The 64,176-nt window shown below is 42.6% G+C and overlaps 3 protein-coding genes across 3 annotated transcripts in view; all 3 read right to left on the bottom strand.

Annotated features, from left to right (window-relative positions):
• Positions 1-18,280: 18,280 nt before the first annotated feature.
• LOC135894428 (keratin, type I cytoskeletal 15-like) lies at positions 18,281-25,387 on the bottom strand. The gene is made up of 8 exons (XM_065422506.1): positions 24,776-25,387; positions 23,208-23,290; positions 21,839-21,995; positions 20,771-20,932; positions 20,344-20,469; positions 20,005-20,225; positions 18,941-18,966; positions 18,281-18,384 (listed from the first exon to the last, which is right to left on the bottom strand). The coding sequence occupies exons 1-8, from the start codon at positions 25,385-25,387 to the stop codon at positions 18,281-18,283; spliced, it is 1,491 nt and encodes a 496-aa protein (XP_065278578.1).
• Positions 25,388-34,241: 8,854 nt separating this feature from the next.
• On the bottom strand, positions 34,242-40,102 carry LOC135894515 (keratin, type I cytoskeletal 19-like). The gene is made up of 6 exons (XM_065422621.1): positions 39,665-40,102; positions 36,967-37,049; positions 35,277-35,433; positions 34,882-35,043; positions 34,624-34,749; positions 34,242-34,463 (listed from the first exon to the last, which is right to left on the bottom strand). Exons 1-6 carry the CDS (start codon positions 40,100-40,102, stop codon positions 34,242-34,244), a joined length of 1,188 nt encoding a protein of 395 aa, XP_065278693.1.
• A 20,730-nt stretch (positions 40,103-60,832) lies between these two features.
• Positions 60,833-64,176, bottom strand: part of LOC135894596 (keratin, type I cytoskeletal 13-like) — a 9,408-nt gene continuing 6,064 nt past the window's right edge. Inside the window, exons 5-8 of the mRNA XM_065422731.1 lie at positions 63,365-63,490; positions 62,899-63,125; positions 61,598-62,046; positions 60,833-60,858 (exon numbers count right to left, since the gene is read on the bottom strand). Coding sequence (XP_065278803.1) covers positions 60,833-60,858; positions 61,598-62,046; positions 62,899-63,125; positions 63,365-63,490 — 828 coding nt within the window. The remainder of the gene's footprint in view (positions 60,859-61,597; positions 62,047-62,898; positions 63,126-63,364; positions 63,491-64,176) is intronic.

Below are 64,176 nucleotides of genomic sequence, written 5' to 3'. Positions count from 1 at the left end.
ACCCTGACTCTCTAATATCCTGAGACCAACAAGGTTACAACAACACTTCAAACAACTTATTTTATATATGGTCTTTTCATTTTATATTATATTTTGGAAACATTTATTACCGGTAGTTTGAAAAAGGACAATTGATGGCAATTCACAGAAGAGTTTGTTTTGTATTTAGGTCCATGGGACCCAAGAAAACAAGAGCAGAATTAATACAGAGTCAGTTCTTTTAAGGCCAGAACTTACTCCGAAATAACTCTTATTGAAATGCATCCGAGATTTGCCTAAATAAGTCTTCAATAAGGCCTGCCAGATTTGGCCAGTAGCTCTAAATCCTGCTGCATACAATTAAAATATTTTAACCAGTACTTACATTTACTTGGTCCTGAAGCAACACTCAGTGGTCTGCAATTCTCAGCATCATCCTTAGCATGTAGACTACCTAAAGCTGAACTGAAATGTTCAGGACAGTGGGACAGGTACAAACAAGTGCAGCATGCTGTTGCTTCATATTAGAAGATTGATCGAATTCAGCTATTTTATAACAATTGGCTGTAATACAGTTACACCCTTTTATAACTGGGCTAAATATAGCTTTTTATATTTTTATTCTGTTTGTTGACATTTCCAGTAATATCACTAGCAGTAGGAATTGCTGTCACCTTTACCCATTCTTGATGAAGCATCCTTACCAAAGAGACAAATACAGGAACATGATATAACACACTCTCATCCCGATTTCGCTGACTTGCATGGGATTTAAACTCCCCTTTGTAGAGGTTTCTCAGAACTAGCAAAGAGCTTTGAATTTTCTTTTTAAAATTCTTCCCAGGTCATATTCCCGTTCAGAGGACATCTTCCTTCTTTTGTGTGTATACATCACTGCATGTGTACAAGCTGGGTTGGGCACATAACATTTTAAATTGCTGAGGGCAATTTATCCACTTTTATAAAGAACTTCAGCATACTCAAATTAAAAACACTATTATCTAGTAAATACAAAATTATTGTTCTCTTTCTGAATTAAACTATTCTGACAGCAGATGGCACTAACAGCTAAGGTTTGTTTTCTGTTGTTTGCTGCACAAAATTAGTGATTGGTAAAAGTGAAGATTGCTTAGAATTGCTGGCCAGAAATTAAAGCTATTTAGCTTAATCTAATCAAATGGGGATATGGTAAGGGAAAACATGACTTCTTGGTATCCAGTATAACTTGTCACTGATAACACTCATATCAAGTCTGCTCAATTTTCAAGTCCAAATGGGACTTCTGAGACTGACAGCTTTGTGGGTTAAGTCTAGTGTATGAAAGTTAAACTGCAGCCTTTCTGCTTCATGCTCACTGTGGAGTCAGAACATGGCTAGCAGTGACGCTGATGGTTCACGAGACAGGATATACTCCATCTTACTCCATGATAGCAATACTGAGCTTTATACTGACACCAATGACTGCAGTTCTCTTCATCCAGCAGGTTGAATCTCACAATTTGGCATCCAAGAGGACCATTTACTCACAATTTCGGTGCTCTATGCCAGATCAAAGTTCAGATAGCTCTTCCTCTACATTGCTCAACAGACACAGGAGATCCGGCAGCTGGTTGCTAGAATGAGTTACTGTTTCTGCCAAGGTGCTTTGCAGAGCAGCGTTCTGAGATGAAAAAGGAACATGAATGTAAGAAATATTATTATTCACGCAGGACAAGTCCCGAGCAACCAATATTGCCTGTGCTTTTTCTGAAGTTTACAGACAGATGCAGTCAGTTCTGTTCACTTCTAAATGTCTGGTTTTATAGATTAGAAAATTCCAGATGACCTGTGATATACTTTGCTTCTAACTACTTTTTATGAAGTTGGACTGCCCTGCTGTACTTAATTGGGAGGCCCTCCCTCTCAAAATGTGGCTTATTTTGAGAATGATAAACATCTACTAAGGACTAGGCTGAGACAGGTGAACTATCCTTACTTGTGTCCAGTGTCTGATTTAAAATCCATGCCATCAGAGATGAATGGCAAGTCCCTTATTCCCCTGGTGCTACAAAGCAACTTGTCAGCTAAAGGCTGGTTGCCATTTCAGTGTAAGACAATCCTCAGATATATAGATAAATATACAGCCACCAGTTATTTAGATCTTCTGCTGGAATACTGTGTCAGACATACCTGTTAATTCATTTTCAGAAATGTCAAAGATATTGTGAGTGCTCTGAGTATTACACACCATGCTGAGATGAGCCTGCAGGTCGATCTTTAGAGCAGAAACAGCATGTCCTAGCTAAGTGATTTTGGTCTGGCTGCACTGCATCTGTTGTCCACTGGTGATCACCTCTGTGTTCAGTTCCTCCATCTGAAATACAAATAAGGCAAAAGGAAACAGTCAGACAATGACAGGTTTCAGAGTAGCAGCCGTGTTAGTCTGTATCCGCAAAAAGAACAGGAGTACTTGTGGCACCTTAGAGACTAACAAATTTATTTGAGCATAAGCTTTCGTGGGCTACAGCCCACTTCATCGGACGCATAGAATGGAACATATAGTGAGGAGATATATATACATACAGAGAACATGAAAAGGTGGGAGTTGCCCAACCAACTCTAAGTGGCTAATTAATTAAGATGAACTGTTGTCAGCAGGAGAAAAAAACTTTTGTAGTGTAGTCAGACAATGGTGGCTCCACTTTACATGACAGTTGGGCATCCTTTGGGTTTGGAATTTTGTGGTGACTTGTCTGCCACAAAATACTCACCTGGGTGCAAGTACCAGTTCTAAACTCGACACCAGTTCTTCTCAGCTAAGTGTTGTACTGATATCTTATCTCCCCCTCGTTCAGATTGCATGAGGGGGTTGCATCCACCTCCATCCTGATTCTGTCACTGACCGACAGCAAAGTGGATTAGCTTCCAGTAGAGCTGGAAAAGTAAGAGAGTGAGTGTGATAAAGGGATCCATTCCGCTGACTACTCACCATATGCCTCTTAGAGAGGCAGCCAAGCCCCACAGAAATCAGAAATTAACCTTACATTCAGCTCTATTCAGTTCATTATGAATAAAAAACAAATAGCCAATATCTCATCTGTTTAGAGCATTCCACAAAATCCATTTTCCGGTGCTTAAACTGAATCATAGAATATCAGGGTTGGAATGGACCTCAGGAGATCATCCAGTCCAACCCCCTGCTCAAAGCAGGACAATCCCCAGACAGATTTTTACCCCAGTTCCTTAAATGGCCCCCTCAAGGATTGAACTCACAACCCTGGGTTTAGCAGGCTAATGCTCAAACCACTGAGCTATCCCTCCCCTTTCAATGAGGCAGCCATCTTTGTCTCCCACCAGGAATTCATATATTTCATGGCCAGATGGGATCAGTTAGTCTGACCTGCATAACACAGGCCATAGAATTTGAATTCATCTAAAAAAAACCCCAGATCTGTAAAAGACATGTTTCAGAGATCCTTAAAAATGCAAGGAAACCCAGAGGAGTGCTTCTGTAGAGGCTCCATTCTCCAGGGAGACCAATCGACTAATGTTTCTGAAAGACCAAACACAGTGTTTTGAGTGGCTTTACTCTGATTTAGTAAATTTCATCTAGGGATGTCAAAATTCTCTACAAAGTGCTTGAATTTGGGTCAGTCCGGATATGCAAGGGGAGGTTCTATAGCTATTTATAGAAACTAACATTGGGACCCTTGCCTCTTATGTCTTGTGAAATCTACTTGGAAACACTGGGCCTGAACCTTTTGTCACAGTGGAGTTATACTGATGTAAAACCAGTGTAAGTGAGAGAAGAATCAGGCCCCTTCCATCCATTATTAGAGAATGTTAATGGCTTTATTCAGAAGACCAGCAGTCCTCAAATGAACACCTTCTCCAGATGCTGGCAATCTCACCAGTTTTTACTTTGTCTGTAATATTCCTTTTTTAAGGAAAGATTATTTCAAAGAGTGTGGCAAGGTTATTTTGGCTTTATCTGGAGACCCTGAAGTATTTCTCATTAGATGTAGAAGCAACTGAAAGGGTCATCAAAAATTTGCAAATCTTCAACAGAACAGAAAACACATCTGGAATATAATAGAAATGTAGATCCATAGAACCATAGAAATGTAGGGTAGGAACAGACCTCAAGAGGTCATCTAAACCATCCCCCTGCACTGAGGCAGGACCAAGTAAACCTAGACGATCCCTGACAGATGTTTGTCTAACCTGTTCTTTAAAAAACTGCAAAGAAGGGGATTCCACAACCGCCCTTGGTAACTTATTCCAGTACTTAACTATCCTTATAGTCAGAAAGTTTTGCTAATATCTAATCTAAATCTCCTTTTCTGCAGATTAGAGTGATTTCTTCTTGTTCTTCCTCTGTGAATGTGTAGAATAATTGATCACCATTTTCTTTACAACAGCCCTTAACATATTTTAAAAACTGCTATCAGGTCCCTCCTCACTCTTCTTTTTTGAAGACTGAACGTGCCCAGTTTTTTAACCTTTCCTCACCAATCAGGTTTTCTAACCCTCTTATCATTTTTACTGCTCTCCTCTGTACTCGCTCCAGTTTGTCCACATCCTTCTTAACGTGTGGTGCCCAAAACAGTTACCTCCTTTGTTTTACATGCAACCCTCCTGTTGATACACCCCAGAATAACACTAGCTTTTTGCAACTGTATCACATAGTTGGCTCATGTTCAATTTGTGAACAACAATGACTCCCAGATCCTTTTCTTCAGTAAATCACTGAGCAAAGAGATCAAACCTTCTGCAGTAGACTGGAGACCAAAAACAATCTTGCTTCTGATATTAGTGGAAATACAAGTTACAGATACACAGGGTAGACAGGCTGGAGCACACATTGGTGCACAGGGATTACAGTAGGATGGACCTGGGTTTGGTTCAATCATTGGCAGACAGGGTCTATAGTCAGGGAGAAAAACTGGTGCACAGATTGATTCTGATGCACAGGCTGGTTTGCAGATTGTTGAGCACATGGAGTTGTACTCTCTGGGTTACAGGGGTATTTCGGCAGCCTGGTAAAACAAAATATTTTTGGATAGATTTAATATGAAGTGAATAGACTTTACAGAAATTAATGTGAACCATGAAAAGAAAGCAACAAAGAATATATAGTAAAACATTAAATCCAGAAAAATCTCAATTTTGACAAGTTAGATCCTTTTTCTTTTATATGTATAAAGTAAAAAATAATATAGGGCAATCAGACAATGTCATTGTGTGAAGTCTTGGAAGGTTTTCTTGTGAGGAGAAACCCTGTTTTTCCACCAACTTTAGTGTGCAGTGACTCTGGAGACAAATGAAACATTCAGAGTGAGCACAGCCATAGATGTTAGAACTTACTGTATTGAGGGAAAGTTATGCAAGACACCAGATTTCTCTCTTACTCTTTATGAAAACTACCTGGTGATCATTGTCTTCCACATAGACAATCCACATCAGATGAGTATATGGGACTTCAGTTCACCCTTATCCAAAGGACTACTCCTCTAACAGTACAGTACCCCGTAATGTTGTACTGCATGGTCAGTATTTGTTATGAGCCCAGCCCTGGTGTGGGTCAATTGAAAAGGCAGTTGCTGAAATGTACTCTTGTTCTGGGAGCAGCTCTCTGTGCGCCCTCATGTATTTCTTTGATATGAGTAAATCTTCATCATTTTATCTTGATACAGGCCCTTGGGTGCACAGAGGACCAGATTGTCACTGTCTCCTCTCCTCTTTTTTGGGGGGTTGGGGGAAGTTGTCAGTGAGGTTATAGAGAAACTGTGTAGATTATAAATGTATTTGGGTCTATGTCAAGGGCAAGATTTGCTCAAGCTTGGAACAATTTAGACAAATAATAGTGAAATATGTGTATGGAAAAAACTATTCAAAAGAAGTATGAGGAGCAACTAATAGAAAGAGGTTAGAAGGGAACTCAGCCACTGAGGTATTGAAGAACATTATTCAAATAATGGCTGAGAATAGGTGTATCACCTCTGCATTTTCTATGCTTCTCTCTAGAGATATAACATTCCTTTATCTACTTTGTATTTAATAAATACCTGTCAGTTCTCATACCCTAGTCTGTTGCAAGTATTGCAAGTGCTTTAGAGGACAGGATTAAAATTTAAAATAATCTGGATAAATTGGAGAAATGGTCTGAAGTAAATAGGATGAAATTCAATAAGGACAAATGCAAAGTATTCCACTTAGGAAGGAAATGGGAAAGGACTGCCTAGGAAAGAGTACTGCAGAAAGGGATCTGGGGGTCATAGAGGATCACAAGCTAAATATGAGTCAACAGTGTAACGCTGTTGCAAAAAAAGCGAACATTATTCTGGAATGTATTAGCAGGAGTGTTGTAAGCAAGACATGAGAAGTAATTCTTCCGCTGTACTCTGCTCTGATTAGGCCTCAACTGGAATATTGTGTCCAGTTCTGGGCACCACATTTCAGGATGGATGTGGACAAATTGGAGAGAGTCCAGAGAAGAACAACAAAAATGATTAAAGGTCTAGAAAACATGACCTATGAAGGAAGATTGAAAAAAATTGGGTTTGTTTAGTCTGGAAAAGAGAAGACTGAGAGGGGACATAACAGTTTTCAAATATGTAAAAGGTTGTTACAAGGAGGAGGAAGAAAAAATATTTTTCTTAACCTCTGAGGATAGGACAAGAAGCAATAGGCTTAAATTGCAGCAAGGGAGGTTTAAGTTGGACATTAGGAAAAACTTCCTAACTGTCAGGGTGGTTAAGCACTGGAATAAATTGCCTGGGGAGTTTGTGGAATTTCCATCATTGGAGATTTTTAAGATCAGGTTAGACAAACACCTATCAGGAATGGTCTAGATAATTAGTCCTGCCACGAGTGCAGGGGACTGGACTAGATGACCTCTCGAGGTCCCTTCCAGTTCTATGATTCTATGATTCCTTGCAAATCTTGAGGGAGCCAAAAGATGGAATAAGGCCCTGAAGCTGAAACAAAAGATGTTGGACAACTTCAGTGATATGGAAATTTTGCTCAGTCACACTAACAGGGATGTGGGCTGAGACTCATATACAAATGAAGACTTTGCATTTTGAAGGATTACCCTAGTTCAACTATATGATGTTTGAGCCAACCATGACATGAAGGAAACCATCACCAGAGTAGTGAGGCAGCATAGTCAGTTGAAAACTGAGCTTATGTGACTGGGTCATGGTAAAACACATAGGGAATGACAAGAAGCTGGGTACACACTAGTTGATCAAACCCATTTGACAATTAATACTGCTTCACTACTGCAGTCTTACTCACCAGAAGAAGATGGAGACAGATTTATCATAGCTGTTGACTAAGGTGGAGAAAGCTGTACAGAAGTCCTGGAATATTGAGAGGGCAAAGATAGCTGAGAAGCAAAAATGAAATGTCATTGATATGCCCTATGAGAGAAAGTGAGAGCCATAAATATATTCTCAAAGAACCATGAAAAAGAACTGACAAATAAATATAGGGGTATGTCAGCCCGGTGGATGCAAAGAAAAAGTTGCAGTGGGGGAGGTTTAGGTTGGATATTAGGAAAAACTTTTTCACTAGGAGGGTGGTGAAGCACTGGAATGGGTTACCTAGGGAGGTGGTGGAATCTCCTTCCTTAGAGGTTTTTAAGGTCAGGCTTGACAAAGCCCTGGCTGGGATGATTTAGTTGGGGTTGGTCCTGCTTTGAGCAGGGGGTTGGACTAGATGACCTCCTGAGGTCCCTTCCAACCTGGATATTCTATTATTCTATTCTGAGATTCTATGAAAAAGACTTGGAACAAACCAGTCTTGCAAAAATACAAAGCTAAACCTAAAAGTAGAATGAGATCAATGGAAGAACGTGAATGAATTGCACCCAAACAGATACAATTAGTATGGTGCTTGCTTTGGCAATGGAAAATGAATGTTGCTGAAAATATTGAGAACTGCAGAAGCACACTCAGATTTCCTAGAGAAAATAAATATTGTTCAAAAGATACATTGTGTTCTAAAAGCAGCTAGAATAAAAGCCACTGGGGTCAGAATAGTGCAAGACATCTTGTCTCAGAAACAATTAAATTGAGTCTGTTTTTACAAAGCAAAGAAAATACCATGGTTAGAGGGCAAAATTAGATTTGATTCCTTTACTATCTTATGCTTTATTGGAAAATACCTAGAAAATAAAAGGAAAGCTACAGTGCTGTAGTGGTGGGACATCAAATCTATACACAAGTGCATGGCCAGCCCAATAAGAGGTGAGAACACTGAGAATACTACACAAGTTAAATGATGGAAAGGGGATGGGGAGAGAGCAAAGAGGCGGGAGACGTACTGTGCTGTTGAAATATATTAACTTGAAAAATTGTATATGCTTCTGAGTGTCCGGGAGTTAATGGTGTACCTTCTGTATGATTGCTTGGACTGGTCCCTCACCGTGGGCTGGCAGGGGCTAATAGCATTTTGATTGCGGTGTGATCAGGTCCTGCGGGAGGGAATGCTGTTACTTTATATCAGTCCTTCTGGTTGATTGAGAGATAGTGTTGAGGGGTGTACTGCTGACACTTTGGAGGAGTTGTAAACAAGGAGACAAATGGGAAAATAAGCTAATGGGGCTGGCAACCAGGAGAGGATTTTGATTGCTAAATCCATCAGAATCTCTGCAGAATACCATAGAAACAGCGATAGACAGATGGTGGGGACAGTATTATCACAGCACAGTATCAAACCCAGACTGGGCAGTCCAAATGCCACTTTACGAACCCATGCCCAATTAATGAGAGTTATTGTTTAGGTCTGATGAAAGGTCCCTTTGATGATGCAATACAAATAACATTACAGTGGCAAAACTTAGTGTGATGAGTCCTGACTTATCTAAACCTTTTAGTACTCGCTGACTCGCCATAAAATGTCTTGTTGAATCATAGAATCATAGAATATCAGGGTTGGAAGGGACCTCAGGAGGTCATCTAGTCCAACCCCCTGCTCAAAGCAGGACCAATTCCCAACTAAATCATCCCAGCCAGGGCTTTGTCAAGCCGGGCCTTAAAAACCTCCAAGGAAGGAGACTCCACCACCTCCCTAGGTAACGCATTCCAGTGCTTCACCACCCTCCTAGTGAAATAGTGTTTCCTAATATCCAACCTAGACCTCCCCCACTGCAACTTGAGACCATTGCTCCTTGTTCTGTCATCTGCCACCATTGAGAACAGCCAAGTTCCATCCTCTTTGGAACCCCCCTTCAGGTAGTTGAAGGTTGCTATCAAATCCCCCCTCATTCTTCTCTTCTGGAGACTAAACAATCCCAGTTCCTTGAGCCTCTCCTCATAAGTCATGCGCTCCAGACCCCTAATCATTTTTGTTGCCCTCCGCTGGACTCTTTCCAATTTTTCCACATCCTTCTTGTAGTGTGGGGCCCAAAACTGGACACAGTACTCCAGATGAGGCCTCACCAATGTCGAATAAAGGGGAACGATCACGTCCCTCGATCTGCTGGCAATGCCCCTACTTATACAGCCCAAAATGCCGTTAGCCTTCTTGGCAACAAGAGCACACTGTTGACTCATATCCAGCTTCTCGTCCACTGTGACCCCTAGGTCCTTTTCTGCAGAACTGCTACCTAGCCATTCGGTCCCTAGTCTGTAGCTGTGCATGGGATTCTTCCGTCCTAAGTGCAGGACTCTGCACTTGTCCTTGTTGAACCTCAGCAGGTTTCTTTTGGCCCAATCCTCTAATTTGTCTAGGTCCCTCTGTATCCGATCCATACCCTCTAGTGTATCTACCACGCCTCCTAGTTTAGTGTCATCGGCAAACTTGCTGAGAGTGCAGTCCACACCATCCTCCAGATCATTAATAAAGATATTAAACAAAACCGGCCCCAGGACCGACCCTTGGGGCACTCCGCTTGAAACCGGCTGCCAACTAGACATGGAGCCATTGATCACTACCCGTTGAGCCCGATGATCTAGCCCAGTGTTTTTCAACCTTTTTTTGGGCAAAGGCACACTTGTTTCATGAAAAAAATCACGAGGCACACCACCATTAGAAAATGTTAAAAAATTTAACTCTGTGCCTATATTGACTATATATAAAGTAATTCTCTTGAATAGGAATCAAATAAACACAAAGAAAGTATTTTATAATTACTTTATTATGAAATAGTAAGTAAACAGAAATATGAAAAATTATAAAATACTTTATTCAGTGCGCAACCTGGGCCTGTTTGGCTGAACACAAAGCTGATATTCTGAGCTATTTATAGTCCTTAACATCAGTGGTGGGATTCAAAAATTTTAGTAACCAGTTCCGACATTCAAGCATGGTTTAATATTTTTTTCCCACGGCACACCAGGCAACATCTCGCGGCACACTAGTGTGCCGCGGAACAGTGGTTGAAAAACACTGATCTAGCCAGCTTTCTATCCACCTTACAGTCCATTCATCCAGCCCATACTTCTTTAACTTGGCAGCAAGAATACTGTGGGAGACCGTATCAAAAGCTTTGCTAAAGTCAAGGAATAACACATCCACTGCTTTCCCCTCATCCACAGAGCCAGTTATCTCCTCATAGAAGGCAATTAGGTTAGTCAGGCACGACTTCCCCTTGGTGAATCCATGCTGACTGTTCCTGATCACTTTCCTCTCCTCTAAGTGTTTCATAATTGATTCCTTGAGGACCTGCTCCATGATTTTTCCAGGGACTGAGGTGAGGCTGACTGGCCTGTAGTTCCCCGGATCCTCCTTCTTCCCTTTTTTAAAGATGAGCACTACATTAGCCTTTTTCCAGTCATCCGGGACCTCCCCCAATCGCCATGAGTTTTCAAAAATAATGGCTAATGGCTCTGCAATCTCATCCGCCAACTCCTTTAGCACCCTCGGATGCAGCGCATCCGGCCCCATGGACTTGTGCACGTCCAGTTTTTCTAAATAGTCCCGAACCACTTCTTTCTCCACAGAGGGCTGGTCACCTTCTCCCCATATTGTGCTGCCCAGTGCAGCAGTCTGGGAGCTGACCTTGTTTGTGAAGACAGAGGCAAAAAAATCATTGAGTACATTAGCTTTTTCCACATCCTCGGTCACTAGGTTGCCTCCCTCATTCAGTAAGGGGCCCACACTTTCCTTGACTTTCTTCTTGTTGCTAACATACCTAAAGAAACCCTTCTTGTTACTCTTAACATCCCTTGCTAGCTGCAACTCCAAGTGTGATTTGGCCTTCCTGATTTCACTCCTGCATGCCTGAGCAATATTTTTATACTCCTCCCTGGTCATTTGTCCAATCTTCCACTTCTTGTAAGCTTCTTTTTTGCGTTTAAGATCAGCAAGGATTTCACTGTTTAGCCAAGCTGGTCGCCTGCCATATTTACTATTCTTTCTACACATCGGGATGGTTTGTTCCTGCAACCGCAATAAGGATTCTTTAAAATACAGCCAGCTCTCCTGGACCCCTTTGCCCTTCATGTTATTCTCCCAGGGGATCCTGCCCATCTGTTCCCTGAGGGAGTCAAAGTCTGCTTTTCTGAAGTCCAGGGTCCGTATTCTGCTGCTCTCCTTTCTTCCTTGTGTCAGGATCCTGAACTCGATCATCTCATGGTCACTGCCTCCCAGGTTCCCATCCACTTTTGCTTCCCCTACTAATTCTTCCCTGTTTGTGAGCAGCAGGTCAAGAAAAGCTCTGCCCCTAGTTGGTTCCTCCAGCACTTGCACCAGGAAATTGTCCCCTACACTTTCCAAAAACTTCCTGGATTGTCTGTGCACCGCTGTATTGCTCTCCCAGCAGATATCAGGGTGATTAAAGTCTCCCATGAGAACCAGGGCCTGCGATCTAGCAACTTCTGCTAGTTGCCAGAAGAAAGCCTCGTCCACTTCATCCCCCTGGTCTGGTGGTCTATAGCAGACTCCGACCACGACATCACCCTTGTTGCTCACACTTCTCAACTTTATCCAGAGACACTCAGGTTTTTCTGCAGTTTCATACCGGAGCTCTGAGCAGTCATACTCCTCTCTTACATACAACGCAACTCCCCCACCTTTTCTGCCCTGCCTGTCCTTCCTGAACAGTTTATATCCATCCATGATAGTACTCCAGTCATGTGAGTTATCCCACCAAGTCTCTGTTATTCCAATTGCATCATAGTTCCCTGACTGTGCCAGGACTTCCAGTTCTCCCTGCTTGTTTCCCAGGCTTCTTGCATTTGTGTATAGGCACTTAAGATAACTCACTGATCGTCCCTCTTTCTCAGTATGAGACAGGAGTCCTCCCCTCTTGCGCTCTCCTGCTTGTGCTTCCTCCCAGGATCCCATTTCCCCACTTACCTCAGGGCTTTGGTCTCCTTCCCCCGGTGAACCTAGTTTAAAGCCCTCCTCACTAGGTTAGCCAGCCTGCTGGCGAAGATGCTCTTCCCTCTCTTCGTTAGGTGGAGCCTGTCCCTGCCCAGCACTCCTCCTTCTTGGAACACCATCCCATGGTCGAAGAATCCAAAGCCTTCTCTCCGACACCACCTGCGTAGCCATTCGTTGACTTCCACGATTCGACGGTCTCTACCCAGGCCTTTTCCTTGCACAGGGAGGATGGACGAGAACACCACTTGCGCCTCAAACTCCTTTATCCTTCTTCCCAGAGCCACGTAGTCTGCAGTTATCCGCTCAAGGTCATTCTTGGCAGTATCATTGGTGCCCACGTGGAGAAGCAGGAAGGGGTAGCGATCCGAGGGCTTGATGAGTCTCGGCAGTCTCTCCGTCACATCGTGTATCCTAGCTCCTGGCAAGCAGCAGACCTCTCGGTTTTCCTGGTCGGGGCAGCAGATAGATGACTCAGTCCCCCTGAGGAGGGAGTCCCCGACCACCACCACCCTCCTCCTCCTCTTGGGAGTGGTGGTCGTGGAACCCCCATCCCTAGGACAGTGCATCTTTTGCCTTCCAATCGGTGGAGTCTCCTTCTGCTCCCTTACCTCAGATGGGTCATCTACTCCACTCTCCGCAATAGTACCTGTAGAGAGAACATGGAAACGATTGCTCACCTGTATCTCCATTGCTGGTACATGGACGCTCCTCTTTCTCCTTCTGGAGGTCACATGCTGCCAAACTTCTTCATCATCCGTCTGTCCCTGCTGCGCCTGCTCTGAATCTTCAGAACATTGTGGCCGTAGAAGCATCTCCTGACGTCTGTCCAGGAAATCTTCATTTTCCCTTATGCAACGCAGAGTCGATACTCGTTTCTCCAGACCTCGAACCTTCTCTTCCAATATGGAGACCAGCTTGCACTTTGTACAGACAAAGTCGCTTCTGTCCTGTGGAAGAAAGACAAACATGGCACAACCTATGCAGGTTACAACAGCTGATCGCTCACCTTCCATATCACCTTCCTCTTAAGAGCTTCCTCAGCTGTTGCAAGAACTACTCAGAGAAACCTGCAGATGAAAGCCTCAGTGAGCTCTCTCCAGGCGAACTCCCAGGCAAACTCCCTCTGTTAGCTTCTGCTGTTCGCCGCTCCTTGAGACATCAAGTTACCCTATGCCATCTTGGGAACTGAATTTAGTACTGTTACATTTAATTAAAATTTCTTTTGAACCTTTGGGGAGTTGTTCATTGTTCCATCTGTCTATAAAAACAGTGTTTTTTATAGCAATCTCTTCTGCAAGGCATACAAGTAAATTACATGCATTAATGGCTGATCTGCAATTCACTGTTTTTCATTAAGACAAAGTGGTTCTTTGTACTTACCCTAAGTTTTTTACCAAAGTTGGTTTCTGATTTCCATATAAATCAGTCTATTATTTTACCGGTTTTCTTTCCCAAACTTCATACTCATGATGGAGAGGCTAAATTACACACACTAGATGTTAGAAGAGCTCTATCATTTTATTTAGACAGGACTAAACAATTTAGACAGTCCAATTTAGACACAATAAAATTGTGTATTGCTTATGAAATGAAGAACAAGGGGAAAGCTATTTTTGTACAAACACTTTCTCAATGGGATAGATTAGGTATTTATGAAGATTATAATTTGAAGGCGGTACCCATTCCTGAAGGGATTAGAAAGCATTTGATTACAGCAAAGGCAGTCTGTAGGGCTTGACACGTTCCTCTAGTAAAGATATGTAGAGCAACACAGTGGAGTTCTGTTCAGATCTTTACTAAACCTTATTCCTTAGATTTGGAAACTAGATCTGATGCTAAATTTGGCAAGGCAGTGTCTGATGTAGTTTACAAACCCTACACTGAGGCTGAGTCAAGGAAAAGGCTGGAGCAGTACTGGGCCAGGAAGGCTCTGCGCCTTAGGTACTACTGGCGAGCATGGTCCTGGGGAAAGGAGCAGTATATGGAGAGCTCCAGCAGCGTAGGCAAGGGGAAGGAGAGAAGCCATTTCCTGGAGGACCACTGCCCTGCAACAGTAAGAAAAGGAGCCCTTACTGAGGCGGTCCAGCTGTTAGTCTTTCCCTCCCTCCTTTTAGACATCACCCAGGAGGTAAGGAGAACTGCATGCAGGGGTACCAGAGAGTCACCTGCATCAGCCCTGGGACTCTGAGGTTTGAAACAATGGACTATAATTTAACAGCAGCCATGCCCCAAACTAGTGCATTGGGTGTGGTAGGACATGGCCCAGGGCAAGATGTGCAGGAGATGGGTCTAACATATGCCATCCCATGCTATCACACTTTCAGGGCCCTGGGCTGGGATCCAGCAGAGCAGGAGGGCCTGGGTCCCCCTACCAACCCCAAATTTTCCTACACCTAGCCCTAGGATGGGCAGGATTAGGGGATTATCAACAAAGAAGCTGATCCAGCTGAACACCATTCAGAGAGCTCCGAACACATGGAACTAAAAGGGAGACTAGAGCAGCAGGCTCTCACTACTAGGCCTGCTGACTGAACAGCCAGCCCTGCTACACAGTCCTTCAGTCCTTGTATAATTAGGACTCCGTTGTCCCATTATTCTGGGTCAGAGAACTGTTTATTAATCTATCCCATAAATGGGAATATGCAGAGGACAAGCAAAGGAGAAATGGAGGTTACTTACCTATAACCGAGGTTCTTCGAGGTAGACTCTGCATAGTTACAGACCCCACCCGCCTTTCTCCACTACCTCAGAGTCCTACTTTCCTATTTCAACTCTCCAAATGACATTATAGGGAAAAGGAACTTCCTGGTCTAAAAGGGCATGTCCGTTTCTCCTTTTCAGGAAGTAATGAAGACTCCATATGAAAAGGTGCTAAGCAGGGCTTCAGCTGTTTGGAGGTGGTTATTATATTTGTCCTATTGTGTCCCTAGTAAGCCATGACATAAATGTTTAGTTCTTTAAATCTTTCCTCATAAATCAGTCTGTCCAGTTCCTTGATCATTTTTTTCTTATCCTTCCAGTTTCTGGATATCGTTCCTCCACTGAACTGGTGCCTAAAGGTATATCCCAGGTGCAGTCTCAATATTACAGGTGTAAGCACTGGATATCAAGGGACTATTGCCTTCTTGCACCAGGACCTAGTGCCTGTATGTATGCAGCCCCAAATCATACTGACATTTTGCTTCCAAATCACATTATAAACTCATGTCTAGCTTGCTCTTTAAAGACTTCCTTTAAAAAGTGGAAGTCAAATCCTAGTGAGGCAAATAGAAAGGAGCACAAACACTGCCAACTTAAGTGCAAGAGTGTAATAAGAAAAGCCAAAGAGGAGTTTGAAGAACGGCTAGCCAAAAACTCCAAAGGTAATAAAATGTTTTTTAAGTACATCAGAAGAAGGAAGCCTGCTAAACAACCAGTGGGGCCCCTTGACGATGAAAATACAAAAGGAGCGCTTAAAGATGATAAAGTCATTGCGGAGAAACTAAATGGATTCTTTGCTTCAGTCTTCACGGCTGAGGATGTTAGGGAGATTCCCAAACCTGAGCTGGCTTTTGTAGGTGACAAATCTGAGGAACTGTCACAGATTGAAGTATCACTAGAGGAGGTTTTGGAATTAATTGATAAACTCAACATTAACAAGTCACCGGGACCAGATGGCATTCACCCAAGGGTTCTGAAAGAACTCAAATGTGAAGTTGCGGAACTATTAACTAAGGTTTGTAACCTGTCCTTTAAATCGGCTTCGGTACCCAATGACTGGAAGTTAGCTAATGTAACGCCAATATTTAAAAAGGGCTGTAGGGGTGATCCCGGCAATTACAGACCGGTAAGTCTAACGTCGGTACCGGGCAAATTAGTTGAAACAATAGTAAAGAACAAAATTGTCAGACACATAGAAAAACATAAACTCTTGAGCAATAGTCAACATGGTTTCTGTAAAGGGAAATCGTGTCTTACTAATCTATTAGAGTTCTTTGAAGGGGTCAACAAACATGTGGACAAGGGGGATCCGGTGGACATAGTGTACTTAGATTTCCAGAAAGCCTTTGACAAGGTCCCTCACCAAAGGCTCTTACGTAAATTAAGCTGTCATGGGATAAAAGGGAAGGTCCTTTCATGGATTGAGAACTGGTTAAAGGACAGGGAACAAAGGGTAGGAATTAATGGTAAATTCTCAGAATGGAGAGGGGTAACTAGTGGTGTTCCCCAAGGGTCAGTCCTAGGACCAATCCTATTCAATTTATTCATAAATGATCTGGAGAAAGGGGTAAACAGTGAGGTGGCAAAGTTTGCAGATGATACTAAACTACTCAAGATAGTTAAGACCAAAGCAGATTGTGAAGAACTTCAAAAAGATCTCACAAAACTAAGTGATTGGGCAGCAAAATGGCAAATGAAGTTTAATGTGGATAAATGTAAAGTAATGCACATTGGAAAAAATAACCCCAACTATACATATAACATGATGGGGGCTAATTTAGCTACAACGAGTCAGGAAAAAGATCTTGGCGTCATCGTGGATAGTTCTCTAAAGATGTCCACGCAGTGTGCAGAGGTGGTCAAAAAAGCAAACAGGATGTTAGGAATCATTAAAAAGGGGATAGAGAATAAGACTGAGAATATATTATTGCCCTTATATAAATCCATGGTACGCCCACATCTCGAATACTGTGTACAGATGTGGTCTCCTCACCTCAAAAAAGATATTCTAGCACTAGAAAAGGTTCAGAAAAGAGCAACTAAACTGATTAAGGGTTTAGAGAGGGTCCCATATGAGGAAAGATTAAAGAGGCTAGGACTCTTCAGTTTGGAAAAGAGAAGACTAAGGGGGGACATGATAGAGGTATATAAAATCATGAGTGATGTTGAGAAAGTGGATAAGGAAAAGTTATTTACTTATTCCCATAATACAAGAACTAGGGGTCACCAAATGAAATTAATAGGCAGCAGGTTTAAAACAAATAAAAGGAAGTTCTTCTTCACGCAGCGCACAGTCAACTTGTGGAACTCCTTACCTGAGGAGGTTGTGAAGGCTAGGACTATAACAATGTTTAAAAGGGGACTGGATAAATTCATGGTGGCTAAGTCCATAAATGGCTATTAGCCAGGATGGGTAAGAATGGTGTCCCTAGCCTCTGTTCGTCAGAGGATGGAGATGGATGGCAGGAGAGAGATCACTTGATCATTGCCTGTTAGGTTCACTCCCTCTGGGGCACCTGGCATTGGCCACTGTCGGTAGACAGATACTGGGCTAGATGGACCTTTGGTCTGACCCAGTACGACCTTTCTTATGTTCTTATGTTCTTATGCTCTCCTCTATCACCCGTCTCTGTAAGCTTTACTGCTTTCCAGGGTTCTCCCTCACCTTCACTATCTGTATTTTAGATGATTTTCCCCAGATGTATTAACTGTAGCCTAATTTTGTTTTATTTCTGCCCATGTATTATTAGGAGTAGTGTTGGGAACTTAATAGTATATGGAATTATTCATATCTCAGTTACTCCAAAAGCTGTTCAGAATTAGAGACAATTGCAGGCAGATGTATGATGATAGTAATTTGGTTTGGATTGTCCTGGACATGTGACATGGGTGCCACATCTAACACACAAAACTATGTTGCTGATTATGAAAATTTTTTAAACAAAAACTCAACATACATTTATTTCAAGCCAGGAGAGACATTTTATTATCCAGACTCATACAATACAGTAAAGCTGCTGGTATGCAGTAAAACGAGCCCTTCACCTCAGGATTTAAGAACAGATAGTCAGTGTCAAAGACAGAGAGGAAATTATAAGAAAGACACCAAGCTGTTGTGCACTATCGGATTACACTGTTATGACTATATAATTATCATTTCCTTTTGGAATTTTCTAGTGTGCGTACTGAACAGATTCCTTGTTACTCTGTTTCATGATTCCCCTCTCAGATGCCTGCTGTGGTTAGAACTGGTACAATACAGGTGGTCTCATGTGGGTGAAGGGAATCAGTATTTCCTTTCGTGGGTCGAAATTACTTTTCCATCTACTGAATCTTCCACACTGATGCGAACCTTACTGCTGCTGATGCTGCTGATGCTGCTAAGGGATGCTGTGATGAAGAGAAAGGGAAACAGTAATTACAACTGGGGAAATAAATATACATTCATGGAACACTGAAGAATCCTGTTTTTCTCCCACTAGAAGCTTCCTTCACTTATCATACACACAGCCCTGCCTCTTCTCACGACATTAGACTGTCACAGTCTTGAAATATGAGGATCATGAGATCTAAGTAAAGCTTACGTAATTTCCATATGAAAATTACATATCAAAATTGGCAGTACCTTACTGTTGGTATGACTTAGCAGAAGCCGATCAAGGGACGCCCAGCTCTCCATAATTATTTAGATTTCAGAGATATGAGTACAAGTGATCAGTTTGCTAGACCAGGGATAAAATAATTTTGGTCCTAAAAAGCTGTGGGGGCTATGGAGACAGTATGATCAATCTTTGGGGAGAGAAATGGAGATACTGTCTGTAATCCCTCTAGTCAATAGAGGATGGGCTTGTTCAGTTCTATTTTGCCATAAGGATGGTGGTTGCATCCACCAACCTCACTACTAAATGTATTTTATTTCCCCTCTTTATTTCAAAATCCTCCTTACCATCCTTAGGGCTCCATCCCGACAGCCTGTGGAAGAGAAGAGATATGGGATTAAACTAATGAGTCCCACTGCAATTGTGCACTGTGCAGCAGATTCAATCCTACTGATGTAGTCTGACCACTGAATGGCCTCTAAGTTGGAACACGCACATTTTGTGTACAAAAGATCGACTGTGAAAAACTGCAGCTGCGAAATGGAGGCCCTTTTGAAAATGTGGCCCTTAAATGACCATTCAGTAGTTAGAGTGTTTTGGTTGTTATTGATCTGATTGCTTATCCTCTTTTGCATATTCTGAAGGTCCAGTAACAGTAAAGAACGTGAACAGCAGTCAGTACAGCTGTAGCTCTTTAGATTCCTATTTCCATTCTTGACATTTCTACATTTTTACTTCTCTTAAAATTTCATTATTTAAAAAAATAAAAACTAAGAGCTGATTTCCCCCTCAAAAATAGTGCTTCAGTGCACACACAAATGTCCGACTAGCATTAATGCCAGTTCTGTTTGTGGATCAGAGATGGGAATAGTCCCCAACAAGTGAAAAGTTTATTTAAGAAGTGTTCTACACCCTGGAAACATGAGGCAATAGCTTAGAATTACACCGTATAACAGTGCATATTTTCATCTTTCTATGGAGGAACCAGGGGTGTGACATTTACATGAGTAGTGAGAAGAGACTTTAATAGATGGTTCTACGCTAATGGCCATGATTCCTATGCAGCAAGAAACATGCAGGACCTTTATCTATTGCTCATCTTGTAGCTCATCTTAGTTAATATGAGTGCATTCCCACTTCATAATTAAAGTTTTCATTATCAGCTCATTTGCCTTTGAAGATGGACTTGCATTTTGGCAGCCTTTGGGGTTTTCCTGGACACCTATTGGCACCCACATTAGGCCCAGTACCCAGTCAGTACAATTCAGAAATCTGCAGTAGTCCTGGTTGTAATGAGGCTCAAGTTCACCTAATTTCACGGCAGATTCCATACATTACTGTTATAAGATATGCCATGTTAACAAGATTATGTAATTGCCATTAGGGTTTTATTTTGGACATAGTTACATACTGGGAGTCCTGGCCTTCCAACAGACGGCGGTAAGTGGCAATCTCCTGCTCTAATCTGGTTTTGATGTCCAGGAGCATCCTATACTCTTGGTTCTGCCGTTCCATGTCACATCGAAGCTCCGCCAGTTGCTCCTCAATGCTGGTGATCATGGCCTGAAGTTGTGCTAGCTGTGCACAGTATCTTCCTTCTGTTTCTCCCAAGTTGGCTTCCAACCCAGCTTTCTAATATAAAACAAAGTTAAAGTGGGTTATTATGCAGATTCATTCCGTAGTAAAGCAAGAGATCAAAGGGAGGCATGTGCTAATAGTGACTTATTGTGTGCATGGAACAGCCACATACCATGCTGAGCTGGGATTGGAGTTCTATCTCCAGGCCCTGCAATGTGCGTCTCAGTTCTGTAATCTCACTCTTGCTGGTATGGATCTGTTCAGTACTGGTGGCTACTTCACGGTTCAGCTCCTCAGTCTGGAAGAAAAACAAATACAATAAAAATCAAATGCAAATTGGATTGCCAAATGTTTTATTTCCCAAAAGGAAAGTACCATTCTAATCACCGTCATGGTGCTGCTTGCTTTGGATCTGATTCTAAGCAATGGTCCAATGGTGAAAAGAGGAATAATGTTTAAAATCTTGGTAGGTGTATCAGGGCTCTTAGCTTCTTACCGAATGCAGAAACTGATCAGCAAATGCAGTAGTGTTGCAAAGAAACTGGGGCCATGATGAGCTGCTAATGCATCAATTTATTTGTTCATTGGGATAGCCATACCTGTTTATAGAACCAGGCCTCAGCATCTCGACGGTTCTTATCAGCCAGTATTTCATATTGCTCTCTCATCTCAGACAGGATACTGGTGAGATCAACCCCAGGAGCAGCATCCATCTCTACGCTGACCTTTCCACCCATCTGATTGCTGTATTCTTTCATTTCCTACAGAGACAGAAGGACACAAAAGAGGTTATACTTTCTTCCCTTGTACACTTTCTGCCCTCAGCAATCCATATAGCGTAATTGGGAAACGTGTGGTTTGAGTTATGGTTATTACACACCTCACTGCCTGCTAGCCCTTAATTCCCCATTTCATTTTAAATGGGCTCCTACAGCATGTGTAAATCCCTTACGCTTAACAATCTGTCCCAATTTGTAATTAGCTCAGACACTGTGATTTCCTTCCCCAGACTTGAAGATGACTCTGAGAAGCTTGAAAGCTTGTGCCTTTCTCCAACAGAATTTGGTCCAATAAAAGATGTTACCTCACTACCTTGATACAGGTTGCAACATCCTCTGTTAAATTAGAAGTTTTTATTTTCTTTCCTTATATAGAATTTAACTTTATTATGTATAATTTCTATTGCATGTATTATAACTTTAATATCTTAACTCATGGGTTCTTTAACAGTTCCTTTTCATGAAGAAATTTATTCAGACACTGAATTTTTGTTTGCTTATGTGGTTGGAGCTGAAATTTTTAAATGAAATATCTTGATTACTGTGGATTGATGTTTATCTTTTTTAAAATAAAATGTCTGGAAAAGTCATATTTTGTTTCTAAATGAATGGGAACATTTCATGTAACAAATATTGTTATCTATGGAATAATTTAAAAATTTCTGACCGCATGCTCATGCATGTCAAAGCAGGTACACAACTCACATCTTTAACACAGTTTGGAATCAGAGGGATGTTAGCCTGGGGAGCCCTTTGGATTTGTTTTAAGTTTAAAGATATTTTATAAATCATCCAGTTGTGAAACTATCATTCCTTGGGGTATTTTTTAATCCCAAACTGAATTCTAAATGTGGATGGTTCTCCCCACTCCATGTTTAGAGCACTCACTTCCTCATGGTTCTTCTTGAGGAAAGCCAACTCTTCCTTCAGGTTTTCAATCTGCATCTCCAGGTCAGCTCTGGACAGAGTCAGCTCATCCAAGACTCTACGCAGGCCATTGATATCAGCCTCAACACTCTGGCGAAGGAATAACTCGTTCTCATATCTGCAATTAAAAAAAAAGAAACAGACATTTGAAAACACATGGCTTTGTATCCTATGTAATTATAAAAACAGGGAATCTTATGCCTGTTGTGTCAGAGAGGAACAGGACAACAGAAATGTAAAGTCAGAAGAGAGACCAAAAATAGTAAGCTAGAATGTTTGTTCCAATTTTAAAGTATGCTATGCAAAAATTTGTGAGATAGCCATCTTGGTTCTTTGTTGACATTTGACAACATCATACCACCAAATAAATTGGCATTTTTGGCAATCCCAAGATACCAGCACCTAGTTACAACAGTGATTAGTACTATAAGACATACTGACAGACAGATCAGGATTTAGGTGCAATGCCAGAACCGTGTGTGGGAACTTACAAAATGCCCACCTACTGGGTTATCAGCCTGGTGCTCATAAGCAGTAAGAAAATCACTATATTTAAAGAGGAAAACTTGAAAATAACAAATGTATTTGGACTTGAACTAGATTTCTGAAGTACAGATAAATATGAGCTTTATGGGTTTGTATAACTAGAGGGGGTTATTAACATCTATAAAAAAGATAATGGACAATCCAGTTTTAGTGACCTCTCAGTTATGAAGAAAGGCATATGTTGTTAGCTTTGCCCAGGGCGCTTGGTGAGAAAATATAATCCTGGAGCTACTTCATTGTAAGAGAAAGTAGTTGGTGGCATCTTGGCATCTTGACAGCAGACAAGCTCATTTCAACAGCGTCCCTGAATTTCAGTAGAACAGTCACTCTTTGGCTTTCCTATCTGGCTTTCCTCTCCTAATGCTTACATCCTCTGAGAGAGAATGAGTACAAGAAAGAGATTATCCCCCCATCCTATCATGCCACTCCTAGCTGAAAGCAAATTCAGACCCTTTCTCATTTTAATATCTTTAAGTGATAATTTTTTCAGTGAGAATGAACTGTACAAAAAGTTAATAACAGTATAGAAGTTAAGACATGAGGTATAACAAAACAGGAAAACATCTTGATTGGCTTGGTGTCATTGCTGATAAAGTTTCTTCTCCCATTTCTTCCTTTAGCATATCTATCCTTTTGCCAGGATTTTCTCTTGTAAATTCTAAGGGAGAAAATTCCATCCCTAAACTTGTGAGCAGTGGTTGGGAATCCATACTCTCTGCTACTATGATGAGATGTTCAGCTTCAGAAATATTCATTTGAGACAGTGAGAGCAAAATTAACTTACTTCAGTCTGAAATCATCTGCAGCCAGCCTAGCATTGTCAATCTCCAAAATGACTCTGGAATTGTCAATAGTAGCCGCAAGAATCTGGCAATTGGGAGACAGAAAAAAGATTCCTGTGAATAATGGTGAAAAATCACTGTACAGGGGTGGGCAAACTTTTTAGCCTGAGCGCCACATCTGGGGATGGAAATTGTATGGTGGGCCATGAATGCTCACAAAATTGGGGGTTGGGATCCGGGAGGGAGTGAAGGCTCCGTCTGGGGGTGTGGGCTCTGGGGTGGGGCCAGAAATGAGGAGTTCAGAGTGTGGGAGGGGACTCCAGGCTAGGGCAGAGGGTTGGGATGCGGGAGAGGATGAGGGCTCCGGCTGAAGGTGTGGGCTCTGGGGTGGGGCCAGGGATGAGGGGTTTGGGATGCAGGAAGAGGCTGTGGGCTGGGGGTGGAGCAAAGGGGTTCGGAGTATGAGAGGGGGCTCTGGGCTGAGTCAGGGGGTTGGGGTGTGGGAGGGGTTAGATAGTTGTAGATAATAGATAGTTACTGAGACATGTAAAGCAGTAAAGAAGGGAGAAGGATTGGATCTGGGTGATAAATCATTAATCAAAACACGATTTATGGATTCCAAAAAACACATTTCATTATATCACCCTTACCCCACACCATACTATTCATAGCTTATACATGGAAAAATAAAAAAAAGCTAAACATTATTCATATTCTAAACGTGGACCCGGGAGCTGAGTGTAGAACAGAGATCTTGAAGTTTGTCTGGAGCAAGTGTGGGTGTGTCAGACTGGAATTAGACAGCTTGATTTTCCCTCTCCTTCCTATTCATGTAATCTCTCAGTTCATGCAATTAATGGCAACAAAGTCCAACCCTTTCATTCTCTGGGCTAATGTTCTTAAGATAAAAAATGAAATAAGAATTAAAACTGACAGCACATTATTACCCTGTACAGTTCTGATGGCAACAGAATATTGAAACATTCTCCTTGCCAAAATGTGTATGAAATAATCAACTCAAAATATAAATCTAACTTTTCATAAGCATGTTTCTCTCATTTTAAATTTATTCTGTGGTACTTTTGTACAAATTTTATAATCCTTATAAATTAATTACACTGGGAAGTTAAACAGTATGTTCAATTCACACCTAGGGTAAATGGAAAATAAACTTACACCATACAATATTTCACCTTACCTTTGCCCTGGAGACTTCCTTACTTTTGAAGGCCATGGTTTATACTTTGTCACATTGTTTAATATTTGATTGCTTTACAACTTATGGATAAACTTTAATGTATTGTGTCCCATTTTGTTATCATCTTAGAGCTTTCAATTAACATTAAAAAAAGCCTCCATTTTCAGTGTGAGACTTTTATTTCAATACAGTAAACAGCAATAGCTGTTCCCTTCTTTTCTGCTGGAGTGTTTTTATCCACAATGCATTTACTTTTTTGGCAAGAAATTATGACTTTGTAATTCTTTCTAATTGGTTTAAAAAGTTGGAATGTGCAATTCACTAATAATAACAAATTGCTATAACAATCCTTTCTAAATATGAATGACATACCTTGTCTCGGAGCTCATCAATTATCTTGTAATAAGGACTGTAGTCACGGTCTGGACTAGTGGGACCTTGCTTCTGATACCAGTCTCGGATTTTGATCTCTAGATCACTATTTGCTTGCTCCAGAGCTCGCACCTTGTCCAGATAGGACGCCAGACGATCGTTCAGGTTCTGCATAGTTACCTTTTCGTTTCCAGATAGGAGGCCTCCATCACCACCACCCAAGCCACCACCAAAGTCATAAACACCACCGAAGCCGCCACCAGCACCTCCTCCAAAGCCGCCACCAGCACCTCCTCCAAAGCCGCCACCAGCACCTCCTCCAAAGCAACCACCAGCATCTCCTCCAAAGCCAGAATAAAAGCCACTACTTCCTCCATAGCCCCCACCCAAGCCCAAGCCACCACTTCCCAAGCCACCACCATATCCACCTCCAGAGGAGACGTACCTAGCGGAGGAGACAGAAACACCCCTGCCACCAGATCCTCCATGGATACTTGGGGCTCTGTAGGATCCTCCCATTCGGACTGAAGAAACACGAGAGGAGCCACCGCCCCCAACCCCCAGACCACCACCATAGTTAGAAGAGGAGCTCTGCATAAAGGAAGTAGCCATGGCAGCAGCGCTGAAGGATCCGGTGTCAGTTACTCAGCTTGGCCTAGGAGAAGAGAGTAAGTCTCTGCACTGTCGTGGGGCTCCATTTATACCAACCACGGTGGGTGTTCTATGACAAACCCACTCTCCAACCCTCCCCCAAAAGATCTCCACCCTTAAGGGTGATGCCAAGTTATAATAATTTTGCTTACTAACACAGCTGGCTGTACATCCTGAGGAGTTGAACTTTTTTTCTTCAGTTAAACAAAAGGTATGATTCAGGATGAATGCATGTTTGTTTTTTCTTGAGGCTACAGTTCTGACACCTGGATTTTGTTTTACTTTTTTTTTACATTCAAGAAAAGAAAAACCAAGTGAGTTTGACCACACCCAATTTATGCATTAACAAAAACCACTGTAGTCACTTTAAGAAAAAGTCTTCCACAAAAGTGAAGTTTGTTTTATATGAACTTCCACAGTCATTTAAAATGCATCTTTAGCAGCGTATCCATTGCTGCTGCTTGTCCCTCCACCCCTTTAAAAAAAATAAATCAGTCATGGTTTGTTTCCATCACGGCTTTAGAATCAGCTACTTTCTTATTTCTATTCTTTGCTCAGAATCATCCTTAAGGGTTTGGAACCTCAATGTTTAAGACATAAAACACATCATCCTGCTGGTGTGTGAATCTCAAATGAACAGTGATCAATGACCAGGAGACAGTATTCATAGTTATTCAAATAACTGAATAATTATTGGGAGGTAACAGTCAAGAGAAAACAGAAGAACGGGGATGATACGAGAGGAGTGAAAAGTAATTAAAAGGCTGCTGCAAAGAAGAAGTGGCAGAGCTTCCCACTGCTAACTGTTGCGAAGGCTAAACATACTGGATAGAACATTAAACAGAAAAGTTTCAGTCAGATAGAAGTTAACGTTTTAATGGTGATATCCACATGGAAATTGAACAAATTTCTGAAAATGAAGGTGCAATCAATATCAAATTGATATCTTAAAAATCACAGCCTGAGGAGTACCTATCAGAAATTATCTAAAGATATTAGTCCTGCATTAAAAGCAGGGGAGTAAACTATGTGTCCCTTTCAGTCCTAACAATTCTCTGATGAAATTCCACAACACAGCTCAATCTTCTGTTAGTGTAATTGTGCAACATGAACTGGATGCTGTTAAGAAACATCTTTACATCCTTTGTGGACAGGATGAGACTGAACTTGTGAGATTTCTGATGCACATGTTATTTGTTCTATCCTGCTAGAGTGGTGTGTGTGCGTGTGTGAGAGAGAGAGAAAGAGAGGATGGAAACAAAGTAGCATTGCTCTTAAAACCCCTGTTCCCCCTGCCCCTGCATCCCTTTTGTGGCGCTTGAATGACAGTTTCCAAGGAGATTGTTCTTTAGATGAAAGCAGTGGTTTTTACTGGAGACTGGGGGTTAGCATGAGGAGTAGTAGGGCATACTACAAGTCAGAATTGTAGGTTTAGGGAGCTGGAAATGCTGCCGGTCAGGACTGATTGGCATTGGGAGTGATGTATAGGGAGCCAAGTACTGGAAGCAGAGGTTGTACTGTAGGACCTGATGTGTATTGACAGAGCAAGGGTGAAGGGAGAAATTTTTCCTGCCCTTCACTTCATAAGCACCAAATGTACATTAAAATCAAACATTTAAAGAAGAACAACAAATGTTATGTGTTTGCTGGCAACATCAATAAAAGAGGTTTCTATCTATCACAGTTGCAGAATTGGATATAGATAAATAAATTGGAAAATGGGATGGGAGGTTTCAGGTTAACGGTCCGCAGTATCAAGGTTTTTGTGAGGTTGCATAGTTAACACTTGAATGGAGCACTAGAGATACATCACCAGAAAGACATGGCACTGGGAACCAAGAACTATATCAACTGCCCCTCTTTGATCCACACCTTAACCAACTGCTTATGATACTGCCCTCTCACAATCTGTTTTCTCACCTTTGCTATTCTAGAGAAAAGGCAGTATATTTCCAAATTTTGATAGCATGTTTCAAACTGAGCTTGGAATTAAGCCATGGAGGCTTAGTCTTGCCATGGACTTGATTGATAGTTCTTAGTAGCTTGCCAAATCTATATATCACCAAGTCTTTAGTATCTTAAAGAACAAGTTTCAACAAACCCTTCTAACAGAGAAGAATGTTCCATAAAACCCCTGTAATGTAAGCATGCTGAAACTTACATGCTACTAGGCTCAGTTTAACTCCTACTGATCCTCTAATAAGCAAGATCAAGTTCTGTTTCACTAAAATCCTGGGTTTCAACAGAAGTCTTTGTGGAAAATATCATAGATTTTACAGGGATACTAAACAGATTTTTCATAATTTTAAATCTTTTTTGCACTTACTGTTCATAATAACTCCTTTGGAAGCTTGAGGGTGAAATATGCTTTACTGATTTTATTTTACTCCATGCACACACTGGATTGTTATTGGACAGGATCTCATGAACGGTAGGTAGCAGATGCAGCCAAAAAAATAAAAGCAATCTGGTGGCAAGACAGCTTAATTTATTCTCCTATAACATAACTCAGAAGAGCAGCCTGACAGAGAGTCTGATCTTTTTATTCCTCCTTCTGGAACATTGAGCCTGAATTCTCAGGGCATATTTCACGTGATCAAGATCCTGCAATCCCAAAAGGGCACAGCAGTTGCAGATCTCAGCCCTTTCCATCTTTCCATCTTCTTATTCTTGATTTGTTTTTCATTTTAAATGACAAGGCCAGCTTTGTTCCAATAGTTTATATTTTTTCTCTATATTGTTTGTAATATTTTCTTACCAAAGGTGCCAAACACCTGTGAATTTTGGAGAAGTTCAGTTCTGGATCAAGTTTTTACAGCATGAACCAATTGCTGTTTCTTACAGATGCTTTCACAATAAAGTTCATTTCAGTGAGTCCTAGTCTGAGTGTTGCTTCTTCTTATGAAAGAAAAATGATCAAATTGTCCACAATGAGTGCAGATTGCTGGTAAACAATTTGTGTCTATCTATAGTTCACAATTCACATTCTGTTGGTTATTTACATAAGCCTCATAATATTATTACTGGCTCTTGTTTGGATTACTTCTCTAACTAGCCAATATATTATTTTATAGTCAAATAGACAGTGTGAAATTAATTGGCTTTTGTCAAATAATTGAGCTAAGATGTTGCTTTTCTTGAGTATTCATGTTAGTAAAACTTGAGATCAAAAGTTACTTTGGCTAATCAAAATTCATTTTTGAATTTGAATAAATATTCACTGAATTTCCCCCCCAATATTAGTTCATCTCTAGATCTAGGTGTGAATCCTGATATTAACAAATGTGGATTTCTTTTTCTAGAGACTATTTCTGTATGTTACTCTTGTTGTATGAACCACCTAAACAATTCTTTACATTTCCCCAAGCATTGACTTCTCCCAGTTTCACCACCCTCCTGTGTTCAAATGAATCTTTGAGGTCAGTGGAGCGATGCCGTTTTACACCAGCTGAGATCTAGTTCACTGTCTTGTTCATCCAGCACTTTGCTGCAGCTCGGTATGAAGTGGAAATGACTCTACTGAGGGAGTCACAGCAGAGCCTCCCACCCACTGAGATGGTAGGAGCTGCATTGAGCTTGCCACTTGTGGTCTTTGCACACTTCACACTAATCTTTCCCTAAGATTTTATACCTCATGACTTGACCCTTACACTCAGTACTGTGCCTCTGCAAATGAGGAATTCCAAACTAAGCTATGTATAAACTACTCCCTTTGTCCTGTCTTGGCAGAGCTTTGTTGGCAGACGTACTCTGGCATGTCTGCACTCTGCAAACTCTGGTATTGTCATAGTTTTGTTAATGGATTTCTAAAAAATAATAGCCCTTCAGCTCATGCAGACAAAGAGTTCCATTCAGAAAGAGGCTTGTTTGTCACCATGACCTACCCAGCCTTTGTGTGGTCAAACCATAACGATTCATCACATACCCTTGAAGAAGGGGAGGCTGTCTATTTCTGAATGAACTGAGAGCCAGACATCAGATTTAAGGTGACACTATCTGAATGATTTTACATTGAATATTTCACCTGAAACCTTCCAGTACAGTAAAAGTATATGCCAACATTTTCAAATTTTGGTGCTTAAAATTAGGCACTAAAATCCATATTTTGATGCCTAAATAAAGGTGGCCTGATTTTCAGGGCTGCTGACTATCTGCAGGTAGGGCTTCAATAAAATGTGTGAATATTTAGCACCTCTAAAAATCAGGACATTCCTTTACATGGTTAAATGTCTATTTAGTACTTAACTTTAGATATTGAAATTTGAAAATGTTGGCTGTAGGATGTCCATGCAGGAAAGTGTCCCCATACATCTTACTTTCTACCCTGTAGCATTTAATTACACAAACGATGCATGATAGAAATACTCAGCCTCATGAGTCCACATAATGCAAAGCACTTTGAGGGTTAAGCATTTTTCACATATTGTTTTAACTATTGCAATGCCAAAGAGCCTGACTTACTGCGTGAGCATGTAACTTGCTGTAAGCTAACTAATGTCAGTACTCTATTGGGACACCCTCTCTGTTCAGACACTTGGAATAAAGAGAACTCTGACAAAAATTACAAACCCACATGGAATGGGCTCCTGTGTATAGCCTTTGGAGAATAAAGACAGAACTGGAGATCTTTGCTGATCTGGAATGGATTCCAGGTGTAACCACTGAGTTTAGGAGACAAAGGATTTGCAATTTGATATGAAACATTTGTTAGAAAGTGAGTCAGCAACTTTGAATGAGAGATACAGAAGCCTCTTTGTGTTTGATGCGTTACAGACTTCTCCCTCTGCTCCCACAGGCAGATGTAAAATATAAAGGTATACTGTTTTAGAACAAGCTTCATCTCTACCAAAGCTAATGCTTTTATTCATGACCTGCAATACTCCCAGCTCTTCTGATTCTGTGCTCACCTCCAGCTCTGCCAAGGTACCTCAGTGCAACTTCTGTTCCTGTCTTAGTCTCCCCCTCACTCCCCTGCCTTTGTCAATGCACCTCAGTCCTGATCTGTGTGGGTAGGATTCTGTGGTGGGGACAAGAGATGTTTTCATTATTTTTCCCCCTGTGGTTATTTTTCAATCAGACAACTTTCTAATGTGATCTTGCCAGATTCCAACAAATTAAGCCAGGACAGGCCGTGTCAGTACTTGGAAAGAAATCTCCAAGGAATACCCAGGGTGCTGCAGGAAATGGTGTTGGCAATTCCCATGAGTCACTACCAAATGAATGCACCAGTATGGTGTTTGCCCCCATGATTAAAAAGGGTTTGCTCACACTTTGTGGATGAGATTTGTGGTCTTGGGATACTTCTGGATACCCAGATGCTCTCACAATCCCAGGTACTGTATTAGCCAGATGTGCCTTTTCTTGTCTGTGCTTGGCACAGAGAATGCAGCTGTTCTCTCTAATGTGGAAGTTGTCACAGTGCTCCATGCCTTTGCCACCTACAGATTAGAATTACTGCCATGCTACACTTGAAGACCATTCTGAAACTAACATTGATACAAAATGCTTTGGTTGGTTTACTTATCAGCGCTAATTACAGGGGATGTGTTACATCAACACTGCAGAGGTTGAATTGGCTTCCTGGTCACTTCCTTTTAGTATGAGGATAAATGTGTTTGACTATATAGTGCATGAAAAGATTTTACATAACTTTCCATCTTGAGGGATCCTATATGTTTCTATTGGATCTCACTCCATTGACATACTTTTGACATACTTTATTCTTCCATCCATGAACACCAGTTCCCACTCACCATGTTTTTACCAAGAGTACTTTAATAGTCCTTTTCAGTTGGCCACAGCCATTGCTATTCATAATAATATCTATTCAGTATATCACAATAACCAGACATAAGTAAAGTTTGCATAAATCAGATGATTTTATTAGACAGTAGAAACAGCAAAGATAGTAGTAAAAGAGAACTGGAAATGCAAGAACAGCTAACCCAGTTCATAAATGTATCACTAATAAATGGCCCTATTCTACCTTGACCATTGTGTGGTCTAGAATTTCTTAGAAATGAATATCTCAAAGCACTACTGTCTGTTTGTGATGGCACCCTTTGGTACTGATTCCTGCTTGTCTAGTGTTTTTATTCTTCGAAAGTAAGATAGTCTGAGTCTCTTCAGTAGTTCTTTCCATCAGCCACCTTGTCTCTTTTGCTGCTGCTTTGAGAACCTGCAGTACATAAGGAGGTAAAGAACAACGATTACACAGGTGAAAACAGCTTCAGCAGGTGGAGAGAAAAGTTTAGCTCCAACCTCAACTCTCAATCCTCCCTCTCAGAACTTTTCTTTGTAATATCATTGAATTTGAAGCATGTGTCACTTCCACAGTATTTTGCAAGATACTGTGGACCCAAGAACATTCACAGCAAATTCTCCTTAAATGTGTGCATAATAGTTCTGAACTGGTCAGTCTTGAATTTTTTCATAGTCCTCTCACCCATAGGAATGACTATGTGCTTGGCTGTGTACATAGCCATTTATTGTGCTTAGATACTTTTCCCCACCTTTAGTATCTTGCTGTGACTATATAAAGATCCCTAGCAAGGAGCTGTAATCTGTTAAAAATTTCTAACTAGACGGAATGGCATTCATTGTCTGAATTCTGTCAATCACCGGGAGTAATGTAGGGTTGCCAACGTTCTGATTTCAGAAAACCAAACACCCTTGCGCTTCTCCCTGCCCGGCCCCTTCCCTGAGACCCCACCCCTGCTCCGTCCCTTCTCTGAGGCCCCGCTCCCAACTCACTCCATTGTCCATCCCTCCGTCGCTTGCTCTCCCCCCACCCTTGCTCACTTGCTCATTTTCACCAGGCTGGGGCAAGGGGTTGGGGTGCGGGAGGGGGTGAGAGCTCCAGCTGGGGTCGCAGGCTCTGGGGTGGGGCCGGGAATGAGGGATTTGGGGTGTAGGAGGGGGCTCCGGGCTGGGGCTTGGGGCCGAGGAGTTCAGAGTGTGGGAGGGGGCTCTGGGCTGGGGCAGGGGGTTGAGGGCTCCGGCTAGGGGTGCGGGCTCCAGAGTGGGGCCAGAAATGAGGGGTTCAGGGTGCAGGAGGGGGCTCCAGGCTGGGGAGTGGGTTGGAGTGTGGGGAGGGTGAGGGCTGCAGCTGGAGGTGCGGGAACTGGGGTGGGGCTGGGGATGAGGGAGGGGAAGGGGCATGCCTGGGGGCAGAGCAAGGTGGTTCGGTTTTGTGCAACCCTAGAGGGGGCGTGGGGTGAAGGCTCTAGGAGGGAATTTGAGTGCAGGAGGGGACTCAAGGCTGGGGCTGGGGCAGGGGGTTGGGGTATGGGAAGGGGTGCGGGCTCCAGGCAGCACTTACCTCAGGCAGCTCCCTGAAGCGGCCGGCAGGTGCCTGTGGCCCCTATGCACCGGGGTGGCCAGGGAGGCTTCACGCACAGCCCTCGCCTGCAGGCACTGCCCCTGCAGCTCCCATTGGCCACGGTTCCAGGCCAATGGGAGCTGCGGAGCCGGCTCTTGGGGCAGGGGCAGCGCACAGAGCCTCCTTGGCTGCTCCTGTGCCTAGGAACCGCAGGGACGGTGGCGGACGATTCTGGGAGCCACGCAGAGCCAGGGCAGGCAGGGATCCTGTCTTAGCCCTGCTGCACCTTTAACGGCCCAGTCAGCAGTACTGACCAGAGCCGCCAGGATCCCTTTTCGACCGGGCGTTCCAGTTGAAGACCGGATGTGTGGCATAGGCACCAAGATGGATACCACTCATCAATAGATTCTTCTTTTTATAAAATAAAAATACTCTGCCTTTTAAAGGTTCCCATAAAGAGAAAGGATCCTTACCAGCAGTTCCAGAAAGGGTCCAAAACATCCTGTGGCACAAAGAGAAAATAATTATAGCAAAGAACAATCACAAATATCAAGTGTTGGATGAGAGGAAGATATGAAAAAGTAAAGTCTCTCTATCAGGCGCCCTTTTCAGCATCAGGAACGAAAGGTTTATCTCCTTGCTGGCTCCTGTACTGACTCTTCTGCTCCTTAGCTCAGGGAAGAGGAAACTATAGAAAATGTGTCAGAAAAGGACAGAAGTGGCAAAGAGGATTCTGGAACTAAGGAAATAAATTAAATATGAGAGATTTAAGAATCTGTCCAAGCCCAAATGGTTTTTCATGTTCCAGAATATGAGGAATGTTTTCCCTTTGGTGCCACACATGAATTGAGAGAAGGCTATGGCACCATGTCTGGGGTAAAGTTATACTGCTGTTTGAAATTATCTAGATACTGGGTCTGCATTCAAATCCCTCCTTAAGATTCACTTCCACCATGATGCCTACAAGAAAAGAACCAGCTGTGGATATTTGGAGATAATCTATTTATTTTATAAAACAACACTAACAACATTGTGTTATTAAGGCATTGTGTAACTAATAGCCAGTTACCACCTTGATTACTTTACTTATATATTCTACTTCTTTCCTCTATCCTTTGTCTGTTTGTCATTTAGATTTGAAACTCTTTGAGGCAGAGACTGTGCCTTCTTTTATTTTTTGAAAGCAACTAGCATGGTGTAGGCATTACTGGAAACAAATAATAAACTAACTAGTAATAATTAATCAATTAATAAAAATAGTAAATAATTAATGTAGCTATATATAATGCAAAATAATAATTCCCATCTGCACAACTTAGGTAGGATCACTGACATTTGCAGATTTGTCATGTATCCTGCCAATGTCGTCCACTGGACATTTTAGAGTCTCCAAGTGTATTTTACATGGAACATACTGCGGTGCAGAGTTCCCACAGAACTATCATGACAGTGTAACAACCCTCAAATGTCTTTTGCAGTGAGTATAGTTACATACTAGGAGTCTTGGCCTTCCAGCAGCTGGCGGTAAGTGGCAATCTCCTGCTCCAGACGGGTCTTGATGTCCATGAGTTGCTTGTAGTCACTATTCTGCCGCTCCATATCAGCTCGAAGGTCAGTCAGCTGTGCCTCAATGTTTCCAATCAGGTGCTGGATCTGTGCCAGCTGGGCACCATAGCGATTCTCAGTGTCTGCCAAGGTGCCTTCCAAGGCAGCTTTCTGAGAATAGAGAAGTTGGAAGGAAAAAAATTCACAGGCTGTCACCAAATACAGGATTGGTCTTTAGAAAGGAAACACCCTTGATTAGGGGTCACTTATCACTATATCTTTCCTAGCAGGGATTTATAAATTGCAAATCTTGGGAGAAATTGCCACATACCATGCTAAGCTGGGACTGAAGCTCTATCTCCAGGCCTTGGAGGGTGTGTCTCAGATCTGTGATTTCAGTCTTGCTGGTCTGCAGCTGTTCAGTATTGATGGCTACTTCTTGGTTCAGCTCTTCAGTCTGAAGCAGGGAAAACATTTGATAAATGGAGTGCAGTTTTCTGAAGATCATGAAAGGCTGTAGGAGCCCTTTTCTACAAGAGGTTTGAAATTATTTTCTTCTGTCTTGTATTGTTTTGTTTTGTTTTTTTACCTTACTGTTGAACCAAGTTTCAGCATCCTTCCTGTTTTTCTCAGCCATGACTTCATACTGGTCTCTCATGTCAGCCAGGACCTTGGTCAGATCAATACCTGGAGCAGAGTCAACCTCAACACTGACTTGGCCACCTGTTTGCCCACCCAGGGCTTTCATTTCCTATTGTAACATTGCAGAGAAAGACACAAGACGGCACAAGCATTAGTGAAAGACACTACTAATCTCTCTTGAATTCATCCACTCTCCTCAAGAGCTAATGTACCCAATCTATAAAGAGGCTTTTTATATTCTACTAGAAAGCCCAACATAACTGAGAAAGTTCAGATTCCCTCCTACATATCAGTCATCTTTTTCCTACTGCTATTTTCAAATGTACGCTTTGGGTTTTTTACCTCCTCATGGTTCTTCTTTAGGTAAGCCAGCTCCTCCTTCAGGCTTTCTATCTGCATCTCCAGGTCAGTTCTGGCCAGGGTCAGCTCATCCATGACTCTTCGCAGGCCGTTGATGTCAGCCTCAACACTCATACGCAGCGCCTGCTCTGTTTCATACCTTCAAAAAAGCAGACAAAAACAGAACAAAACCAAGAGTTATTAAAATCTAGAACAAGGGGCAAATAGTATTTATTACCATTTGCGTTTGACTTTGACTTTAGTTTTCTTCATTGTATAAAAAAACCCTATATTTGTAATAATGAATCTATCCCAATACTTTGCACTAGGTTGGTATGAGCAGTATAACTTACGTGACATGTACAGCACTGCTCTAATTTAATGTATGGAATTTAATGATATTACTTTAATAGAGCAAGACATTGTGCAGGAAGGTGTTGTGTGATCTTCCCTCTACACTCTATACATTTACCTTGTAGGATGCTATACTACAATTTTTCTAATCTTTATAAAGCTCCTTATATGGCTCTACAGAGTCATTCTCAGCATCCTCATTATTGTAGCTATTATTAACTTTGTTGAATTGTGTCATGATTTTTATAGACTGGTGTCTGCTAACATATAGGAGGAGGTCCACCCAACCCATTAAGGTTGGTTGATTAAGCCAGGTACATTGTGAAACCCATATTATACATTGGCTATATCTATTTTCAGACCACATTTTTATTGTCTAGTTTTAATGCATGGGCTTTAGTGACATTCCTTTTGCTTTTCCAAATAATAATGACATGAAGATCTGCCTGCCTTTCAGTTAGGGTTGCCAACTTTCTAATCACACAAAACCAAACACCCCTGCCCCGCCCCTTCTCCGAGGCCCCACCCCCGCTTGCTCCCATCCCCCCCTCCCTCCAGCACTCGCTCTCCCCCACCCTCACTCACTTTTACCGGGCTGGGGCAGAGGGTTGGGGTCTAGGAGGGGGGTGACGGCTCCAGCTGGGGGTGTGGGCTCTGGGTGGGGCCAGGGATTTGGGGTTTGGGAAAGGGCTCCGGGTAGGGGTTGGGGTCTGGGGAGGTATGGGCTCTGGGCTGGGGGTGCGGGCTCTGAGTGGGCCCAGAAATTAGGGGGTCAGGGTGCAGGAGAGGGCTCTAGCTAGGGCAGGGGATGAAGGGTTTGGGGTGCAGGAGGGGGCTGGGGCAGGGTGTTTGGGGGGGGTGCGAGCTCCAGGAGGGAGTTTGGGTGTTGGAGGGGACTCCGGGCTGGGGCAGGGGATTCGGGGTGCAGGGTCCCGGTGGCACTTACCGTGGCTCCCAGGTATCGGCTGCCAGGTCCCTGCAGCCACTAGATGCATGGGTGGCCAGGGAGGCTCTGCGGGTCACGGTTACTGGCCAATGCGAGCTGCGGAGCCGGCTCTCAGGGTGGGGGCAGCGCGCAGAGCTTTCCTGGCCGTCCATGAGCCATGGGGCCGCAGGGACCTGGTGGCCGCTTCCAGGAGACATGGGGAGCTATGGATGGCAGGGAGCCTGCCTTAGCCCAGGGCCCCCACTGCACCGCTGACCGGACTTTTAACGACCCGGTTGTGGTGCTGACCGGAGCCACCGGGTCCCTTTTTGACTGGGCGTTCCAGTCGAAAACTGGACGCCTGGCAACCTGACTTTCAGTATGTATCTCCTTGCCTTAGAGGAATTTACTTACTTGGTTTTGAAGTCATCAGCAGCCAGCCTGGCATTATCAATCTGCAGAACAATCTTGGAGTTGTCAATGGTGGCAGCAAGAATCTGGAAAAAGCCAAATGGCACAGCGTGAGTCACAGTCTAGGCTGAAATGACCATATGCCTCCATTCATCACAATCCAGGATAGAAGACGTAAGAAATTCTGGTAAAATTCTAACGAAGCTATGGGGGGCTTTAAAGTTGAGTAACTGACATTTCAGGTCTTTTTGTTTTATTCCTAAAGTAGGCCTGTCTCTCTTTGATCAAGGGCAGTAGGGTCTTCAGTTAACCAGGGCCGGCTCTAGGATTTTTGCCGCCCAAAGCAAAAACAATTTTGGCCGTCCCCCCCTCCCCCCCCGTTTTTTAATTACCCCACCCTCGGCCCCGCCTCAACTCTGCCCCTTCCCCAAATCCCCAGCCCTGCCTCCTCCCCCCAGGCTCTCAAGCCTAGGAGGGAGGGAGGGAGGGAGGGGGAGAAGCGGCGCCCGCGCCGCGGCCACTCGGAGTCTCCCCCTCCCTCCCAGGCTCTCAAGCCTGGGAGGGAGGGGGAGCAGTGGCCCGCGAAACACCTGTTTCGCGCGCCGCGGCCGCTCGGGATCTCCCCCTCCCTCCCAGGCTTGAGAGCCTGGGAGGGAGGGGGAGCAGTGGCGTGCGAGCGGCAGCAGCAGCGGAGGTGAGCTAGGGCGGCCGGGGCACATTTTTAGGGGCGGCATTCTGGCGCTGGCCATGCCGCCCCTAAAAATGTGCCGCCCCAAGCACCAGCTTGTTTTGCTGGTGCCTAGTGCCGGCCGTCCTGTAACACACCATGAACAGCCACACAGAGAGTTCTGTTTACTTAAAACTTTTTCCCTGTGTACCTTACCTGACAAATGTACTTTTATGAGCCACCTTATGTGGAGTTGGGAAGGAATTTTCCCCCAGGTCAGATTGGTGGGGACCTTGGCAGGGTTTCACCTTTCTCTGTGGTGTGTGGATGCAGGTCACTTGCCAGAATTATCTGGATATATGTCACTTTATCATTTCCCTTCCATTGCAGGGCCTTGGGCATTGGTCTCTCCAGTTCTCTGCCTGTGGCACATAATAGTCTGGTCTCTTGTGGACTGTAATACTTTGCTCTAATTTCGATGGCTAGATTTTGGGTGGTGTTGATGGCTTGTGGTTTATGGAAGGTCAGACTAGATGATCTGGTAGTCTCTTGTGGCCTTAAATTCTATGACTATCAGAAATCAATAGGTCACCTGGGAAAGCAGTGGAAGCTGCTCACTCTCATGAGTTGGGAATAAAGAGCAAGAGCCCAGGAGATTTAAAATGAGAGAATCTAATTCCAGCTCTTCTTTTGCGGAGGTTCATTTCCGAAATCAGTACAGTGTGAGCGAGGTAAGCCCAAGGGAAAGGAAACTGTGTGGGTGGGGTCATGAACTTCACACTAAGATCTGAAAAATAAACTTTAGGTTTTCTCATGAGACTGAGTGTTTACATAGTTCAGTCAGCAATCATGTATGTCTTCTAAGGTGTGTACCACCCTTAAACAAACTGTTATTGTGCACTAATGAATTTGCTGGGGCAGAACAAATCCTGTATTGTATGCACTTAATTTAGTTAATGTCGGCTGTTTCTTTTTTCATTAAGTAACATATTTAAACACTTCAAAGTTTAAGCTCAGGAGGCAGAATAAAAAGGGTTAAAAAAATCTCAGTTTCACATGTTAAAATTCGGAAGTGTTCCAGCTCACATTTGCAAACCCCTATATCTGGTCAGTTCTTATTTTAACTGTAAATATCAACTCAGAAATAGTCATCTTCTCTGATAACTGGTAAAGCAGTGCACATACTGGCTGTCCAGAGTCTTCAACAAAAGTGTATGATTGGTAGGTGACTGCAGAGATAGACAGATACCTAGTCGTTTGACAAGATTTAAATTGAAGGATGGCTTTTATTTTTATTTTTTATTTTTTTTGGTATGCCAAAATCATTCCAAAACCAAATTGATACGACCCTCGTTGACTTCAGTAGGAATTACCTTCACTTACACCAAGGCTAAATTTGGTACAATAACTGTGCAGAATTAATTGAGAAAAACGTAAGGACTTTACTACTGTTTTCAGGGGCATTGAGCAAATGTGTTTGTGGGAGTTAGTGGGGCCCTCAAATCATTTCACCATTGACTATTAAAGGTGTCACTTGTGCACATTTTCTTAGCTAACAATTTTAATAGCAGATACATTTCATACTGGGCATTGTCATTGTCCATCCCTTCTGATTCACTACATACTCACATCACCCTTCTACTCTCCCATAATCCACCATTCCTTTTGGCTGGTTTTCTATTGAAGCTTTTCTTTTCATTTCTTATTAAATTTCAGAAATGTAATTGAGGCTGAATTTGTCTTTCATTGTTACTGGAAACTACATAATAAAACAGTTATTATTATTTACAGATAATAACATTTTCCTTTCATCTGCTAATAATAGTCACATGATATATATGCTGTTTTAACAAACATTTGGGTCTATTAGGGTGACCAGATGTCCTGATTTTATAGGGACAGTCCTGATATTGGGGGCTTTGTCTTATATAGGTGCCAATTACCTCCCACCCCCTGTCCTGATTTTTCACCCTTGCTGTCTGGTCACCCTAGGGTCTATCCTTAGATGCTTTTTAATAAACTTTAACACCTTACCTTGTCTCGAAGATCTTCAATAGTCTTGTAATATAGGCTGTAGTCATGGGCTGGCCCTGGTCCTTGTTTCTGGTACCAGTCTCGGATTTTAACTTCTAGCTCAGAATTTGCCTCCTCCAGAGCACGTACTTTGTCCAGGTAGGACGCCAGGCGGTCATTCAGGTTCTGCATAGTTGACTTTTCATTTCCAGAAAGGAGGCCATCACCACCACCAAAGCCACCACCAAAGCCACCATACAAACCACCACCATATCCACCACCAAGGCCACCTCCTACCCCAGAAGAGACAAACCGAGCAGTAGAGACAGAAATACCCCTGCCACCCGATCCTCCATGGATACTTGGAGCCCTGAAGGAACCAACAGCCCGACCGAGTGAGGAACCACTAATATTACCTAGCCCAGAAGAAGTTATTTGCTTCGAGCTGTAAGTGGACATGGTGAGTAGATAGCAAGGATCCAACTCTAAGCACAGTTCAGGAAGCAGGAGTGAAAGATTCTTTCTCCCACCTGGCGCCTTTATGCCTTTATGCCTGTGACAATGGGAGTTGTCCATAGAACATGATATGTAAGCCCTGTGGAATTCAACAGCCGTAAGCCTTTTGCCAACACTGAAATTCTTCTTATTGGTCAGTCGATATGAAGTGGGCTGTGTTTCTTTGCCAAATACTTTCAGACATACCAGATTTCTCTTTTTTCTCCCTTCTCTTCCTCTTCAGACAAAAGGTGTGATTCACAGTATGTGGCTCTCTGCTCAAAGAGACATTTGTGACTCTAGAATGCTAGTTTACTTATACTGAAACAAAAGACCTTAAGCAAACACCCCTTCTGCACTGTACAGTGCCTCCATTGTGAAAACTTTCCTTAGGTAATTTCAGAAGAAGGTTTATAACACATAGTAATGCAGTTAGTGGCTGTTAGGCTGTTAATAGAGCCTTGTATAGAGGGAGCCCAGATGACAAACAGCACTGTGAGGAGAGAGCTTTGGAAAAATAAATTCCCACACTTACCCAACGTTTTCATTACTTCTCCTATAAAATTCTTCTTTCAAAGAAAAATTTCTCAAACACTGGTTCTTTGCTCTCAGTTCCTTCTAGGAGTACCGCAGGACAAAGGGTTTGATGGTAGAAATGACTTACATGAAAATATTTGTTTCTTTTCATAATATGACAGTCTCTTTCAGTGAGCCATGGTTTGATTTTTTTCCCCTAGCCCCAATTCATAGAATCATAGAATCGTAAGTCTGGAAGGGGCCTCGAGAGGTCATCTAGTCCAGTCCCCTGCACTCCTGGCAGGACTAAGTATTATCTAGACCATCCCTGACAGGTGTTTGTCTAACCTGCTCTTAAAAATCCCCAATGATGGAGATTCCACCACCTCCCCAGGCAATTTATTCCAGTGCTTAACCACCTTGTCAGTTCGGAAGTTTTTCCTACTGTTTTTCAGATAGTTCTTTAACCTTCACTCGCACAGCATTTCTGGGTTGAGCAGCATAGTGTCAGGTGCATGATTCTAAACTCGTCCTTTCACTTAGCAAAGGGTGTGACTGCCACTGAAAGCAGGGGATAGGAGCAGTATTCCTTACTCCTGCAGTGTAAAAATCCTTTATTATCCAAGATGAATTGGCCAGAAAAGTCATGTTGTTGGTGCTTCTGACTTATCTACAAGAACCCTTACAGCTGGGCCTATCTTTGTCCTTTGTTTGCGTCTCTTTCTTTAGTTGTTTCCCCTCAGCCCCGTCAAGAAATGTTACTTGTAGAATGGCAGGAGCAAAGCAGCCCACCAGCATTGTGCATTGCTGTGGAACAATCCTATTGGTACCACTGCAGGATGGGAGCAGCCCTTCCAAGAACAGAGGAGCATTGCACCATTTGGAAATGCTTCCACTATGGGGAACATTTGGAGCATGGGGTGCCAGGCTGGGGCACTCCTCAGCACCCACCAGCAGCCCTGCGGATCAGCACCTCCCCCTTCCCCCAATGCCTCGGGTCCCGCCGATCAGCTCCTCCCTCTCCCTCACAGCGCCTCCCGCCCACTGTGGATCAGCTGTTCAGCAGCATGTAGGAGGCGCTGGGGGGGAGGAGGAGGAGCGTGGGCAGGAAGAGGCAGGGGAGAGGGTGGGAAGAGGCGGGGTGGGGGTGCAGAAGAGGCAGGGCAGAGGTTTGGGGGAAGGGGTGGAGTGGGGGTAGGATCTGGGGTGGATCAGGGGTCGAGCACCCCCCGGCAACTCAGAAAGACGGTGCCTCTGCTCCTTGGATATGATCCGAACAATACAAAAATAAGAGCTAAGCCAAACAAGATACCTACTCCAACTCAGTGCCTGTGGATAATCCTCACGTACACAGTGAAATGCAGCAGGTGTTTAAAAGTGCCCAGCAGTGTTACATGCAAGTTGTTCAAATAACTCCACTGACTGCAAACTTCAGGCCAAATTTACATAGAGAGAGTGTAAATACCCAAGCTGCAAAGTAGAAATTGCAGGTTACCTGGACCAACAAGTTTATTTTTTCTTCCAAAAAGTTCTATGCACAGGCAGTGGCAGTGCAAGCTTTCCTCACGTTGCTCTTTCAACCCTGCTATGAAAGTAACACTTCTGGGAGAGCAGAGTTTCCATGCTTCACACTTGCTCAGTGCTTGGCCTCTCTTCTGGGTCTCAAGGAAGCACTAAGATATTACAGCCAATTCTAATAGTATTTGTTATGCCCCCTAGGAACTGTACTGAGACCACCAATTCATTTAACAAAGACCATGATCAGACATCGGATGGTAATGATTTTTAGTCACCAGTTAGTACCTATGACCAATAGATGAAGAACTCCATACTCCGTTATTGTCCCATGAGTCATCTATACCATTAAAAAGCTCTAGCAAAAAGAACGAGGAGTACTTGTGGCACCTTAGTGACTAATCTAGCAAAAAGAACTTTCTGTCTCAAGAGCTGGGCTCTTCAAAGTTTCACTATATTGATCAACAAGTTAGACTTGTTTAATGGTACCAGCAGTTCTGCGCACAATTTCTTCACCAAGTATTGGGACTCAGATTCCAGAGGACAGAAATTTGAATATACAGATAAATAGCTTGTAGCTAGGAGCTACAATCCAATTTAACAAAGGCTTGTATGCTAGCTGGGCTTGTTTTCTTCCTTCTTGTTTCCTTGTATATGTCTTTTTTTAAACATGTCACAAGATAAATCACAGAGTGTAATCTATTGTATTCAGGCATTGTTGTTTTGAAAGTTTGTGATTTGCACTTACATTTAATATGAGAAATGTCCACTTCAGCGTCTGGTTTGTATAGTCCTGTTGGCAAATGTGTGACAAACATCAGACTACCCATCCTAAAAATGCCTAATATATCCTGGATAGGGCTGGCTGTTAATGGCCATTTCTAACATATGGTGACTAGACAATTGAGGCACTTCCATATTTTGCCATGCTGTATGTTTGAGAGATCCATATTTCCAGCACAAGCTCCTCTAAACCTAATTGTGGGCACTCACTCTGCCTCTAATTGCTTTGTTTTAAAGGCCAGAATATAAAAAAAGGCAATGCAACATTTATTCCTTTCCAAAATATAGTGTTGTGCCAACATCGCAGCAGAGTACTTTAGGTGACAAACATAGACACAAACCCATGGATTCTTTGTTTCTAAGTCTCCTTCACACTGTTAGCAGGTAAGTAGCCCTGAAGAATACCATAGGGATGACCTTTCTCCTCTTCATCATTACAAGCCTCCCTCTCTATTTATCTACTTAAATGGCACAGTATCTGAGAGTTTCCATTTCCTCTTGAACTTTTTACTAGTCTAGGTTGTCTACTACCCTGCTATCATGCCATCCTATCATTCATTACAACTCACCACAATTTGTTGCACACATCACGGTGGACAATTTTGTCACATTGCTTTCAATCATGGATGTTTTAACCCCTACTCCAAAAGAACATCAGAGGGAGCCCTGGAAGTTGGCAGCTGTAATTTTAGACCTCCATGATATCAAATAATGTGGACTTTCAATTGGAATTAATTGCCTAACTACTGTTTTCTCCTTAGAAAATCTGCCCCTCAGTATCTAAGTTCTGCAGCCATAAAGCATAGTGGTGACAGAAATGAACATTGAACTGCATGGTGATCTCATGAGAAGTCACACAGGAAAAACTATTAAATATAAGAAGGTTACTAAGTGACATATCACAATCTCTTGTAATGTATCATATGGTTATTGGGGAGTGAAGTGGTATCACCACTACTGGTCTTTAGCTCTTCTATGCAAATATTCTACAATGGGGGAGGGGTCTAAAATAAAACAAAGTGGATGTAATGAATGTTAAAGCAGAAGCCAAATCTTGGAGTGCTTTGTAAGAACTGGCTTCCAGCAAACTACGCTGGTAAGTGGTGTGAGAAAGAGGCTCCCCATTCCCAATCCTCTGCTTGGGAATTTTTTATTTTTTTTTAGTGAATTTAGTGCTTATAAAGTGGTGAACTGAGAGGACTGATTCATAAATTCATTCATAAATTCACAGTTTAAGGCCAAAAGAGTCCAATAACCCTAACTGCTGTAATCAGTTCATCTCTTAATCTTCTTTCTGATCAGCTACACAGATGAGCTCTTTATGTCTCTGTAAGGCATATTCTCCAGCCCTTGCATTATTTTTGTGGCTCTTTTCTGCACACACTCCTATTTTGCAACATCCTTTTAAAATGTGCAAAACAGAACTCTATGTAGTATTACATTATTGGTCTTCCCAATGCCATATACAAAGGTACAGTCATCCTTCCACTTCTATTCACTACTTGCCTCTTTATACATCCAAGGGTCGCATTGGCCCTTTTTGCCACAGCATCCCACTGGATGTTGAGCTGCTTGTCCACTATGACCCCTAAATCCTTTTCAGTCACTGCTTTCCAGGATACAGTCCACCATTCTCTAAGTATGGCCTGTGGTCTTTGTTCCTAGATGTATTACTTTTCATTTGGCTGTAGCAAAATGCATTTTGTTTGAATGTTTCAGTTTACCAAGCGATCCAGATTGCTCTGTATGATTGCCCTGTCCTCATCATTGCTTACCACTCCACTGGCAGTGGTTTTATATTTATTTCCAGATCATTTATGAAAATGTTGAATAGCATCAGGCTCAGTACTGATCCCTGTGGAACGCCACTAGAAACACCCCCCATTCAATTATGATTCCCCACTGACACCTACTTTTGGTGATCTCTCCATTTGCCAGTTCATAATTGACTTAATGTGTGCTTTCTTGATATTGTATGGGTCTATTGATTTAATCAGAATGTCATGCAAGACTAGATCAAATGCCTTACAAAAATCTAAGGGTTGAAAGCACTGACTGCTAAGCCACACCCTGGGCCTTTCACTGTGCTGTAGCATTGTCCACACAGCGAGTTAGTGCACACCACACTGGAGCAGCATAGATTGACATCCTGGCTAGCCACACATTGACTTGGTATGTAGACAAGCCTAAGTATATTGCATCTCTCCAAACTTGCAATCTGCCAAAGAAGGAAATCAGGCTTGTTTGACAAGAGCTATTTCCCATAAAGCCAGGTTGAATGGCATAAATTATATTCCTATCCTTTAATTTTTTACCACTTGAATCCTGTATCAAGTTTGCCATTATTTTGCTCAGGACTGATATCAGGATAACAGAGCTATATTTATCCAGGTCATCCCACTTGCTGTTTTTTAATATTGGCATGATAACAGCACTCTTCCAGTCTTCTGGCATTTCCCCTGTATTCCAAGATTTATTAAAAATTAACAACAGTGAACCAGAGATATCCTCAGCCAATTCCTGTAGACTCTTAGGTGAATATTATATGGGCCTGCTGATGTAGATATTATTTAACATCTTCCTCTGTTACTAATGGACTGGAAAGTACATCATCCTCATGTGATTCGAGTACATTATCATGCTTTTTTCAAAATATTGAACAGAAATATTTGTTGAACACTTTTGCCTTTTCTGCATCATTATAAACAGTTTTACTGCCTCCATTTAGTAATGCTAGTAATGCTACCATCGCTAGGATTTCTTTTGTTCCTAATATACATCAAAACTTCTTATTGGCCCTAGGCCTGCCAGCCATGGATATTTCCCTAATGTCTTTAGCTTCTCATATCAATTTTCTATACTTCATAATTTCTAATTTATATTGATGGCTATTTCCCCTTTTTTCCATTTGCTATATAGTGCTTTTTCATTTCTAATTGCTGTTTTCACTTCACCAGTGAACCAGCAGTGGCTTAGTGATAATACATAAAGAGCAAATATCTGCACATCACCTGACAGTTCATTACATGGCATCTAATAGTGATATGGTCACTCTAGAGCAGTATTTCCCAAAGGTGGGTCCCAACCCACCAGTGGGTTGTGGGAAAGTTGTATATGTGTCACCTATCCAGGGCTGGATTAACCCATCACTGGCCTTGGCCTGGGCAAACATACACTTCTCTCAGTGCGGAGAGGAGGCCTGGTGCGGTGGGGTAGGTTGGAGTGTGAGTCCACCTGGTACTTACCCTCCAGCAGCAGGCCTGGCTTTCTGCTCCAGGTGTGGTGACCTGGCACATGGGGTCACAGCACCAAACTTGAGTGACACTGTGATTTTGTGCATCACGTCACAACACTCAGACTGGGGAGCCAGGACCAGTTTGACAAAGCCCTGGCTGGGATGATTTAGTTGGGGTTGGTCCTGATTGGGGGTTGGACTAGATGACCTCCGGAGGTCTCTTCCAACCCTAATCTTCTATGATTCTATGACCAGCCCCATAGGACAGGAGCTGCCCTAGAACCCCACCTCTCCTCTCCACACTGGGCCAGGATTACAGTTGTGGTACCGGGGTGGAGAGTGTATATATATATATAATGGTGGGTTGCAAAAAAAGACAACTAGCGGTTGGTGGGCTGCCTTAGTAAAAAGTTTGGGAACCACTGCTCTAGAGGCAGCACAGTTAAATTCCTTTTTCTCAATATGGGCTGCTGTGTTCACACAGCTCTCCCAAACTTGGGATATAAATATAGAATAGCCTTTAGAAAGAAACACAGATGACAGTTTTGCCTGCAGAAGTTCTGAGTGTCCTGCTCAGCCCAGGGCAGGAAAAACCTGCCCAACAGGTAACTGATCCAAATTTTCTCAGGAGGCGAAATGTTCATCTCAACATGTTAGAGTGTCAGAGGGGAAAACCATTTGTAGCTACAGCAATTTTACTGTGTTGTATGATCATTGTGAATGCTGAAGTGTGTAGTTAGAGCATAAAGTGGCATCAGAGAAATTTTGGATCTGTCATTGCCCAATGATGAAGCTTCATGGGGGAGTTCCATCAACTCTCTGCCTTTTCCACCTAAATGTTCAGTGGAACAACTGGGCAGCCATGCCACTCTACATCCCCTATCTTGCCAGACACCGCATCCTCAGGAGAAATCAAGCCAGTGACAAATAGGACCGTCCATAATTTTAGGATTTAAAATATAAAACCTTTTATAAATGATGAGACACAAACAAACAAAACAAAATAATATCAAGGTGCAGTAACCAAAGCAACCACATGATCTTGTTGTAACTTCTGTCTCCTGTCCCAGGACTCCCTTGAAGCTAGATTCTCTTACCTGTTAAGTCCACTTTTGATTAATTACATAAGAATGGCCATACTGGATCAGACCAATGGTCAATCTAGCCCAGTATCCTATCTTCTGACAGCGGCCAATGCCAGGTGCCCCAGAGGGAATGAACAGAACAGGGAATTGTCAAGTGATCCATCCCCTGTCGCCCATTCCCAGCTTCTGGCAAACAGAGTCCAGGGACACTTCAGAGCATGGTTTTGCATCCCTGTCCATCCTGGCTAATAGCCATTGAAAAACCTATGCTCCATGAACTTATCTAGTTCTTTTTTGAACCCTGTTATAGTCTTGGCCTTCACAACATCCTCTGGCAAAGAGTTATGCATATGTGGTACAAAGTGAACTTAAAATGGCTGGAGATGGCTAGGAGAGAATTCCCTCCGTGCAGGAGAACTCTCCACCAGTGGAATGCTGGCAGCAGCTCAGGGTCAGGAACCCAACCTCATTCAGTGAAGAATCTTCTCCTCAGTGTTTGGAACCAGCCCTCACCTTTGACATCTTAGATGTTAAGTTATTGGGAGTGGACATTGTATTTTACTTGTCTGTAAAGCAACATACACATTTATGGTGCAATATGAAATTTATCATCATCATTAAGGTCGTGCTCTGGCAGCCTTCCCGGATTCTTGATTCACTGAGATCTCAAATACAGACATTAATTGCCCAGATAAGACAACATGAGAATATTAATAGTGTATTGTAGTCAGATTAGATCTGGCTCAGGCCATAGGGACTAACCATTGGACCATGGCTACACTACAGCTTATACCACTGCAGCAAAATACTTCTAAAATTTCTCAGTGTAGATGCACCTTTCCTGTGATCATCCTTAAAGCTTCTGGGTGCCTCAGTATGAGGAGAGTCTAAGATTCCATTTAGGTTCTGAGATTTTATCTCTTTTGCTGTGATGGCCACATGAATTCACTTTTTCCAGCCCTCCCCAAGCCTGGCTGTGCTCACAGCTGCAGCTCAGTTTATTCAGTTGATCTAACTTACCTAAATGCATGGAAAAATGCTTCCCAGGCCTGAGTCTTCACTACTTTCCCATCACAAAAATGAAAGAGGTTAGAAACCAAAAGAGGATCCACCAAAGAGAGTCCATAGCACAAGTTAGAAGCTGCTTCATCATTCGGCCTTGACTTTTCTTCTACTTCAGTGATTTTAATTCATCTTATTCACTGTAGTCAGCTACCTACTGAACTTTGAGAACCTAAGCAAAACTTTACCCTGTCCCTACCCTGCCTTTTGATCACTGCTGCTTTTTTTGTGATGTATAATTCTTCTTCGAGTGATTGCTCATGTGTATTCCACAATAGGTGTAAGTGCTCACCACGCGCACCGGTGCCGGAAGTTTTCCCCCTAGCAGTACCCGTAGGGGAGCGCCCCTGTGACACCTGGAGCAGTGCCTCCATGGTGCGGTATAAGGGACACTGCGCACTCCCCCCACCCTCAGTTCCTTCTTGCCACCAGTGAAGGTACTTCAGAACTGCTCTGCTCCAGCTTTGCTGTAGCTCGTCCCCAAAACTGCTTGATCGTTCAGTGTGTGGTACCTGTAGTTAGTTAGTCGTTTAGTTAGTTTAGTTTAGCTAGAGCGCCCGGGCCGGGGCATGCCACGTGCCCCGGGTTTTAAGTCGTGCGACACTTGTAGGCGGTCTGTGCCAGTGAGCGATCCACACACGGACTGTCTACGCTGTTTGGGGAAACCCATCTCAGCGATTGCTGCAAGATTTGCAAGTCATTTAAGCCTCGGACCAAGAGAGAAAGGGACATTAGGCTCTGGGCTATTCTGATGGAGTCGGTGTTGACCCCAGCTCCGGCGCGCCGCTCCAAGTCAGCACCGGGCACCGTGGTGTCAGCGTGCGGCGACCCTTCAGCGCCATCGACTAGTTGGCACCACTCCCCATCCAAGGGGCACACCAAGAAGGCTAGGAAGAGGCCTTCTTCGCCGCGGCACCGGAGTAAACCTGGGACAGAGGCTAGACCCATGATGAGTGGGGATGGAGCCCGTGACTGTAGCAGCCACATAGAGGGTTTGTGAGCCATGCTGCTGCACAGACCACCTTATTGTTGCTCCAAAGAGGAGCAGTTCCCTACCCTCATCATGTGCTATCAACTGTAACCCACACACTAAGGATCAGAGGTGAGGCATGGCACACTGATTCTCTAGGATTCAGACTCCAATTCTCCTTCATTTTTTTTCCCTTTCAGTTTCTTGTTGGAAATAACACACAGTAAAAGGAGCTAGTCTGAGGCTCTTTATGACTAGGCATTTGGCAAATGACTGTATAAAAGGCAATCCTTAGGGCTTCTTGTCTGCGTATCTCAGCATATCCCATCATTAATCATTCACTTGCAAATCTCCACAGTGTTTGCCTACTCCATGTAGATGCCAACAAATTCAAAGACAAGAATGTTTACATGTGTCAAAGGCAGGTTCTAACACATACACACACAACCGTTAATAAACTGGGAAGAAACATTTTTCAAGATGATTTTCTAGGTGAAAAAGATACTGTATCATTATCTCTGCTGGATTTGAATGTGTTACCTTTCACTGGTGTGGAGGATGAAGCACATAAACCCTGTCCCCACAGAGAAAGAAGCAATGTCTGTTCTTTTTATCTCCCTGCACTGTTTCATAGTTCTAACTAAGAAGGACAACTTCCAGATCTAAATATCCCTTTTCCATTGTAAGTAAAGGCATATTTTAGAATAGACAGCAATCTGCAATATTGTAACCTTCCCAATATTACTATGCAGCCAATAAGAAAGAAGTAGAAAAAGATAATTTTGACAAATTAGGATATTGTGACTAGGTGAAGGATGTACAGAATGTGAGAGAGACAAATACTTCAACTAGATGGGCTGGTAGATCTAATAGTTTATACAAATTGATGCACAGATATGCTGAACAGATAGAATGAGAGTAGAGACAGAGAGGTGCTGTATAAAGGTTTATTTTAGAGAAAATTACAAGAATAGCATCCCGTATTATCCAGGGACCCAATTCTTCCAGTTCAGGAAAGAAAAGATGATCCCATGGTTAAGACACTCACCTAAGAATTGCAAGACGAGGGGTGAATTCTCTGCTGCGCCACACACTTCCTGTTTGACCTTGGGGCATGTCACTTAACTTATCTTTGCTATAATGGCACTTCCCTATTTCACAAGGGGGTTGTGAGGAGAAGTACATTAAAGATTGTGACGCACTCAGAAACTGTGATAATAGGGACCATATAAGTACCTAGAATAAATAGATATGTGAAATTCTCATTAACTGCACTGGGAGAATTGGGTTTCAGGCTGTATTATACCAGGACATTTCAGGGCATGTTAAAACCGATGTAATATAGTTTCACACTGTGCGCTACAGGGCCAGGGCCAGAAACTGATCAGTGGTCAGTTTGAGCATGAATCGCGAGATTTTCAAAGGTATTTAGGTGCCTAAATATGTGGCTAGTGGGATTTTCAAAAGCATCTAAACCAGGGATGGGCAAACTTTTTGGCCTGAGGGCCGCATCAGGTTTCGTAAATTGTATGGAGAGCCGGTTAGGAGAGGGGGTCGTGGCCCGGCCCCCACCTCCTATCTGTCGTCCCCCCCGGGACTCCTGCCCCATCCAACCCCCCCCCCCCCCGTTCCCTGAAGGCCCCCCTGGGACCCCTGCCCCATCCACACACTCCCGCTCCCTGTCCCCTGACCACCCCCGGACCCCTGCCACCCCATCCAACCACCCCTCCTTCCTGACTGCCCCCCCAGACCCCTGCCCCCATTCAACCCCCTGTTCCCCCCCGACCGCCCCGATCCCTATCCACATTCCTGCCCCCGACCACCACCCCGAACTCCCCTGCCCTCTATCCAGCCCCCCCGCTCCGTGACCCCTTACCACACTGCCTGGAGCACCAGTGGCTGGCGGCGCTACAGCCCCACCGCCCGGCTGGAGCTGGGCCACGCCACCGCCACCGCCACCACCACCACGCAGCCCAGAGACTGGATCAGGTCCGGCTCTGCAGCTGCGCTGCCCCAGGAGCTCACAGCCCCGCCGCCCAGAGCATGGTGGCGGAGCGAGCGAGCTGAGGCTGCGGGGAGGGGAAATAGCGGGGGAGGGACCGGGGCGAGCCTCCCGGGCCAGGAGCTCGGGGGCCAGGCAGGACAATCCCACGGACTGTATGTGGCCCACAGGCCGTAGTTTGCCCACCTCTGATCTAAACAGATTAAGTGCCTAACTCCCACTGAAAGTTAATGGGGTGCAGGGGTTGTCTACATGGTGGAACAAAGTGCATTAGAGGTGTGTGATTTGTAAAGAGTTCTAATGTACTGTGCCCTAACTGCCTGGTGTAGGCCCAGCTGGCGCACTCTAAAAAGTACCTAGTGTACTAATTAATGTATTTAATGTTGTTCTCAAATGAATTTCCATACAGAACGATTAAAAATCATGTGGAGAGAAAGGATCTGGTGCTATGATCAGTGAAAAATAAGTCCCTGAATTTTTCTTATACATCTTGTATAATCTGTCCTCTGCTGCGTAAATACTAGCATGGATGTGCTGAGGCTGGAGACTATTATTAGGAGCCAGACTTCTGAAACAAACATGTTGATTTGTCCCAGAAGTCAGGTTTCAGCAAGCATCAAGAAGTAAAACCTGTTTGGAGGAAGCTGCCAGAGCCAATTAGATTAAACCTTTCCAGGGCTGCAGGGAACTCAACAAACATTTTGCCTGGTTCACATGTCAATTACAGCCCTGTTGTGAGTCATATTAGAGCAGAAGCCCAAAATCAAAAAATCTGAGTTGGGGGGGGAGTGGCCTGCGGGGCTGTAGTTCTCTTCTACCTTTTACTCTCCCACCATCCCCATTCGTTGCATTTCACAACTTTTTATATCTCTGTTAATTACAACCTGATTGCACATTCATCAGGTAGGAGACAGACCACAACCTCACTGGACCTGGGCATTGCGCTGAGGACAGGAATACATAGTCACATAGGATCGGAAGCAGCTGCAAACTTTTCATGTTCAGAATGGTTTGATGATGACTTCTCTGCATCTCTAAGATAGTGTAGGCAGAGCTGGTAGCGCTGCCTATTATTAAGGTTGCCTGATACTTCCCATTATAAGACCCATTTACGGTTGCTTATTATTTTGCCAAGCTTAAGTAATTCAGCAGTTTCCAAGAATGAGGCCAGGGAAAAACCTGGCCCATGTTAAAAAATTATGGCAACCATTTCTTTGAAGAGTTCTAGTGCTTCCATGGTTTGGAGCAGGGACTTGAAATTTGGCGCGGGGGGTGGGAGGGGAAAGGGGGTCCTAAACTGAATGAAGCAGGGGTCCTGTGCAAAAAATAGTATGTGGCTATGTAATAAAGATGATATAATGCATACACACAAGGGAGCCGAATTATGGTGCACGGGAAGCCTGAATTCTGGAATTTCCAAATCTTCAGGTGCTTGATTTTGCAATCTTAATAACATTCTTTTAACATATTATTGTGTGCCATATAGAATCATAGAATCATACAAATGTAGGGCTGGAAAATACTTTTAGGCTGGGATTTTGAAAAGAGCCTAAGGGAGTAGAGAGCCCTTGTCCCATTGAATATTCCTGGGATTTGGGCAACTAAAATAAGCAGAAACTAAAAAAGCCTATGTGGACACAAAAATAACAGGAGTACTTGTGGCACCTTAGAGACTAACAAATTTATTAGAGCATAAGCTTTCGTGGGCTACAACCCACTTCTTCGGATGGTTGTAGCCCACGAAAGCTTATGCTCTAATAAATTTGTTAGTCTCTAAGGTGCCACAAGTACTCCTGTTATTTTTGCGGATACAGACTAACACGGCTGCTACTCTGAAATATGTGGACACAGAGGAAAGCAAAACAGGCAAGGAGGGATGTTTGCTAAAACAGCATGTGGGGAGATCTTGCACAGATTTGATTAGCTAATGGTTGTAAAATATTTTGAGGATTCAACGTGCCATGTAAGTGCTATATTATTATTTATTATTATTATTTATTTGTATTCTGGTAGTACCATTCAGGATCATGTTCAAAAGTGTGCAAGACATTACACAAATATACAGGTAGGTGAGAACAGGCAGCTATGCCAGAAAGCAAGGATGTCTCTTCAGGTCCTTGTTCTCATAGCAGCTGGTCAGGTGCTGGGACAAGGCATACTGCAGCCCTGGGATTCACGTGACCAATCTGGCAACACAAGTACAAGGTGGGGAGGTGGCGTTACTAATCATTCTAATCTTCCTCTGCATATCTGGAAGATTATTCCATTTTTTAAAAAAGTATGCAGAAGAACTTTGAAGAATGTATTTATATGTGCCAACTGGGTGCAAATCAGACACCCAATTGGATCACAATATAGATGCCTTCCTGAGTTGTCTGGCTACATTAACTGTAGCTGAAACTTGGATGTATGTGGGAGTCTCTGGAGAGATTGTCCACTTTACAGTCTCTTTATAGTTTGTTTGTTAAACCCTAAAATCTACCTTCTGTTTAGCAAATAACTTCAGTTGCTTTTGGTGCTGCTGCCCCCAAATGCAGCTGCCTGGAAGCCCTTAAAAAGGTGTGGTTCAGCACTCCTTAAAAATGAGGACAGACTCATGCTATTGTGGAATTAACCAAAAATGCAAATGCAAAATTTTGGTTAAATGTCAAATTTCCACCTGAAAGTAATTTATTTTAATTTTCTCTGTGTGTGAGATTATTATGGGCTTTATGGACCCCTCTTGGCCCCTGGTAGATTTGTGTCTGGGATGGGGCTGTGAAAGGCAGAGTAAAACTTCAACTTGTGTGGTAGGCTCTCTGTCATCAGGCTGTGGGACAGGTTTGACCTGAGATCATAAATACTGTAGGAACAAATAGGTTTACATGATTTGAAGTGCCTCTGATGCACCCTTGTGTTAGTTCAACCAGGCAAATCACTCACAAGACTACATTCCAGTCAAAAGATATTCCCTGCAGCCAGCCACTCTTCTGTACCTCTGAGTGTAGGTTCATAGATAATGGGCTATTAGAATTAATTACAGAGTGCATAAATTTCTCTCTAGGCACTACTAAACAAGCTTTTAGAAGTCATCTTATGTGGACCTGAAAGTGCCTATTCAGTGCACCAGTCGTAAAGGAGCATTGTCTCTTGGGGTTTGTTTTAATGACCGGCAAATTTCAAGAAGTTCCCAAATTGTTTGGATTTCTACTCAGAATTGTGGATGCTTATCTTGAAATTTAACAAAAATAATTTTCATATAAGAATTCCTGTACTTCCTTAGTTTGACTATTATTATTATTATTATGTTTATTATTTCTATTGATATAATACATATTTAAAATACTACATGAGCAGCTTTCCTTGCAGTATTTTGTTTCCAGTGTTTCTTGTCAAAAGCATGGAGAGTCACAAAGATCTTTTTTAAGTAACCAAGGCTTATCTGGCATTCTGTGAGGAGATTAGACCAGACTACGATTTTATCCAGATCAGCTCATGATTGTCTAGTCATATATTTGGAAATGCAGACAAATTCTGGAATGATCTGTTTGTCAGCTCATAGAAAATTTCTCTCTCCTATGCAAACAGCAAAAAATTGAATTTGAGTTACAGTTGGATAGTGGGAGTATGAGACATTGTAGGCATTTAAGGTTAGATTTTCCAAAGAGACTTCAATGAAGGATCTGAATACACACCCGTAGATTACTACACAATCATCTATGCATGGAAGGATATCTCTGTTGATACAAATTTCTTATGCTGACTTGCAGAAAGGCAGTCTGCAGGCATAGTTTTCCATGACCAATACAGTGGATTTCCTCCTTGCACACAGTTGCTGGACATTATTATATTAACATTGGCAATTGTGCCAAACCAGGGAATTACTAAAAAGCCTATGCTAAATTCTGCTACCTAGGGTGGGGCTTGGTAAAGACAAACCACTTTCATGTTATTAATCATGACATTACTATTCTATCGTTCTTTCTTAACTAAAGCTGACCCCTGCATGTAAGATTTTCATGTCCATAGCTAGATCCCAGAGATGGCATGAAAATTTCAAAAAGCCATTTTCTCCCCAAAAAATACCTTGATGGAAAATTTCCCATCAGCTGTAGTCATCACTTTGTGATATAGCAGCATAGCATCATTACTTTATCTCAGCCTTGAAGATATGGTATTTTGAGATGCTTTTAATGCAAGATGCAAGTCAGCTGTCAAAATCAGGGGTATCCCATTAAATTAGGATAGATAGTGACCCTGTTTGAAGTTTCATTGGTTCTCTAAAATTTTAATAGTAATTTTTAACTATTAATTTGTTTGTATCCCTCTCTCATCTTCAGTTCCTACAGATGTTGGATATATAGCCGGCATAAATTACCTATCTTTGAGGTCGCTGCAGAAGTATGCTTTGTATTCTATAGCTATGTGCTTTGTGCCTCATAGACCCTTCAAACAAATTGCACTCTCTTGCGTGAACGCAGCGTTTCCTACAATACAGTGTATAGCAATGTTCAGTGCAATGTATAGGAGTTAATAGCCCAGGAACCATACTGGGGATATCTCTTCATTCACCAATTTGTGTTGGCCCCTCTAATAGAAAGGGGGAAAATCAGGTCTCCCAAGTTCTTCTTGGCAAGTTTATCCTTAATGTCTATTTGCTGTAAGCTAAGTCTAGGGTTACAGTCTCATTTCAGTCTTTGGGGCAGATCCTCAGGTGGTGTAAATCAGATTCAGTGGAGCTATGCGAATTTACACCAGCTGAGGATCTCTCCCTCAGTGTTTCGCCTGATTTTCATGCTCTGAGATCAGCAGACTGTAGTGGCTGAAAGTGTATTGTGCTGCATGAAGCAGCAATGCTGTCAGAGTCACAGAGGAGAAGATGGTTGGCTGCTACAGGGAAAGAGATAGGAATATAATCTGTGCCAACTCATGAAAAGGTGTCAGTCTGGGACCTCACCAAGCTGAACCCTTATGCACTCAGGATAAGGCACTGGGTTCTTATCTTAGTTTTCTCATTTTCAGTCAGCACGTTACCCACAGGATCATGTATTATCACATTCCACAGACATGGCCTCATCTGCTTTCCTGCGTGTTTCTGTTATACAAGCAGAGATGATTAATTCCCAGATTTCAGAAAAACAAACACACTTGAAGGTTGAAGTTAGAGTCTCTCCTCCCTTGGAGACAGTAACAACGTAACACAAAGCAACAGTAACAAATGCAGTCCTCTCTTGAGGGCTACATTATAAACACATGGCAGATCCATTAAACCTCATTCTTAATAAAAGTGCCCTCATTTTTAAATTGACAATATCAGGCTCCCCCTCATTTTATGATTGTGCACCTCTGTCAATATGTGGGTGAGCTGGCCACAAGGACAGAATAACATGCATGCTAAATCAAGTGCCCACAAGCACAGCACTGGCAAACTCTGGCTTCTGTTAGATCTGCTGACTCCTTATGGAATGATTTGAAAAGATTCAGAGACAATCATGCCTAAATCACCAGAACTTCCTCTAATTCTCTCCCTTGTTCTTTATTGCCAGTAACATTTCCGTTATCTTTTTTTCTATGAATGACCATCTGCTCCTTCTGTTTATTCCCCCATTTGAAATCACAACACTGCAGTTGTGAAAAATGTATCAATGTTATTAAAAGCCGATGTTTTCATGTGCTTATATGTGAATTTTCTCAGAAACAATTTGTTCCTCCATTTCTGTTCATCAAACACATTAGTGAAATTTCACCCTGGAAGAAATAGCAAGTGCATGTTTACACACTTGTTCGGGGTTAGAGTGAATTATTTTCATAGACAAATTTCACCACATTCGCTAATGAAAAATAAGCTCTTACTTTTTGTGGAAAATGGCAGTTAATTCAGAGAGAAACCACAAGATGTTCTTGTTTTGAGGAACTGGTTAAGAAAATTTTTCTCTGGTCTATTTTCATGCAGCTTTAGTCAGAATCATCTATTTGTGATGTCATCAACTTCCCAGCAAACAAGTGTGATGTCTTAACAGAGAATTATGCCTTTATGTGGGGAAGAAGCAGCAGGAGATGGGTTTTTTAAATGTTTCAAAACTTATATCGTTTATATACTGGCCTAAGTGTGGAGAGGATGGGAGTGGGTTGGTTAGGATCAGGAACTAGAGGGCATGTTCTCTGGGAGGTTAAGGGCACATATTCATGGGGAAAAAAGGTCACAGGGTTTGTGAAAGACTGTTGTATCTCGAGGATACAGAACAAGGAGCCGGTAGAAACTTCATAGTCTTTTAATGGTAGCTATTACGAAGTTATAAAGTATGTTACTTTCATGAGGCTGTCCCTTTCTCTAGTCATATACGTCAATGATGGTCCCTCAGCCTGTGAAGAGTTTGTGTTGTAAATTCTATCACATTTTCTGTGATTGCCACTAGAGGATGCCACATGAGCATACTATGTGATTGGCTATGGTAAAGAAGACATCTTCCAGCAGAAAAAAGGAGATACCCAAGTACCTAGAACTACGTTAAGCCAGGAAAAAACATATTGAAACAAACACCTGAAAGCTGAGAGTTCAATCTGTATTTCCTGTCTGAGTTGAGTTCACGCCATTGTGTCTTGATACAGCAGCAGACAAATTATACCCAGTCACACCATGCCATAAGAATTTAGCCATGATGGCTTGAGTGATACCAAAGATGGGTGGGATCAGGTGAGCCACCTGGATACAATTGTTTCTTTCATTCACAGATAATAAAATGATATGCTAAGTTGTTTACAAGTGTGACCAGCAATGAGCTTTTCTTCTTGTTTCACAAGTAATTAATTCAGCAGAGTTTAAGTAGGTATCACGATCATGGTTCCAGAGAAAGCCTAAAAAACAAGCCTGTGAACTCTAATTTCCTGGGTTTTAAAACATTCTTAATGCTTAAACCGATCATCAGCTGAGGTCAGAAAGACATTGCATCCCAAGGTATAGTATAATTAGGTAATATAACTTGGTATAATCTGGAGCTTTTAGATCTTTCTCTGATGTATTCAGTACTGGCCACTGTCAGAGACAGAACAGAGGACTAGATAGATGATTGGCCCTATGTGCTTTGTACTGTGACATGAGAATGCTTTTGTGTCTTAAAGGGGGGTTTCTTCGTTCAATCATATAAATCTCTTTTCTTTTCTAAGCAAAGGATTCCGGTTGTCTCCTAACTTTTGGCGTTCAATAACAAGAAGCATGCTTTGGAATGTGACATTCTCTCCATGTTCTAATATAGGAAGAGAAATTGGGATGCGCTGTGTAACTTTTACCTCTTCCTCTGATGTGTCCAGCACTGGGTACTGTCAGACACAGGATACAGGACAAAACACATTACTGCTTTCTTCCAACATGAGAATTCTTTTTTCCTCAAGAGAGACTGTTTCTTGGTTTCTATATTACAGAACTATCCTCTTTTCTGAGAAGGGGATTCGCATGCAGCCATCTCTGTGTGTCTGAGGGACCAAGACACGTGCTTTGGAATTTGCCATATTTACAATAAAACTGGCTTCCCTTGACTTCCCCCATTCTCTCCCTGTAGCTATCAATTTTGAGTTTGTTTAACAGTATTTTCTCTTCAGGTCCCATAGTTTTATTGAGTCATGCAGGATCCCAGGGGGATACAACCTCAGATTCAAAAAGGTTTTCTTTAGGGAAGAAACAGAAAATAATAATGAGAGGGAAGCCCCCCATATGCCCTGCAAAAGATCCCAGTTCTTATTGGCTCTATATAGATCCATCCTGTTCTGCAGCAGGTTAATTGGGTGGTGATAATTACTAATTAGGTAACAAATTCATTTCATGGGTTTTTTTTCACTTTTAAAATCTACAGTTATGGTATTTCTGTTTGTATTTGGCTAAATCATTTGGGATTATGAATGATTTTTCTTGTCTTCTTCCTTTTTCTTTTAAATTGAATGTTTCTATACAAAATGATCACTAGATTCCACATTTTCACGTTTACACTGTACAGTTTTATTCATTCAAGATCCCACAAAACCAAAACTGGATCAGTGCTTAAATCTCACAGTGTCTGGGCTGTATCATTACTCGGATCTCATTGAGTCATGACTGGTTGGTGTTAGTTGTGAATGTTTAGAGCCACTATTCAGGGTGGTCAGTAGGGGCAAATAGTAAGGAAGTAAGAGTCTGTGTAAGTCAGTCTTGTATTCACCCCGACCATCATGCTGTCCTGGGTCACTGTTATCTCTGCAGACTGGACCAGCACTAATTTCTCACAGTCTTGATTCACTTGGTTGAGTGATCTTATGGAGTCTGGTCTAGATTGGCACTAAGAACATAAGAACGGCCATACTGGGTCAAACCAATGGTCTATCAAGTCTAGTATCCTGTCTTCCGACAGCAGCCTGTGCCAGATACTTCAGAGGGAATGAACAGAACAGGGCAATTGTTGAGTAGGGTGACCAGATATCCCGATTTTATAGGGACAGTCCTGATTTTGGGGTCTTTTTCATATATAGGCTCCTATTACCCCCCACCCCCTGTCCCGATTTTTCACATTTGCTGTCTGGTCACTCTATTGCTGAGTAATCCAATATTGAGTCATCTATTCACAGCTTCTGGCAGTTAGAGTTTTAGGAACACCCAGAGCTAATAGCCATTGATGTACTGATCCTGCATGAACTTACCTAATTCTTTTTTGAACCCAGTTATGCTTTTGGTCTTCACAATAACCCCTGGCAACAAGTTCTGCAGTTTGACTGTGCATGTGAAGAAGTGCTTCCATATGTTTGTTTTAAACGTCCATGAATTTATTCAATTCTTTTTTGAATCCAGTTATATTTTTGGCCTTCACAGCATCCCCTGGTAGTGAATTCCACAAGGAGACTCTGCCTTGTGTGAAGCAGTAGTTCCTTATGCTTGTTTATTTCTTATTTGCTGAGTGCCACAAGAGTAGTTGGTACATTACTAAAAGATGAAGACATGGTCTCAGCCCCAAGGAGTTTACAATCTACACTGAACAGTCAGAAAAATACCAGTGTGAAATGCGCTGGATAATCTGGGATTGAAGTACATGACCACTAAGTGATGCAGATGTATTTTCTCTCAATTTAATTCTTTTGCTTTAAGTATAACACCATCAACTACTGCAATGTATAACTGACCCATTCCTATATACTCTGTGTGAGGATGGGTTGGGATTTGCATCTGAATTGGATACCAACAAAAAGTGTGTTAAAGGAAAATACTTCCCAGACACAGGTTTCTGATTGCATCAGGCAGAAATAAAGTTTTATTAGAGACACTTTTCACTGGAAGGCAGATTACCAACCTTGGTACAGATTGTCAGAACATTACAGAATGGAATTACAGAATGGAAAAAGCGGGTAGCAATAGGCGGGAAAGTGGCCCATCTGAACAGCTCTGATGGACCCCTATGTATAGATGGCAGCAGCACTGAATAACTATTAGGAGCATTTCTCCTTGCTCTTTGTTTAGGCATGCAGGAAATGTGGTGAGTTCACTCTAACTTTGTCTGGTGTTTGGCTGGAGGATCATCGACATGTCTGGTTAATCAAAGGATTTTCTTGAGTATGCTGTTGAGAGAGAGAGGGAACCATTACTTTGTTTAGTGGGGGGGGGTGGAGAATCTCTTTGCACTACTGTTTAACACACAGAAAACAGGCTGGGGACAAATGCTAGGATGGCTGTAAGTACTCCAGAGCTTTATTACAAATTTTTATTTTTGATGGGGTTCTGCAGAAAGTAAATGAGATGAAGAAAATCAGCTGTGGTTGTAATTAAAGACTTGGAGAATTGTGTTAGGTTTGAAATAAAATATTGCAATCATCTAACCAGATATAGATGAAAAGGGTGTTTTTGGCCAACAGTGCCATCAGGAACAATTTGGAGTCGAAGAACACTCCCAAATTGCAAACTTCCTCTGTAGCGGGGGCAGAAACTTCCCCTGTCTACTTTTGAGATCCCACCACAACCAACTAATATCATTATTGCCATGTCCAAACTGAACCTCATCCAGCTCACTCTCATTGGGGCTCTGTGACACCCAGATAATGGAAAAGAAAGAGTATTTGGGCCTGATTAAAAATGAGGTACAGAGCAGTTCAGTGTACCAGTTGCATATCAATGATACTGCAATCCAATTCACCTCAGTCTCCCCAACAGCCTCACGTACACTTTGAAGAAAAAAGAGACTTCATAAAACGTTGCAGAGCCCCACACAAGGAATCCTTTGAGCCAAATGAGCAATTAGCCTACTGTTTGAATTAGAGTGTAAAGAACAAGGAAACAATTATCCTTAAAACAAGTTCTTACCGTGGACTTCACCAGACTTGGATGGGTGAGAAGATGAGTGGCCATGGGAAGATGAATAGGAGTGGGAAGAACTACTACTACCTCCTGAAATTCTCTCCCCTCCTCCAGTTACACCACATGATCTTCCTCCTGTTCCATCCCCTGAGCAAATTTCACCTCCTCTTACTGTGCCACCTCCACCATAATGAACACTACCTTCTCTTGTTTCTGTTCTGCCTCCTGATCCTCCACCTCCAGTGATGCTTCCTCTTCCTGTGCTACCTCCATAAGTAATGCTACTTCCTCCAGTTCTGTCTCCAGATCCTCCATCTCCAGTGATACTTCCTCCTCTTATTCCTCCTATGCTACCTCCATAAGTAATGCTACTTCCTCCAGTTCTGCCTCCTGATCCTCCACCTCCAATGACTCTTCCTCCTCCTGAAGAAAAGCCACCTCCTTCTCGTGAAATACTGTAAAAGGAAAAGAGAAAAGTGAATTAAACAACAAATCATTTCACAAAAGGAGACCCACACACTGAAGATGCATGGAAGCCTGACCAGCACTCTTCTTCCTGTCCATTACCCAGCAGCCTCAACCCCCAGGGCCAGTGCAGATCATCAAGAAAATGACACTCAAATCCATCCCCCCACCAACCTCGAGTCCACAGGTTGAATTTTCCCATGGCCCTGCTCAGAGATTTTTTGCCAGATTCGGTTCTGCTGCCCCACCAGTTCTGAAAGCCTACTGTGTCACTGGGATCCAAAGTTGAAATGCATAAAGCTAACTAATTTTTGCTTGTTTCATGGTATGGGTTAAGACCAATCAGAATTAAGGACAGGCCAACTGCTTCAGGTAAAATAAAAAATAACCTGAATTTTCACTAGAACTTCAAACTAAAATTCTTTTCTATTTTCACTGCTGCCTCTGTACTTCCTAGCTTTTTCTAGAATCAAAAATAACAAATGAATGGAAAAAAGGCTCTTTTCATGGTATTTCCTGCCCAGCCCAAAGTAATACAGCAGAAGAACAATTTTTAAAGTATAATTTTACTCATAAGATTTCTATTCCAATTCTAAAATTCAAGAATGCCATGAGTTTTGGAGCACCTTATGGTTTATGAAACAAATCTCCAAATATTTTGAGGATCACTCAGTGGCATGAAATTAGGCCCCTTTCCTTGCAGGTTTTGTGACTGCAGAATCTGTTGTACCAGTTCTTCACCCTGCATGATTCTCTTTGCTCCTAAGTACTATAATTCACACTCAGGAATTACCAGCTTTGAGGTTTCATGTAATGCCCTGATATCTCTATAGTTCACATACCTAATTTCTTGATTTCCTTCATCAAGTAGATGCCGGTACTGAGCGATCTCCTGTTCCAGCTGGTTCTTGATGCCAAGGAGCAGTCTGTACTCTTGATTCTGATTATCTATTTCACATCGGATACTTGCCAGTTCTTCTTCCACAGAGACAATAATGGTCTGGATCTGATTCAGCTGTATGTTGTAGCGACCTTCTGTGTCAGCCAAGGAGGACTGCAAAGACTGTACCTGAGAATTGAACAGGAAGAACAGGGTCTGTAGGAATGTGGCAAATTTAACCTATTTTGATGCAGGAAACAGGGATTCTCCAGGGCAAAAAGAACAAGGCAAATCCTTCACAGCAACAGATGTACTAGCCATCTCACCCTTTACTAATGCAGCACTAGCTATGGCTGGTCTCCCGTCATGCCTGTAATCCATATGTCCTTTTTCATTTGTGAGATACAGAAGCAAATGCTGTTACATACCGTGCTGAGGAGGGACTGCAGCTCGATTTCCACGTTCTGATATTCACGTCTCAGCTCTGTGATCTGTTTGTTGCTTGACTCTATGTCCCGACCACTCGAGTGGACTTCGTGATTAACTTCTGAAATCTGAAAAATGCAAATACACAATCAAGATGTTTTCTCTTTAATTATAGGGTGAATATGGTGAATTTATCATCATGAAAGCATCTACAAAAATAAGTAAATCTGGCTAGAGGCTGAATGAGTTGGTGAGGTTCTGTGGCCTGCAATGTGCAGGTCAGACTGGTTGATCATAATGGTCCCTTCTGACCTTAAAGTCTATGAGTCTGAGTCTATGAGTAATGTAAACTGGGCTGTGTAAACTTTCCACACACAGTTCTGCAGTGCCAGTGCACCCCAGGCCTGGTTTGAATTCCCCTTGCTATTTAATACAGGGATTCCACATATCTACTAGTTCACCTCAGGGAAATGTGGTCTAGATAAAATTACTAAATGGTGGATGCACAACTGATTGAAAGACCGTACTTAGAGAGTAGCTATCAATGGTTCGCTGTTAAATTTGGAGGGTGTATGTAGTAGGTTCTTCAGGGGTCAATCCTGGATCCAGTGCTATTCAATGTTTTCATTAGTGACTTGGATAATGGAGTGGAGAGAGTGCTTATAAAATCTGCAGGAGACACCAAGCTGAGAAGGGCTGCATGGGGAATAATTGTTTAGATGGTGGTACTGCTGAAAAATATCTGGGGGTTCTAGTGGATCACAAATTGAATCTGAGTCAACAATGTGATGCATCTGTGAAAAAAGGCTAATAT

Source organism: Emys orbicularis, chromosome 25, assembly GCF_028017835.1.
Source record: "Emys orbicularis isolate rEmyOrb1 chromosome 25, rEmyOrb1.hap1, whole genome shotgun sequence".
Taxonomy (NCBI): Eukaryota; Metazoa; Chordata; order Testudines; family Emydidae; genus Emys; species Emys orbicularis.
The sequence above is the reverse complement of the archived record's forward strand: the minus strand, read 5'-3'. Positions and strand labels throughout refer to the sequence as shown.

What these genes read in the sequence shown, in the direction of transcription:
- LOC135894428 (XM_065422506.1), bottom strand. Translation starts at nt 25,387, where the DNA reads ATGGCTACTTCCTTTATGCAGAGCTCCTCTTCTAACTATGGTGGTGGT. An exon ending in TTGATGAGCTCCGAGACAAG is followed by an intron (nt 23,291 to 24,775) that starts GTATGTCATTCA and finishes CCCAATTGCCAG; the next exon opens with ATTCTTGCGGCTACTATTGA. An exon ending in TCCAATCCCAGCTCAGCATG is followed by an intron (nt 20,226 to 20,343) that starts GTATGTGGCTGT and finishes GTTTTATATTAG; the next exon opens with AAAGCTGGGTTGGAAGCCAA.
- LOC135894515 (XM_065422621.1), bottom strand. Translation starts at nt 40,102, where the DNA reads ATGTCCACTTACAGCTCGAAGCAAATAACTTCTTCTGGGCTAGGTAAT. An exon ending in TTGAAGATCTTCGAGACAAG is followed by an intron (nt 37,050 to 39,664) that starts GTAAGGTGTTAA and finishes GGCTTTTTCCAG; the next exon opens with ATTCTTGCTGCCACCATTGA. An exon ending in TAAAGAAGAACCATGAGGAG is followed by an intron (nt 35,044 to 35,276) that starts GTAAAAAACCCA and finishes ATGTTACAATAG; the next exon opens with GAAATGAAAGCCCTGGGTGG.